At 37.4% G+C, this 72,089-nt stretch overlaps 2 protein-coding genes across 2 annotated transcripts; both read right to left on the bottom strand.

Moving 5' to 3' along the window:
* Nucleotides 1-15,718: 15,718 nt before the first annotated feature.
* On the bottom strand, nucleotides 15,719-31,804 carry LOC123313145. Its single transcript, XM_044897884.1, has 6 exons — nucleotides 31,767-31,804; nucleotides 29,789-30,359; nucleotides 25,452-25,554; nucleotides 25,301-25,390; nucleotides 15,994-16,149; nucleotides 15,719-15,930 (listed from the first exon to the last, which is right to left on the bottom strand). The coding sequence occupies exons 2-6, from the start codon at nucleotides 30,304-30,306 to the stop codon at nucleotides 15,883-15,885; spliced, it is 915 nt and encodes a 304-aa protein (XP_044753819.1). The 5' UTR covers nucleotides 30,307-30,359; nucleotides 31,767-31,804; the 3' UTR covers nucleotides 15,719-15,882.
* A 3,593-nt stretch (nucleotides 31,805-35,397) lies between these two features.
* LOC123314055 lies at nucleotides 35,398-37,347 on the bottom strand. Its single transcript, XM_044899168.1, has one exon. It carries the CDS (start codon nucleotides 37,345-37,347, stop codon nucleotides 35,398-35,400), a length of 1,950 nt encoding a protein of 649 aa, XP_044755103.1.
* Nucleotides 37,348-72,089: the final 34,742 nt, after the last annotated feature.

Raw genomic sequence — 72,089 nt, forward strand, 5'->3', positions numbered from 1 at the left:
GAATTATTGGATTTCATTAATCCATATTTGAGGGCGCAATGTGGGAAAATTGAAACCGAAGAGTTGAAGGATTCGGTCAAACTTCTCCAACTCTCCTCTTTCAATTTACTGTTGGTAGCATTAATAGCTCTGTTGGTAATAACCCCATCAGCTGCTACAAATTCTACCAAACGCATGGCCTCTTCTTTAGTCATTGGTTTTGATTTAGGCTGAAAAAATCATTGCCTTCAGAACTTGAAATTAATGAAAAATTGATATCGATAACAACGGCTCTTTTATTTGAAGGTACTTACGGTTGAGGAATTCATTTTCAAGTATTGCGTGGTTGAGAATTTCGATCAACAATTATTGTGATGTATTTATTGCCGTATGCACCTTTCATTGAACGACGTTTAAGCATAGAATCTCTATGGGAAAAAAAGACATTAAGGAATTAAGCTCGTTTAATGAAACGGTGCATACGGGTATGTAGTCATACACACACGATTAACCTTCTATACATAATATTCAAATATTTACACTTTCTAACACACTCCAATATCTCAAACTCTAGAAATGAATTAATGATGTGAGGTCTTATATTAGTGTTCTGTGGTCTGAGCTGAATAGATTCCTATCTATCCTTGCCTTGAGATAGATAACGTCAAACCATAATTATTGTGAAATGCAAACCATAGATAGATAACTACAAGGATAGATAGGCAGACAAACTGGAGATAGCGATCTATCCCTTATCTTGGATAGGTTATTGAAAACGGCCGTTAGTGAATACAATTTCAAATAATCTGTATGTAGGTTAGGATCATACTGATAATTAGTGTATGGTAACATTGTATTCAAAATAAATTCTTTTTTACATCAGGTGTTTCGGTATTATTAGTTCTACATCCCTTCAATTAGTTGTCATAAGAAAAATACTCGAAATCTTCGCATTAATAATTAAAACATATTCTCATTCGATGTGAAATTTTACCGACTACCTAAAAAATTCACAGTGTGGCTTATTCTGAATCCGCCCCTGTCCAGTTCCTCCACCCAAGGAATCCAAATTCATATTTATGGCAATATTTTGTGAACGCGTTTTTGTCGAGATGCTCTATCTCCTGTTTTATTAATCTAAGGCATATACAATGTCTTAATTTGACGCGCTCGAGTATGTACATCTGACAATTTTTTTTACAGCTTTGAAAACGTGCAACGTGCATACGCTTTCTCCACCGATGAAAGCGCATACATCATAAAACCTTATTTACCTTCTACCATCTAATCTTCAAAATGAAACCACTAGGTCCCTACGACGCTCGAGTAAATCCCAATTTAGCATCGTCGGCTCCCCAACTATAATCCATGCGAGTAAAGTCGATGTGAAAGCTACATGCTTGAATTATTTGTTTAATCAGTGCGAGAATGTAGTTATAGTAGAAACGGTAAATAACTCACTTTTGAGAGATTGATATAAATGTGCCAATATACCAAAAGCGATAGGCATTCCAAAAAGAAATCTTGGAACGAACCATTTCATTATTAGAATGATATCAATTTTTTCTCCATTTCTTGGAAGTATGAATATCATCTGACAGTATCTGATCAATGTTTTATAAACGCGAATTTCACTCTCTCTATAAATCATCTCAGTTGTTTATATTTGAGCAACACATAACAAAAATGAGTGAAAATTTGTACAGAAAATAATTCAAAACAAATATTCATGAATATTTCATCAGTGGTTATTATTTTGGACTACAAATAAGCTCTAGCAGATAATTACGGAAAATTATATACCGTTCCAACCCACTATACAAACATAAATAGAAAAAGCCAAATTTCGTTCTCATTAGTTCAAACCATGGACCACAATTTTACAACATTAACGAATATTTCACCAAACATTATGTCCACCTTTTACTGTTCACGTGCAACAAATATTCCACTCGTTAAAAATTCATTTACAATCTAGTTGCAAATATTTTTTTTATTTTCATTCAGGTGAAAAAGGCGTGTAAAGTTATTCACATGCTAAGAATATACAGGGTGATTCTGTTTGAAACTCACACAAAATTATACTATTTACGATACTTTTATTCTTAGATTCCTCCTTGTTATGACGTCGATTCCATTTTTTTTGACCTCATTCTCTGTTCGTAATGATCAAAAAGATTAACAGCTTCTTGCCTCGATTTCCCCAAAGGAATAATGGGTGTTGGGTTTCCCAGGTGTGTTTTCTTCAAGTTTTCTTCATTTAACTTCGGGAAGTGAGGATATATTCAATCGTTTGATCACCCAGTAAATACAATTTTTTTTTACTATATGTGGCCAGCAAAACTCAGGGGAAAGTCTACCAAAGAGAAGCCTGTTTAGCTATGTGAATGCTACTGCGTAAATTCCTTCACTAATTTGTCAGGAGCTAATCAGATGCAAAAAATTGTTTCCTTACAATGAACTTTGAAATGGTATTATCATTATTATTTGAACCGGGGTCGTTTTTGTCACTTTGAAATGGTAACTTCGTAACGTTTAGTCTATATCAGACTCCTTCATTAGACGAATTCTAAGTTCCATTTTTCGTTCTTGTCAGGCAAGAATTTGGATTTGCTCCTGACAAATAAGTGCAAGAATTTACGCAGGAGCAAATCAATTTTTTAATTGATTTTGATTCAGAAACTGGAAGTGAAAACCCTAAAGAGTTTCAGAAGATCTAGAATATTGTTTCTAGAATGAGTTCCCTAGATTGAATTCCAATCGATATCACAATATTCTAGCCAACGTATTTTCGACGGAAAGGAAATACACCTGCCGGGCGATTATGTCAGGAGATAGTTTGCTAATATACAGGGTGGCCATTTGAAAACGAAACAGACGAGATTACAGACGAAATAAATTTTTTCGATAGAAATGCTCGGACAGGTCGATTTCTGTTTCGAGGGGGACAACTTAAGATGTAGGTTACGGACGCATAGCGCTTCAACCCTTGCTACTACAACCCTCACCCCCAATTTTTGAATAGGGAAGATGGGGTGAGTGATACCTCATTTGAAAGGTATTTTTATACTGATTTCAGCACAGTAATTGTTTTTTCATTTTATGCATTATTTCTCGAAATATTCCTAACTAAGTATTTGAAAATGAAGTGGTGTTTTCATGGCACTTGTAGTGTTTTTTTGTGGAAAATCGACATTTTGAGCTTCAAAACAACCATGACTTCTTGAAACTTTGACACTAATTCCAAAACATACTTCGTATTAACATGTTTATCTAAATGTCGTTGATTGAAGAATTCTGCGGTTCTATTCGCACATTGATTGTTTGCAAAAAAAAGTGAAATTATTTCCACCCGCTCTGCAATTGAATAAACCATGTCGAACAATGAATTAGAACACATATATACAAGTCTCGATTCAAAACTAAGAATAATTCACATGTCAAAGAACCAGTAAGCCAACTTAATGATCTGTTCGTAATAAATAAAAAATTATCGATTCTCATTTTTTTGAAAAAGATATGAATTCAATAATCAACAGAAAGAAAACATTATTGAAGCCAACTGAGAAAACACTTCATAATTAAGTCGGAAATCGTTTTACGAATTGGGACTGGAATATTTCTGTGGCATCATTAATGATTTGATTTTCTTACCTGGTAATCTGATTAGAGATATGTACGTATTTGGACTTTTTGGAGATTTCTATCGATCAAGTGTTACCGCATGTTATTGGAAATACTGTAAATTATATCGAAGATAATTTAGATTGAGTTTCAGCAAGATTGAGCTCCTTCGCAATACGCTTTGTTTGTTCGACATCTTGATTAAAGATTTCTATGTCAGTGGATTGGAGGAAAGAAGCCACAGTCATGTTTGTTTTGAAGCTCAAAATGTCGATTTTTCACAAAAAAACACTACAAGTGCCATGAAAACACCACTTCATTTTCAAATACTTAGTTAAGAATATTTCGAGAAATAATGCATAAAATGAAAAAACAATTACTGTGCTGAAATCAGTATAAAAATACCTTTCAAATGAGGTATCACTCACCCCATCTTCCCTATTCAAAAATTGGGGGTGAGGGTTGTAGTAGCAAGGGTTGAAGCGCTATGCGTCCGTAACCTACATCTTAAGTTGTCCCCCTCGAAACAGAAATCGACCTGTCCGAGCATTTCTATCGAAAAAATTTATTTCTTCTGTAATCTCGTCTGTTTCGTTTTCAAATGGCCACCCTGTATTTAGACACCGTACCTATTTGAAGATTGTGCACATTATCTTCATATAGGGTTAGGTAACGTTAAAAAAAATACCAGAACGGTAGATTTTTTCAAAGTAGGAATACAGGGTTTATAAGAAACGTTATATATAAAAGTGGTAGGGCTATTAAAAATTCACATATCTATGATGAAGTGAGACACAAAGTTGTGAAGAATGATATAATAATTTCACGAAACACCAAGTATAATATCATTTATGTTTTTCGATTTAATACCTAATTTCAAACATTTTTTATGAAGCAGATATTTAACAAATCATGATTCGTTTTTATTTCGAACATCTACTTCTAGGAAACTTATGAATTTAGGTGGAACATATGGTTGATAAAAATGTTTAAAATTAAGTGGACGATCAAAAGTAAAAATATTGGTGTACCAAGTTCGCGATGGCCTTTTAGACGTTTCTGGAGAACTGGATCTAATTGAAATCTGGAAATTGGGGTTATATGATATTGTTCGACATTATCCACTGAGCTGAAATATTCTTGAAACCTGAGCACTTTCAGTTATACAGGGAATGAAAATAAATTTTTCCAAAATTTTTTGTTTCGGATTTTATAGAGTATTCAATTCTGAATATCTATACATATTTCTGTTCAAGTCGTTACATTCGTCCAAATGGTTTTCAAAATATTGAGAAAAAACTGGAAAAAGGGAGATATGTGTATTTGGTATTATGTTTTTATTCACGACAACCCCATTCACCAGTATATTCAATGTACAGGGTGGGCAAAATTCGTTGTCTACTGAAGGGATCTCGAGAACTAAGGCAGCTAGAAGTAAACTGATTACACATTCTCGAGCTCCTTTTTCTTGACTAATCCAAAACTGTAAACAGATCCATCCTAACGTTAATAGATTTTGAGTTATGAACGAAAATTGAGAAATTGTCATTTTAAATGAAGCTGAATAACTCACTTATTTGAACTCGCATTCGAAATCCGTTGTTACATTCTACAGACACTTTTTATGAGGAATTCGAATATGATATTATTAAATTTCTTCAATCCAGGTATTTTCTCGGGTATTTTCGAGATACGACAGAGATTTATGATTTTTCAAATGTAAACTATAGTTGAAAGTTCTTTCATCGTGCTGCAATTTTTTTTGCTGATTTAAAAAATGTACCATATGTCTCTATTCACATGAATATAACATAAGAAAAAAAATTTATTACCTTTTCCTGCCTTTTTTCCAGAGTGTTGAATTTTCAGTAGACTGGCGTAACCATAGCGACCGCCGTTAAAAATGCATTATGGTTCGTGGACTCCACAAACTATTTGTGAACTCAACCAAAGATTATAGAGTAGAAAGATAGGAAACGCCCTCATATCGCTAGTACTAAAAACCGACTACATTTTGGCCAGTGAAAACACGCGTGACAATGAGATGGCGCTAAAAACGCACTTTTTAATAACAGTTTTCTGTTTTTTAATTGAGGGGCGCGAAATTCGAATTCTATTCCTAGTATTGAATTTCAAATATTGACCTTGTTGAAACTAGAAAACAAACATCCTGAGCGACAAAACAAAAGGATGTTTTTTTTTGTGACCAGGATGTTAGTTTTCATCTGAAAATTGTTTGGAATCGATTGGTATCAATGAAAAGCGCTGTTGGATGTGATAAATTTTTATTTGCAATCTATAAAAAATTTACAAAAATTTTAAATTATAGTAGGTTTACACATGCAATGATTTATTGGCGCCGGTGACTTCTGGCGCGCCAGTAACTTTAAAATGCATATGTAAACACTTACTGGCGTGCAAACGTTATCCAGGCATGCATGGATTGAAAATTTTGGTCACTTCCAAAATTTCATGCGCCAGTATCTTTTCTTGCGCCAGTGAAATTACAACTTGCAAATGTAAACACATTCCGTGCACGCCAATGAATGTTGTTTACGCAGCGGCAAATCACTTTTAAGGTCAGGAGCACAGTTCAATAGTTTACTTTGGTTCTTTTGTGAGTTTTGTGTTTAAACGATGAACAAAAAAGAGAAGAAATGGAAATCAGAGGAGGCACCAGTGGCTAAATACCTTAGAGTGATTTGAAGTTTAAGCCTAGCACACAAAGCATCTCTCATATGGGTGTCTTTTTTCTCAATTAGTGGTGTGACACGTTGTAAAAGAAAATTAAATCCTTCTTCAGTCATTCTTAACCCTCTAATACCCAAGTCCGCCTTGAGGCTGGTTGCATATAAGTGGATACAAAATTATTCTGCCCATGTCCGCCTTCAGTATAGGTTCATTTTGTGAGAACAGGTGTTAATGTAAATCAGTTAACTATTTGCGAAAAAAAGATGTAGATTACTTAAGCTAATTTGAAACTATACGGAAATAATTATAAAAAAGGAAAAAAAACTTGGGCATTAGAGGGTTAAATGATTTCGAAAGCTTTGGGGGTCTTCCATTGAAAGTTCTTTTGAAAGAGAATTTGAAGCACCCATCATTGGTCTTTGGGAAATCCAATTGTGCACCCATAAGCGACCTTTTCTTTTATGTCGTTTCTTCCGTTCTAAATCTTCAATCATACTATCAATTATCGATTTTGCAATTTTTCGACAATTTTTTACAAGCTCCTTTCGTGACATGATGTAGGTACCTACTATAACGAGAGTATCGATACTAGCAACTGGCGTGCAAAACACTGGAAACCGTGTAAACGCTTACTGGCGTGAAAGTTGAACTGGCGTTAAGACTGGCGCCGGTAAATCCATGCATGTGTAAACTTACTATTATGGACAACGAATAGAGCTTTGACTAGGATACAAGAGTACATGATTATCTGCTATAGGAACGTCAAATTTGTTTTTTCTGTGAAAACGTTTTGAATTAATAAACTGAGTTGAATTTGTACAATTTATATTAGAAATTGATATGAACCAATATTCAATTTACCGTCATAGGATACATATTTCCGTTACTTACATATTATTTACAAAATTCTCAGAACCACAATTGGAAAAAACCTTACAGAGGTATACAAAACCTGTATTCAAGCCCGTCAGTATAATTTCTTCATGCTTTTTTATGACTTCGTCATGATATGGTCTCTTTATGATACAATAAACAAATTGATTGACGAATGAACAAAACACTCACAGAAGGTTTCATAAAATTTTGACTTTCCAAACAACAATTTGACAGTCACCCGATTCCCAAATCGAAATCCATAAAACTTTTGCATTTCTGAATATATTGAAGGCAATTGAAAATCTTTCAATGGAGGTATAAAAGTCATAATTTCCCCTAAATGAGCCCTTCTTGTAAGGGATGCTTCCTGCATGCAACAATTTACGTGGATGAACAGTTCTCGATCGACTTGCAGTAAAATGTTCATTGCACATGGTGTAGTCAGTAGTGTTTGCAGGCCTTTATGCCACGAAAATTTTATCCACTTCGTAGCACTGAAAGTAAAAATCAATGAATGACCGAGTCACATGTTACCAGTTTTAATACTTACATTCCCATTTTCCTTAGTAAAATTCGTTTTATTTGATCCACAGTTCTTCACCATACAATAATTTTCGAACGATATACCAAAGAGTATCAACTTGTTACTCTTTGTTTATACTCTATACTATAATCTTTGAACTCAACCTTCTGTGATAGGAATCACCGACTGTCGAATAATTATTTCTTTTATACATTTTATGTATATCGATATCGAGACTCGAGACCGATATCCTTTAAAGAGTAATTAAAAGACTTTCGTCTGATTATTAGAGCAGAAAATTTATTCAAATATCGTTTTTCTATTTATGAAAGAAACTTACAGAGTCAGTAATATGAATAAAATACGATAGTTAACTATAATTATAATTTTTACAAAAATAGGATTATGAAAAATAGGCACTTCTGTCAATGGTAGAGCCTCAGGTTCACAAAGATAATGCATATTCAACGATTGCTATGGTAAGCTAGACTTATAATTCAAAAGAGAATCGAAAAGCAGGAAAAAGTATATTGAATTTTTTGTGTAACATTCATGTGTGAATAGGTACATATGATACATAGAAATTGCAGCAAGATGGAAGAACTCTCAACCATAGTTTACATTTGAAAAATCAGAAATCCCTGTCGTATCTCGAAAATGACTGGATCAAAAATTTAGTAATATTATATTCGAACTCCCCATAAAAAAGTGCCAGCAGAATGTAACTACGGCTTTCGAATATGAGTTCAAACAAGCAAGTTATTCAGCATCATTGAAAATGACAATTTCTCAATTTTCCTTCATAACTCAAAATCTATGAACGTTAGGCTGGATTTGTTTTCGGATTTGAAATAGTCAGGAAAAAAGAACTCTAGAATGTGTGGTCCGTTTTCCTTTAGCTGCTGTAGTTCTCGAGATCCCTTCAGTAGACAACGAATGTTGTCCACCCTGTATATACTTAGGAGTCAAGATCACAAGCTCCAAAAACTTACAACAAGAAGTACGAACCCAAGTGAATAAAGCTTCAAGAATGTTTGGCTATCTGAGGGACCTCATATGGAAAAACAAATACATTTCCGCCGACAGTGAAGTCCGCATATACAAAACAGTGGTACCTATACCTATACTCACATATGCAGTGGAAACTCGAGCGGACACGACAAAAAGAAGAGCATGATGAGGGCAGCAGGCCAGCAGAGATGAAAATGTTAAAAACTATTAAAGGAGTAAACTTATTAAAAGGCCAAATAAGGAGCGAAATTATAAGTGAAGATCTGAAAATTCAAGACACAGTACGCTTCACGAGATCTAGACGACGATATTGGAGACACCACGTCGACAGAATGATGGAAGATGGCCGAAATGCGTAAAAGATGGAAAACCAAATTCACGGAGACCTCCCGGCCGACTTCCCAAGAGATGGCACAAAAGCTGGACATCTGCTTCCTAAGATGCTGAATAGTATAAGAAACAAGACTAAGTCTTAAGAAAAGAGAAGAAGAAGAAGTTTTTATTCCTATTCTAAATATCTTAAGCACAATAAACTGTTTTCACAATAATTAGAACTTGAAGTGGCTAATTAAACATTTGATTCTCACTTATTGTATATTGAAATTATTCAAGTTGATTGGAAAAGTTAGCCCATAAATGCATCTTGCAGCAATTTATAATGTAGCTATAAGCGCGCTTCTTCTTACAAGGAGACGACCTGTAGGCTTGTGAATTTGAAATGAAAAATTTTACCATCCATCGTTAGGACCATCTTTGAATTTCCGCACCATGATTCCACAATCAAATATTAAATGAAGAATTTGAATTTGATTGGAAAAGTTAGCCCATAAATAAATCTTGCAGCAATTTATAATGTATCTATAAGCGCGCTTCTTCTTACAAGGAGACGCCCTGTAGGCTTGTGAATTTGAAATGAAAAATTCTATCATCCGTCGTTAGGACCATCTTTGAATTTCTTGACTTTACTACTTAACCTTGATGTTGTATCTCATCGCGGATTTTCTGTAGGACAACCGCTCTTGTATTACAATATCAATTGCTGAATTAGTATATTCTTAATCCGAGAAAAGATTGCGTTATTCGATAACTGGGACACTAAAAGATATTTTGGTTGAAAAGTGCAAAATTTTTCTTGAACAGCATACAAATGACCAACAAAATCTAAATGTTCAAGATAACTGCATATGTATTTGACCATGTTTACTATTCCATCGCTACTAGACCCCGTGGTTGAAGCGAATTATTGAATAAAAAAAAAATTCTTCATCCACTTATTAGCTTGCCTCACCCTATTTTTATATTTTCGCACCATGATTGCCCAATCAAATATTAATTGAAGAATTTAATCAATAAAATGGGGAAAAAATCATAGAAGTCGAATATTACAAGATTTTGATGGACGAAATCGTAAAGTTTAGTTTAGTTTATTTGACCATAAAACCAAAATGAACACTTCAAATAATATTGTACAAACAAACTGAAGTAAAGAGACAGAGGCTCACTTCTAAGAAGCTCACCTGTTAGTCTCACAACAGAAATACGATTCAAAGACAGCCACTACAAAAAATGGAAACAAAATAAAAAAATTCTCTGGCCCAAATGGACATCATATACATCGAAAGTTAAATATATCAGGATACACCATGTGGAACTGCTCAACAAACGCACTTAAGTCAAATCTGGTAATAATTGTCACTTTAGGGAATGTATATTTTATCTTCGTCATATTTTGTTATTAATAACGTTATGTATAGTTGTTCTGTTCAAACCGAGTAGCCACCGAATCACTTCCTTCTTGAATGTCACAGGGTCTCTCAAAGCTCTCAACGTAATTGGGATTGTTCCATATATTTTGGGAGCTAAATATATGCAAGATCTCTGACCTATCGTTTTCATCGTTTTACTCTCTTTATAGTGGTCGAGTTTGCGTCTAGTGGAGTAGTTATGATCGATTGGCCTAAGTTCAATTTTTCGTCTCTTTATGAGTGCTGCAATCTTCATGAAATACAGTTGCCTCAAATCCAGCACATGTGCGACTCTGTATATCTCGTCACTAGGAAACAGCATGCTATGACCGCAAATTATCTTCAGTATACATTTTTGAATGATATTCAATCTTTCTATATGCACATCATATGCTGCCCCCCAGCCCGAAATACCATATGTCAACAGCGACTGCACCAAGCCAAAATAAACCATCCTTAGATATTTCAGATTGAGTTGTTTTTTGAGACGTTTGAATCTATGTAATAAGCCGCGCAGTTTCTTTGCTAGTTGTTCGCAGTGGTACTCCCATCTCATATGTCTATCTACGGTGATCCCAAGGTACTTGACGAATCCATCTCTGCTCTCCAATATGGTTGTTCCATTTCTCGCTTTTATTGGCCCTATGTTTGGTAGACCATTTTCATAGGATGTAAATGGTAGATAGCAAGATTTTTCCATATTGAGGGTTAACTTATTGTAGCTCAACCAATCTGAGATACTCTGTAAATCCTTTTCTGCTTTTAATTTAAGTTGTTCCCAAGATTCTGCTTCATAAGAAATCGAAAGGTCATCAGCAAAACTAACGATACTTCCAAAGATGTTCATATTCAGGAGGTCATTTACATAGAGCAGAAATAACAATGGTCCGAGGACCGTTCCCTGAGGGACTCCGTATCTTACTTCCCGTTCTTCACTCTTCTCTTCATCAACGGATACGCATTGCTTCCTCATTGTCAGATAACTCCTCAGCAAACTCAGTGCCGCTCCCCTGATTCCATAGTCATGCATTTTTCCAAAAAGTACTCCGTGATCAACCGTTTCAAATGCTTTCGACAAATCGAGGAATATGGACATAGTAGGTTTTTTTTTGTCTAATCCGTTATAGATGAACGTGGTCATTTCCCTTATTGCATCCTCTGTCGATTTTCCCTCCATGAACCCATACAGTCGCTCTGACAATAGACGATGTTTGTCTATGAATTTATGGAGTCTTGCTTTTATAATTTTTTCCATTACTATAATTAGACATTTCCAAGTTATTACCACCCTTATAAATAGGTTTTATGACACCAATCTTGAAAGGATCTGGAAAACATCCGCTTAAAAAATATTCGTTGATTATGTGTGCTAGAGGCGTCGAAATATTCTGCCTCACTTCTTTGAGAACATTTGAGTTTATCCCGTCAATACCTGGAACTTTATTCTTCTTGAGTGTTCCAATAATCTTCTCAACCTCATGTTTATCAGTAGGAATGAGGTATATACTGTCTCTTATATTAACTTTTACTGGACTTTCATAGTTCTTTGGTTCAATAATCCTACCAGCGTATTCAGCTCCCAAACTACCATAGTATTCATTGAACTTAGATGCAATTAATTTTTTATTCATTATTATTTCACCATTATACTCAATTTTTTTTATGTCATTCTGTTTCAAAGGTTCTTTATACGAATTTTTCACATGTTTCCATATAGCAGCAGGTTCGCTTCCACTCTTATCAATGCACCCCTGTAAGTATTTTCGCTTTGAATATTCTATAACCTTCAAAAGTTTGTTCTTATATTTTACATATATCTTCTTTAGTGCAATGTCGCTAGGATTCTTGAGTAGTAATTTGTATAGTCGATTCTTTTCATTTATGGATGTAAGAAGTGCTTTCGTAATCCATGGATTCTTTGACATTTTCCTGCGGTTTTTTATCACCTCTTCAGTATTTTTTTCAATATATTCTCGCAAAATCTTGATGAAGTTCTCAGTTTTACTGTTACAATTTTTTTCTGAATAAACTCGAGTCCAGTTTTCTCTCTGTAAATCTGAATTTAATTTTGCATAGTTAGTGAATGTACTTCGATATTTATCCTCATTCTGAATGGTTATATTAGGTTTTTCATGCTCAATTGTAAGCATTGTTGAGCAATGGTCAGTTATTTCATAATCTAAAATAAATCCCTGTACAGTATTATAGTTGAAACCCTGTTTTCCGTTGACAAAAAAGTGATCCAGGCAAGATCTGCTCTCAGGTCGCGTGACTTTGTTAATAAATGATTTATATCCAAACATACTGAAAATGTTAATGTACTCTGTTGCTTCAGGGGAGTTTCTCGAGAGCAGATCCACGTTGATATCGCCTGTCACTATATTGGATTCACAATGGTTTCCTATATTTGCCAGATAATGATAGAGCTCACTATTGAACATGCTCTCAGACGAATTGGGTGACCTGTATATGGCTGTAATTTTGAATTTCTTATTTAGGTGCTCGAGCTCGATCTCCAGAGCGTTCACTTCGCCAATCTTCACTATCTTGTAATCATATACAAGGTGGTCTTTAATGTATACTAAAACACCATCATGGGAATTATATCGGCCGTTACTATAAATATTTATATATCCCGGTATAGTAAAAACTGAAGGATCTTCTAAAATGAACGTTTCAGTAAGCACGATCACTTCCACCTCCGAATGAAGCTGATCAAGTAGTACGATTAGTTGGTCAAAGTTCTTCGCCACACTCCTTATATTCATCTGAAAAATTTTTAAGGCGCTCGATTGAGGTATCACCAGTTCTTCAATTTTCCCGATCTCGATAGTATCGTAATTCTCATTACTGAAAGTCTCGATGTAAGAATCCATCCCGAATTTGCAGAACTAATTCCTATGAACTCTATATTGGGATCTTGTCTGGCGACAAGTTTCAGTTTCCTCCCCCTTACTCTTTTTAGAGTCTTTTCCAGCTTTCTCGATCAACTTGCCCACCTTTTCTCCAACTAATTCTTCTTCTATTTGCTGTTGTTCTTTAGTAAAGGTAGCATTCATGTGCGTACCGACGACGTGTCCCTTGTAGTATTGTCCGAATGTGCCCCTTGCACATTGTTAAATCACAGTTTTATGAAATATTTTAATTGAGAATGAGATATATCACAATTAGTATTCAAAATAGACAATGTACCATAATTTAATCATCAATATTATGCCAAAAACACAAAAACTCTATTCTCAATCATTTAATAATATACCGTGAAAAAACGTTGCGTCTTGTCAGCCGAGCAGCAGAGCCCGATTGGCGCCAAATTCCGCTAGCAACATGGTGGCCGGCATGCCTATGCATACACGCAAAAGCGTGTGGAGGGGTGACCTGGGCACGCCGCTCGCTAAAACACATCCTCTATGTCTCTCTATCAACCTCTCCAGAATCACAACTAAAAATTAAGAAAAACGGATGAAAGTCCTTCGCTCTTATATGCGATGGTTTTAGAAAGTCCTGATATGGTCCTTTTCCAGAGCAGCGGTATATGTTTCAGAGCCAGAGTCCCCATGCATGTTGTCATCATCTATGAAGACTGGAAAGGAGAGATCTGATGTCACTGTTATTCCCAAATGCAGTGCTCCCAACACTCTTTAGCAACCTATTGCCGATGAAGTATTCGGTTTTGGGATGAATTTTTCTTGCCCATATGGAGAACGTAGCATTTGTCCCGATTGAGAGGCAGCATCCATATTTCACACCAGTGGTTTATAGTATTGAGGTCACTCTTGAGAACATCAGCACAAACAAGGGGAAAGTTGTATAATTTCGTGTCGTCAGCAAATAATGCACATCTTAAATGGATAGAAGGGGGGAGGTCCGATGTGTATAAAAGAAAAAGAATAGGACCGAGCACTGTACCCTCTGGAATACCCCTGGTGACTCGGTAGTCGGATGATGACATATTCTCTCCAACTCTAACACGGAACATCCGATTGCGTAGAAAGGACTATCCAGGATGGACAAGCACCCCTTATATCCAGCTGCTCGAGCTTAGCCATGAGACGGCGATGTGGCACACGATCGAACGCTTTCGCGAAGTCTAGGTAGATGTATCCACAGGAACATCAGAGTCCCAAACCTTGGTCCAATGACCAATCACCAATACAGGGTAGAAGATTGGTTAGGATAGACCGTCCAGGTATAAACCCATGCTGTTCCTTAGGGATAATTTTATGAGCAACTGCAAATGTGAGAACTTCACCACAAACAACTCTTTCCATCACCCTACAAGTTGCTGATGTTAGACTGATAGGACTGTAATTTTGCTGATCGGATCAAGTTTATCTCCTTTTTTGAATATGGTAGTGATGGAGGCGGACAACCTAGCTGATAGTAATTTTGAGGAAGTGAATGATTTCCAGAATATTAGGAACAATGGGAGTGCACTGTTTGAGCTGAAACGAGGATATGCCATCCGGACCAGGTGCTGAAGAAGGTTTCAGTTTCGAAAGATGTTTTTCGATAAGGTCTTCACTAAACAGGCAGTTATTCACTTCAGAAGCTGTTTGTGGATTAGGAATTTTGTGTGTAGGTTCGTCAGTAGACGCAGCGAAAATATCTCTTGAATACATCCGCAGTTTCGATGTCATTCTGGCATAAAGAATTATAACCGTAAAAACAACACCTTGATGATTGAATGATTGACAGCTGGGATGAGATAAACCTCCGGTAGGGATGGTGCGCCGCGTAACAATATTGAACAAGATTCTCTTGAATAAATTGTTGAAAATAAAAATTGTTTCATAGATTCATACAGCTTTTATGAATGGAAATGAATGAAAATCAATACCAAACAACCAGCAAAATTCTCACAACTAAATGAGCGCACACAAGGAGAGGTAACTTCTAATAATCACAGGAAATATCCGAATTTCACAGAAGCACAACTCAAGACGTGTTTACCTTCAAGTTATCAGCGAATTTTTTTTATTGTTCTTTATTCTAGCTGTAGGGGAAATAGAACTATCGAAGAGTACCTGAATGATGATGTATCTTTGTGTGTATGAAAATGTGTTTTTTGTTATATTTTTTATTGTTTGTGATCATACGAATGACTTGCCTCATACATTGTTATTATGTCAGGAGAGACCCATATTTATATTTATCTTTGAAGAGAGTGTTTTGTACTCACCACCTTCTCATTTTGAATCTCAGGTAGGTACTGTAATTTTAAATAGGTATACCAACATCTTTAAAATAGAAATGATATGTTTAACACTTGAAGTTCATCAATTGCTTTATTTTCACTGGAGATTGAGTGTGAAGATTGAACAGAATATGTGCTTCAGAATGCTTGAAGAATGTTTGGATATTTTTGCTATTGCTAATATTGGTTAATCGGTGATTTGTTTTCATGAAGTCCAATTATCCTATGTTTTGTCCTCACATCTTCAATAGGCACATAAAGAAGGAATATGCACCTTTCAAAATCTGAAATTGATGTATGAATTAATTCAGCTCAGGGGATCAGTGATCATTCAAAATTAGACGTACAGAAGAGAAATTATTCATATTCATGTACATTATAGGTTGTATTTTCATGTGAAATGTAGAATCCACACAAGAATGGAAAATTTTATATATACGTGCCAAAGATGTATCCATATCATACCAAGGTAACTCGTTAACTTCATTCCGTAAAGATGAGCTCTGGAAAGATTAATAATTATATTGTGAATGTTAAATTTTGACAGCTATTGAGCAACTAACAGTATAGGGAACTCTAACGATTTGTCAAACTCAGCTGAGCGTTCGTTGTCGTGGGGCACACAAAGCTTTTTATTATCACTGTAAAGAAGCATTTCTGAGGAATTTATAGTTTAATCACTCTAATCCATTGAACTCTCTTCCCATAGAGTTCAATGCTCTAATCAAACGCCGGGAAGAACATTAAAATGTTCTTCCCGGCTTAGAAAAATCTAAGAACAGGCACAACATACAATACACGACCAAAACAGCATGCGAATCAATGGAGGGAAAAGCTTGTGTGCCCCACGGCAATGATCGCTTAGCTGATTTTGACAAATGGTTAGAGTTCCCTATTGGATAACTAATTCCGACATTTTAAGAAGTTTCATGACAGTTTTCGAAAGGAAAAAGGAAAGGAATTTTATTGTACATGGACACTGTGATTATTTTCTTTCTAAATCACTTCATTAGGAGGCTACGCGTGTAATTTATTATGCCGTGTCCAGACCTGCAGCGGCATTCTGAACTCACGATTTTGTTTGAATTCGGGTTTTGTTTGATCAAGCTTCGTCCCTCTAGTCAGCCCGTTTCGCCTCTACTCTGTAATCTGTGCGCTTCGCTTTGCATTGTCACAGCCGGCCAATAATCAAAAACCTTTATTTCGGTCAAAGATTATAGAGTAGAAATATAAGAAATGCCCCCATATCTCTAGTACTAAAAACGGACTACATTTTGGTTGGCGCTGAAAACGTACCGTCATAATACAGAAAAACTGTTCAATAATAGTTTTCTGTTCGCAGTGCATTCCGAGTCATTCGCTTGACAAAAGAAGACGTGCTACAGTGCTCCTAGTGCTATAAAAGAGAAAGCGGAAGAGAAAGTCGAAGTGAAAGTTTACACTAGCGAAGCTACGGAATTTTTTATTCCGTCTGTGAAGTTTGTGTAGGTTGTATATGTGTGTGTGTTATCGAAATTTTAATTCGTTAAAATTTTCGAAGTTTGTGTTCATCTTCAGAGTCCAGATCGGTCCAGATCGTTGGTTCTGCAGAAAGCATCAGGTGAGCTTATTTTTCGTATCTTTTTCCTGATTTTTCTCATAGCGTAGGGAATTTTTGATGAGTCGTTTTGTTTTTATGCATGATATATTTTTCTTTTTTGTCTTGAAAAATTTTATTTCAAATTGCTTTGAACAGCAAAGTAATTGTTAATTAGACTTTAAAATGTCTGACCATTCAAACTGCGATTCCGTAATGGAAGAAGACGTGCTAGGAATCGCTAATGTCGTGTCCGAGCACGATATCTTGAGAGAGGAGAACGCAAGTTTGAAAGCGAGGGTGAATTTTAATTCGTTAAAATTTTCGAAGTTGGTGTTCATCTTCAGAGTCCAGATCGGTCCAGATCGTTGGTTCTGCAGAAAGCATCAGGTGAGCTTATTTTTCGTATCTTTTCCCTGATTTTTCTCATAGCGTAGAAAACTTTTGGCTTTATACCATAAATATATTAGACTATTTCAGCGAATATTCCTGAATATTTTATTATTTTGAAATCCTTTGATATTTTGAGATTTTTGAGTATAAAACCATGTCGGAAACCTCAGATAATGAGGGTTCCTACATGGAAGCGACCGATACTGAAGAGTTCAGCGAAGGTGAACACGAGGAGCTTGTAAAGCTCAGAGAAGAAAATGGGCAGTTGAAAGCTCAAATAGTAAAACTGACTGAAACTGTGTCACAGTTGGTCGGTGAGATGCGCCTCTTGAGGGGGGAAATGACCCGCAATAATATGCCGAAATCTCCCACTTACGCCGCAATCACAAAACCGGTAGCGGGTGTCAAAAATAATTCCCTCAAAGGAATTGTTTCACAACCCGAAACAAGGGAAAATGATTCAACGCAGGTTGCGAAGGCCCCAAACGCGCCCCCAACTAAACGCGCGCGAAAAGAAAGCTCCTCTTCTGATGAGGAGACTGTCAAGAAGGCAACGGGAGAGCCTAAGAGAGATAAAATTCCACCCATCACGATGATGGACAACTCAGATTGGGTAGAGATATCTAAAGCTCTCTACATAAAAAAGATAAACTACAACCGCGCAACTGTAGTTAAAGACGGTATAAAAATCATCGCGTCGACCGTAGATGATTTTAGAAAAATCACAAAATTCTTCGAGCAGCATGGTGAAGAATTTTTACCTACCAAATGGAGGAGGAGAAGAAGATATATGCCGTCATTAGGCATTTACCAATCGACGCTGATCTTGCGTTGATTAAGGACGACCTGATATTCCAGGGAATATCAGACGCTGAGGTGTCCAGAATGACATCGAACAACACGAAGAAGCCCATACCTCTCTACCTGGTTAAAACCCAGAAAAAGGAAATCTTCGAAGTGAAGCGACTCTACAACCTCTGTATTGTGGTTGAACACAAAAAGAGGCCTGAAAGTCCAAGCCAGTGCTTTAGGTGCCAAATGCCGGACATGCACAAAACAAATACTCCTTCCCGTGGAGATGCGTGAAGTGCTCAGGAAGCCATAGCAGAAATGACTGCACACTCACGAGAAAAGGTGAAGAGAGAAATGTCACATGCGTCTTATGTGGAGAAGAGGGCCAACCAGCTAGCTACAAAGGATGTAGCGAGTTCAAGTTGGTGACCAGAAAGAAGAATTCCCGAAAATCAGCTGAACAGAAAAAGAATTTAACAAAAACAACAATTTCTGAACAGAAAATTCAGGAAGTAGCGAAGACCCAACCTACAGAGCAGGAAAAGAAGAGGGAGACTCCAAAACTCGTTCAGAAAAAAGAAGGACAGAAGAAGCTTACAATGAAACAGGCTGTGAACAGTCAACAGGAGAAGAAAAAGATATCTGAATCAGCCGATGATTTAGATATCTTCACGGAAAAAATTTTCAACAAGATAATGTTGAAAATTGAGAGGGAAATGGAGAAAAAACTCCAAGCATTATTTAGTAAACTGAATTAATGGATCTTACGGATATTAGAAAGAAATCCCTCAAGATAATCTCGTGGAACATAAACGGAATCAACACCCGGAAAGCCGAGATAGAAGAAATAATATCAGAGAGACAACCTGATATTATAGCCCTACAGGAAACAAGAATAAACCGGAACAGACGACTGAATTTCATGAATTATGAAACGTATAGATGTGACAGAATTACAAACACCGGAGGAGCAGTAGAAATATTGGTGAGTACAGATCCGACGAAACACAAGGAGAAACAGAAACAGTCACGATTGTCGCCGAATTGAATCGTCAAAGAGTCGAAATTATCTCGGCATATAAGCGACCACCAAACAATTCATTGGAAGAGGAGATAAACAACATGTTGGAAGGGACAAACCCAACAATCTGCATCGGAGATTTCAACTGTAAATCCCCATTATGGAACAGCAGAGCAGAGAATAGAAATGGCAAAAAACTCAAGGATTTCGCCGAAAAACAAAATGCCATACTGATTGCACCAGAGTTACCGACATATCTTGCTTTTGGTATAGGAATACCAGATGTAATAGATATCGCGATATTGAAAAATATAACTCAAAATTCTCTATTGAAACTTTGGAAGATGGAACCTCAAACCACAATCCCGTCGAATTGACAATTGGAGAAGAACAAAGAGAAAAACTGATGGAAATAAGAGAATATACCAATTGGGCTAAATACAGCCATTTAATATAATCGGAAATAACAGAAATTCCAACAATAAGCACTCCAGAGGATCTGGAATGTGCGGTTGATAAACTGGAAGAGATTATATTGAAAGCTTAGGAAAAAAGCACGAGAAGAGTGAAGAGACCAGCACCAAGTCATCCGCATGGCGATACGCCTAAAGAAGTAAAACATCTTATACGAGAAAATCGAAGACTCAGAAGAATATATCGGATGAATAAAAATGATATGAATAGAAGGAACCTCAACCGCCATAGCCAAGTTCTGAAAAATGCCCTGAAAGATCTAAGAACAAGCAGATGGAACAAAAGGGTTCAAGAACTGAATACAATCGATCATTCTGCATGGAGAATGCAAAAAAGCCTACGAGGAGAAAAGACTAAAAGTCCACCCCTACACGGAGAGAGGGGAATGGCGTATACTAATACTGATAAGGCAGAAGCATTGGCGGACTCGATCGAAAGAGAATCGAGAATAAATTACAGGATAGACGACGATAATGAAGATTTGGAAGAAATGGTTGAAGAAAATGATGAAGAAATGGATGAATTACCAGCGGCTGCTGAAATAGACAAGCCAACATCGCCAAATGAAAACAGGGAAATAATTAGAAGTTTGAAGAAGAGCAAAGCTCCCGGAAGCGATAAAATAACGAATGTTATGTTAAAGAAATTACCTAGAAAAGGTATAGCCGCTCTAAAAAATATCGCGAATGGAATCATGAGGACAGAACACTACCCAGAAAAATGGAAAACAGCGGAAGTCATAGTATTCAATAAACCATTTAAAGAGAAGAAGTTCCCACAAAACTACAGACCGATAAGTCTACTGTCGGCGTTAGGAAAAGTAGTAGAAAGGATTATCGCCACGAGGCTAAATGAGGAAACCGAAAATCTGAAACTGATACCGCCAGAACAGTTCGGATTCAGAAGAGAGCATTCAACAGAGCAACAATTATTAAGGCTCACAGAGTACATTACAGAGGGATTCCAAAATAAACAAGCCACAGGTCTTGTTTTATTAGACGTCGCCAGAGCTTTCGACAGAGTATGGCATGAAGGATTAATATATAAGATGAGAAGTGCTGGATATTCGATCAAAATATGCAAGTTGATCCGGAATTATCTCAAAAATAGAAGATTTTACGTGAAAGTGGAAGGAGAATGCTCCACAACAAGAGATTTAGAGGCTGGAGTACCCCAAGGGTCAGTGCTTGGGACACTTCTGTACAACATATACATTCACGATATTCCGAAGAATCCAAGAACCATGCTTACGTTATATGCTGACGACACAGGCATAGCAACTCGACACCGAAACCCAGAAGTAATAGAACGAGTTCTACAAGAAACGATTGACGAAACAAATGACTGGTGCATAAAGTGGAAAATCAAGCTCGATGGACAAAAGAGCCAAGCAATATTATTACAGAAGAGAAGACTGCGACCCACAACGAATCTAGAAGTTGACGGCGAAGAAATCGACTGGAAAAATGAAGCCAAATATTTAGGAATAACGCTTGACAAAGAACTTACTTGGAAAAGTCATATCAAACAAGCAATCGACAAAACGAAAGCAGCGATGAATAGTCTCTACCCTTTAATAGAAAGAAGAAGCCACATGTCGAAAGAGACAAAATTGAAGATAACACGGGTCAACGCCAAATTTGACTTTGAGTGCAAAGCATAAAATTTCGATAGTTAAGATCCTAATTAGACGAAAAAAAAATATATGGCACGAAAAAGTTTGCTTCTGTGTTTAGGAGACTGATTCAACGATAGCATTTACACTAAAAACAAGCAACATGTGGAGCTCATGGCTTGTCTTGATTCCAAACAGGAAAGTCAAAATATGCTTCATAGGCTTCAGAGAGAACGTGAGATGTCTTTAATTCGTATTTCACGTCACGAATTATAATAAATTGACCACATATAAAACAAAATGCATCAGCATCGTATTTAAATTTTCTTGACGATATTCGAAGTTTGTCTGGGCTAGTAAACAACACCTGATCATTGTTTATGACTCGAGTGCCCTCTAGCGGCACCTTGTAAACGTGGACACCCCACTCTCATCGGACGATCTTTTTGAATTATTAAAAATTATAAAAAAAATGAAGAACGACTATTAATACTATAACTATCACAAAAGCAAACTTTATACCAAAAAAAGTTATTTTCTTTTCATTTTTGTGCATAATTAACCGGAAAATCCTAGTATAAACGTTAGGACAAAGAACAAAAATTTTTTTGTAGAGTCGTGTAATCAAAGCCGTTGCTAGGCCTCAACTGACTTATGGATCAGTTGAGAATTCAGGCCACTGAAAACAAGCTGCTACGATGTGCAATAGATGCACCTTGCTTTGTCAGGAATAGACAGATTTATAGGGACCTAAAATGGGAAACCATAACGGAATTCATGAACAAAAAGCAGAGAAATTATTCGAAACAGCGAGAGGGAGGTTCGTCTGATTTGCAGATTTTCCCCCTGCTACACAAAAAAAAAAAATCTGTTCGCGAAATTCGAATTCTATTCCTTGTATTGAATTCCAATATCGACTTTGTTTAGACCAGAAAACAAACATCCTGAGTGACAAAACAAAAGTGTAATTTTGTTTTGTGATCAGCCTATTAGTTTCATCTGAACAATGTTCGGAATCAATTGATATCAGTGAAAAACGATGTTGGATGTGCTATATTTTTATTTGTCATTTTTCTACTCCATAATCTTTGGTTTCGGTATTTGAAGGTGACTCCACTAACTGCGGCTTAGGTTAACTTCGCATACTCTAACTAATCTAGTTAGAGTAGAACGTCCCGAAAGATGGTCATGTTGTTGATCAGGACTCTGTTCGTTGGATTCAGCAAATTCGAGAATATGATTGATGATTTTTCTCTCGAGAACCTTGGAAACCGAGGACACGGGGCGGTAGTTGGAAGAAGAATTTTATCCCCACCCTTCAATACAGGCATAACAAATGCTGAACGCCACTGTGAAGGGAGAGTCTATAGCCGCGTACACATCTGAGCAAAACAGCCGAATGAGCACATCGCGCCGAATGAGCATTCAGATGTGGACGGACAAAACACACCGCACCGAACACGCTCATTGTCGCAATTTGTCGGTCCATCAAAGAAAATTGGTGCTCAGTGTGGACGGGTTTAGTTGACATCATCTTTTCCTCGAACTGAACGCACACATTTAAATATAGATTTCTCGCAAGAAACGTGTTTGAATTTAATAAAATAGTATGAAAACCCCGCAATTTTGTAGTGCATGTCGTGCAAAAAAAAAGTGCTGTTGAGGCTACGGTCTCGACTTCTTTGTAGATATAATTGTGAAGACCATCTAGTACGCCGTAGTCTCTTCTTCTTTAGCAACTCGTACAGAATTATGAAAGAGGCACTAGCACAACCCAAGTTTTCAATCCTTAGAACATAGAATACATAGAATGATTCCTTTTTTCTAAGTTTCCATCGTTTACGTTCGTAAGCACTGAACTGACACATCCTTTGGAGCGGCTCCGAATACATGCTCATGCTGCTCGTGCGTCGGAAAGAAAAATCGTCCGCATAAACGCTCATTCGGCTATTTTGCTCAGATGTATACGCGCCTTAGTGAGCAGAGATCTTCGAAACAGAAAGAAGTGAAAGCATCCGAATATGGGGAAAAAAGGAGACATGCTATCTCATCACTTCCTGGAGCTGTGGAGATGTTCCGGGTAACGATCTCTGAAGTTGAGGGTATATCGCATATCGAGCAGGAAAATCGAGGTAAGAGAAATATTGCCGAAACACGCTTCTCAGAAGAGAAAGAACTCAGCCAAAACATCAGCACACTCAGAATTGTCATTCCGTATGAATTTCTCTAGAGGGGAACAGAGACAACGAATATCCGAAACAACGAATTCTGAACATATTTGAAGATCTTTCTTTTTACCTTTGACGCTAAATCTTGGCAGTTCGGACCGATGACCTTAAGTAATTGCAGTGATTGTGATAGTTGCTGTTCTCGAACTCAGATTTACTTCGTATATCGGGCTGCCATAAAGACTTCTTCACCTTGATATAATAATGCCTGCTATCCAAGATTTCTTGAGGTTTTGCTTCACCGACAAAGATCGTATGTTGGAAAAGACAGAATCCTGGACAATTGCTAGGAATCTCTCCCAAAGAATATTTCTGAAATCATCACCAGAGTAGAAGTCAGACCAATTATAAAACCTCAACATCGGCGAGAACCCTTCGTAGTCTATCCTCTCGGAAATTTTGACTTTTTCTTTAGTTGTACTGAGATAACAGTAGTGGTAGATAGGACAGATGGGATAAGAGATAACTATCAGATGTGATGATGAGGTCTAGTAAGGAAGGAGTTTGGCTATATCTGTATTACTCGTAGATGGGTTCGAGAGCGATCTTTTGAAGTCCAGTGTTGATAATGAGGTCAGCAGGGGGAAATCAAATGAATACAGTTATCTGAATCAAATCTGAATATCCATTATTTCAAAAAAATAATAAAAGAAATAATATATTTGTGGACGAAGAAGGCAGTAATTTTATGTTGTACTATATCTAAGTACAAAGTGAACAATAACAGATATTTACCGACGAAGAGAAATAAAATGTGTATTAACAGACTGACTAGCAGTACCTATTGTTGGATTGAATGTGAATAATATAATAAGGCAGAACTAAATATAAAAAATCTTTGGTCAGTGCTAGTCAATGTCATTCCCAATACAAACTGAATTTCTAAACTCACACAATGGATTATCACAAACATATACCTTCTTCTTGCCCTGTGCCAATGTAAATACACAACGAGCTGGGCTTGGTTTCTTGATTGACATTGAGTATTCAATGTCAATTGGGTTGATACTCTTCGGTACCTACCATTGAAAATTATTGAGTACTAGCTGACCCGGCAAACCTAGTTTTGCCATTTAAATTATTTCTAGGGTAGATAATAATAACTAACTCATCGTGATTGCTCGATTGGTCGTAAGAAAAAGGAATGCCTTTTTTTCTGTTCTGTACAATTTTTTTTGGGAATATATATATGGTTATATAAACCTTGCCCTAACAATAATAAACACAACAAAAAAAGAATTGTCCAATTTGGTGCGATCGTTTGAACAATAAAGCATTTTGAAGTAAACCATAGATCCTCTTTTATTAATATAGATTAATTATATGGGATCGAATTCGCAACAATTGTACTGGAAAATTATAGATATTCGGTACTCAGTACCGGGCACTTTCAGTTTGCGAATTCAAGTGAATATCTGCGGAATTGTTAGAGATATCTAAATGAAATTGAAAAATAACATTTAGTGTTATATACAGTTTTATGAAATTCTAATTCTGAAATTGTATTCCTAGGTATACGTTTCAATTTACTTTAATTGAAAAAAAAAATACTCACAGCGTTCTCTAGTTTTTGTCCAGAATAACATGAAATCCACTGAACAAATATCCATATAATTAACTGAAGAACATTCGGTATACTTGTCAACTTGGAAATAATATATCTAAATGTTATTGGCTATTTTCATTAATCCAGAGTTTTTACTCACCTTCATAGCTAGATACCCTAAGATACCAATCATGAGGTTATTGTTGGCATTATGTGTCGGAGCGAATATGTATCCAACACAATCATTCATCTCCTGGACTAAGCTGAAGTATAGAATCAGTTTGATTAAATTTTTCACAATCATGGTGCAAATATATACTAATAATGTTGTGCGATCGTTTACTGTTCGAGAACGATACTATTAGAAGCGACCTACAAATCACATGACGTCTTCTCGCAAGTTCTAGGTCTCAAATATCTATAGGTACTAATAGATAATAGAGAATAGAGTGAGTGGAAGACAGGATCGGCTTTTCCGAGAGCTAATACTGCATAAAAAATAGTATGGCCCCTGGATCTAATGAATCAACTATTGAGAGCTGAGCTGTTGGAGTAGAAGCATCTGCTCTTTTTCGGAGTTGAGGAAAATTGAGTGCGCCCAGTATTATGTCGATAGGCGGTGAGGTGAAGAAATCGGGATCAGCGAGCTTCAAGTTGTCGGTGAGAGACAAACGTGGTAGGTGCAAGGTGCACAACAATTGAGAGATGGCAAATTAGTAAATGGAGATGACAAAATATGAATAGTCATATTCACGGTTTTGTTAGCATGAAGAGATTTCAGCGTGATTGAAACTGATCCTCTGCGGAACGCCTGAGGACTACTGAGGAGATATCAAATCAATTATAGCTGGAAAAGAGGGATTAATTATTTGAAAAGTAGGGAGAAATCTTCTACAGTTCACTCACATTCTCTGATAAGGAAAATGGAAAGTTACCACCAAAGGAAACCATTGAACAATTTTGGACCGAACAATTATCAACGAAATCTCAGTTCAATGGAGATACCAGATGGATAGAAGATGAAAGAAAACATCTGGACCTGATGGTTTACAGAATGTATGGATCAAGAAACTTTGGATCATGCATGACAAATTCACCTCCGCAATGAATGATGTCATTGAAAATACTGAAGGAAAAGCAGTAGTTCTGACACATGGTACAACATATCTGTTACCTAAAGACCAAAATAATACAGAAGACCCAACCAAGTATCGACCAATCAGATGCTTTTCAACGATCAAATAATCAATCAAATATTGAGAGCTGAGCTGGTGGAGTATAACCAAAGAGTATCAACTTGATGATTTTTGGTAGAACCATCTGCCCCTTTTCGGAGTTGAGGAAAATTGGTTGAGCCCAATATTATGTCGATAGGCCATGAGTTGAAGAAATCTGGATCAGGGAGCTTCAAATTGTCGATACGAGATAGACGTAGTAGGTGCACAACAATTGAGAGATGGCAAATTAGTAAATGGAGTTGACAAAATATGAGTAGTCATATTCGCAGTTGTGAGATCATGAAGAGATTTCATCGTGAATGAAACTGATCCTCTTGATCTTGAGGTGGTTCTACCAATTTCAACGATGGTGACTTTGGATTGGCTTCGAGGGAGGCTGAGCAGTCGTGCGATGCCTTAAGAGATGAACTCGTGTTTCGATCCTGAATCGATGAGGAGTCTTGCGTTGTACGGGGTCACTGGTTGATGGCGACGAGAGTGGTTGTTAAAAAGGTGAGCTGTCTATCGGTGGCTGGAATCCTTTTAAGGGCCTTGATGGCTGCCCGACCATTCAGGCTTCTTTGGAGGCGGCAGGCTTGGCAATGCTGTTTTAATGTTAGTGAAGAGGGTTTTATAGCTAGATTCCCTTGAAAAGGACCAAAGATTATAGATATACAGGGTATTTCTTAAGGTGACGCTTTTTTTGACAGGTGGTAGAACTCATTAAAAGAGATCGTTCGGACGGCAGTTGCTCATATAAAATATTCAATATAAAAAATCATTTAAAAGCCTTGGACATCAATATCTTGATATGACCCGTAGTTTCTGTCTGTTAGGATATATCACCTGTGATGAATCACGATGCCATATGGATTGAGTCAGAATGTTCTTCCTTTGCGTTCTCTTCTCGGCACAAGAATTTATAGCAAATTTGTATATTCTTTTTCAAAATTTAGTACGTGATTTTTTCTGAAAGGTAAAATTATGGAAGTTCAAATTTAGCATAGGAAAAATACCTCAATGGTATAAGAAAAAAAGTAAGGCAGTTCATAAACTCACCGATGAAATTGCTCCGAATACTTCACAGAAATTGCTCGAAGTGATCATCATTCGTTTGATGGGCACAAAGTCTTGCCCGGCGTAATAACGAATGGTTACATGCAGCAACTATCACATCAATTTGCCCACGAATAATTACACAAGCATTTTCAATGCGTTGTCTTAGTTGGTCATTGTACATTAATGTTTTCAAATGACCCCAAAGGAAGAAATCACAGGGGTTGAGATCCGGGAAGCGTGCAGGCCAAGAAATGGATCCACCACGTCCTACCCACCTATTCGGGAACACATTATACAAATAATTTCGAACGTATCTTCAATAGTGGGCTGGTGCTCCATCCAGTAACAACCACATTCTCAGTCGAATATTGAGAGGAACATCTTCTAGTAATCCTGGCAAATTGTTATGGAGAAAATGGAGAAAGTCTTCACCTGACATTCGTGGTGGTAGAAAAAATATCCCAATAAGCATTCCACACAAAAGTCCGATCTTGACATTCAAGGAAAACCTTTGCTGAAAATCTGTTCTTCTGATAGCGCGAGGATTTTCTGTAGACCATGGGTATTGTGGAAATGATTTACTCCATTTCTTGTGAAAGTTTCTTCGTCAGTAAACAAAATGGATTAAATATTGGTGATTTCAAAGCCAGGCGCAATTCTTTTCTTCGAGGATGGTCTTCTGGTTGGAGTGCTTGAACTTTCTGGAAATGGTAGGGGTACAATTGCCCTTGTCTAAGTGTCTTCCAAAGTCTACTCTGGCTCACTCCGACGACCCTGGCAATGAATCTAGTACTCGTTGTCGGTTGTTCCTCAACTATGTTCAGAATCTGCTCTTCGATTTCGCCATTTGCGATGTATGGTTTCGGTAGTGCGTTGGATACATACAGTGGCTGCAGAATGTGACTTCCCATATGCAATTACCAAGCTACAGTCACATTCTGTAGCACTGTACCATTGCATCCGAAGCACTACCGAAGCTATACTTTGAGTAGGCATGCAGATCCGGAGCAAGAATTTCTCAGATTTTCGAGTAACTTTGGTTTCGAAATACTCAGCCCTGGTGAATATTATATATAAACGATTTTTGGTACCATGACTTATTTTGAGGAGTTCTATTACCTGTCAAAAAAAAATCCTCACCTTTGAGAACATTCTCTATATAATCTTTGAGAAAGAGATTAAGGGGTTGTAATAATGTCAGCGCACAGTCAGAAGCAGGCATATATTGTTCCATTACGTGGAGCGTTTATTCAGCACAATTGAAAATGCGGTGCCAGTGCCAAGCCTGAGAAGAGCTTGCATGGAGTGGATTGAGAGGACAGGTAACGAGATGTCTGGTAAACGAGAGTGCAAAGAGGTGCCGAAACATTCAATTGAGGAGGCGTTGGAGGTGACTCGATAGCTTACTTGAGATGACGAATGTGACGACGGCGAAAACAAGCTCATTTTGAAAGAATTTATCTTATCCCAAGTATCAGTGGTTGAGGTGCATAATTTCATATGAGAGGTCATAGAGGAGAAATATGATAAGTGAACGATGATGAAATTACAACTATTCGGTCCGAAGGACCAAACGCTCAAAATCGGGGATGTTCAGATTTTGTCAAATTGATGTTGTGGACTGTTATCAGATAAATGTGTTGGAGATGATATACATCAGCGGAATGGTACTCAAATTCAATGGTGCTTTGACAACCGCTAATTGACCGACGCTGTGTTCTGTGTCATTTCCATATTGTCTTTGATTAATTCCCTCCCCATTGTTTGAATCTATTTGAATATAGTGTAAACTTCGAATATTGTTCATCAGTTTCCCTCATCAAGTAATTCTCTTCAAAGTCTTTTGATTCAATCAGGTGCTAATTAGTTCTACGCAAAAGGTTATGTAATCTCCGTCTTCTCAAAATTATTAATTACTCCATTTTTATGTCCTTTTCATGCTTTCTTATAAATGAAATAGGTATGTCTACGACAGATCACAATAATATGTGAACATATTGGTAATAATCCTCTTCTTCATTCACTTCACTTCTCAATTCATAGATCGACTCAATTCACCTCAATTATATGCATTCCAATGAATATATATTTTTTTATATTTTAAAACTCAAAAAATTAAAGCCTTAAATTCACTCATCCCTTTTCGCAATAGATTCCGTCGAAACATATTCATTTTAATGCAATTCAAATGAAAAATTCTAATCAATTTTCATTGACGTACCTTGAAATTTCCATATAATATTTGACACAGAACATGAATTGTGTGTTAACTTTTTCTTTGTTGCTGTTCTCGAAATCAACTTTCTTCAATTCTTCCTTCAGTTTCTCAATTTTCAACAGAATGAACTCCACTGAGCCCAAATATAGAGAAACAGAAGAAGCCATAGCTGGTATTTGTGCCAGGTAGAATCCAAAAACATACAAAGCACACAGGGGTTGAAAATGGGGGATATTTATTTCGAAAGGAAACCACAATGGTAATAAACAACCACAAACATAATGCTTTTCATTCAAGAATTCCTTTTCATTGCAATAACTTTGTTTTACGAAGGACTCCAACACACCAGCACACGTGACCAAAGCTGTAGAATAGTAAACTGTACTCGCTAACTTGTCCGTGTAATGCACCACGGTTTCATAATTTCTCAGCTGTTCCTTCCTCATTTCACTCAAACTCTTGAGGAAGACAATGAATTGATCACCTCTCACGAACACCATTATATTAGCAGAATAATACATCAAGAGGAAATTAATACCATAAATTGCTGAAACTATCTCGTAGATGTGACATTCTGAAAAATAAAGATCTGAGATAATTATTGTGCTGGTTGAAGTTTCAATAGTTCATTATCGATGCTCATCTCCAATTCTGACCTATATTCTATATTCAAGAAAATACGATTCCAAGACTTAAGTCGTGTAAACCCTTATGGTCCAACTCTTTCCTTTTCGAATGTAAAGGACAAGGACATTTGGAAGTCTGAATGGAATAGGTGCACTATGTTCTACCAAGAATTGGTTAGTGATCAGTCGAATAGAGTTTCTGGTTCTGATTTTCCTAGGAAAATATGGTGTATTCTGAATCGAATAAGTAACAAGTCACGGACGTTTCATTAGTATGCTTTTCCGATGGAATTCATTTTATATCCTTAGTTTTGAATGCGGGGTACTAGAAGAACCAAGAAATTTCTGGTTAATCATTGTCCCATTTATAAATTTCGGGATGGTTTTAGGGCTATATACATGCAGTTTCTTTAAATTGGGTTGTGAATTTTAGGTCAATTTAGAACTTAATTTTAACATCTCACATTTTTCTGCATTTGTTTTTTTTTTGTTTCATGTGAAATTTCCTAGTAACTTGGAGGAGACTGCCTGGATTTTCTTTTCCTTCTAGGATTAGGGTCAATTTTTGCAGTGCTAAACACTTTCATCTCTTACAATCCACAACACTCGCGGTGAGGAAGGATTTTTTAAATCGCTCTTGTATCATACGCAAAATTGTATGGTACCACGTTACGCTAACCGCTGCTAGAACTTTATCTCCTATGTAAGTTGGGATGGAGTGACTTCTTACCAAGGATTATAGATTAGGGTTTATAATCTATAATTTCATACAATTTTTTTTTCTATTCAGAATATTTAAAGGATTCCTAATCCGGGAGAAATACAGTTGAAAACAGAGGGTCAGGGAAATTGATGGATAGAGTATATAGAGGGTTGAATAAAGTATCCTAACATAATTTTTTTTTCATACTGAAAGCCCTGGAGCCCATCACAGGACTAGGGCAGCTCCTAATCAACTATAGGGAAAGATGGTTGAAGGAAGGTTGAAGGATGGTTGAAGATGTGGTGTAATGTATCCAGAAAGCTGGCCTCTTATAGGAACATACGCATTCTCCTTCTTCAGTGTAGAATGAAACAAGTTCTACCAAACCACATAGTCAACAATATTAAGATTGTGTACTCGCTGCAATCATGGACCACCCATATAGAAGAGAGTTATTCCTTAGTCTAGAAATGAAAATAACAGTCTGGAAAAGTAAACAGTTAGAAGAACAGCTGAATGATGCTGCTCGTCTGGTGCAACACACAATACCGGAGGAGCTGTTTTTGGGGTATGCAGATAGAATGAGGCTTAATTATGATAGGGTATTTCACAAGGTGAAGAACACTAATATTAAGAAAATCGAGGTACTAACAGACAAGCAGAGCACTTTCAAGATTACACTGAATGAAAACCTCTAAGGGTGACCGGCCACCGAATGCGAAGTTGAGCGTAGCTGAGCGTTTTCAATGCTAATATTATATAATTGACAAGCTACGAATCGAGTGACGTAGTGACGAGTGACATTTAGCATTGAAAACGCTGAGCTTCGCTCAACTTCGCATTCGGTGGCCGATCACCCTTAATTACACTAATGTGGAGATACCTGATTATGCTAAGAGAATTCCGTGTGGTCATGGGGAGGTCCCAATAGTGAGTATTATAAAGGATTTAGAGTTCTGTTTATATTCGAAAAACCAAAACGAGGAAGAAATAGAGGATCTAAGGGGTAGAGCCAACAATATTATCACAAACTTTTTGAATGGTAACAGATTAAATAAATACAACATAATTTTAAGAGACTTCAACAAGACAAAGAAGTTCATATCTGAAAATCCAATTCCAATTCCAATTAGCCTATTCTCTATCCTTCCAAGTTTGGATATAGGCCCCCCCCAACTGCCTCCAGCACTTCCTGTCTTGGGCTCTCCTCTGCCACATCAAGCCTGCGTGTCTGACTATGTCATCTTTCCACCTCATCTGCGGTCTTCCTCTTGATCTTTTCCCATCATAAGGGCGCCACTTCCCAATGTCTGCATTCCAGCGTTTGTCCTGTAATCGTTCATTATGGCCTGCCCATCTCCCCTTAAGTGACGCTGCTCGTTCTATTGCGTCTACAACTTTCGTTTTTTCTCTTATCCATTCGTTGCGTTTTTTATCCCTGAGTGATACTCCTAACATGCTTCTTTCCATAGCCCTCTGCGTCTTGCGGATTTTATCGATGTTTGTTTTGGTGAAAGTCCGTGTCTGAGCTCCGTATGTTAGTACCGGTCGAATACTTTTGTTCTCAAGTGCATGGGAATTTCGTGGTTTTTCATGACATAGGCGAGCCTACCGAAAGCTGCCCATCCTAAACGAGTTCTCCTTGCGATTTCCACAGTCTGGTTTTCTCTACTCGCTCGTATCGCCTGGCCTAGGTATATATACTCATTTACCTGCTCTATTACTGCTCCATCTACTATTATTAAGTGTTGTTCATTCGAATTGGTCATAATTTTTGTTTTTTTAATGTTCATTTTCAAACCTCTCCGCAGCGCTTTCTCATGAAGTTCTTCAATCATTATTTGTAGTTCTTCCCAGTCAGAGGCAATCAGGAGTATGTCATCAGCGTATCTTAGATGATTGATCTGCCATTGATCTTTAAGCCCTTCTTACTCCAGTTCAGAGATTTGAACAGCTCTTCCAGGGCCATCGTGAATAATTTCGGCGAGATAGTATCCCCCTGTCTTACTCCCCTTTTGATTGGTATGCACTTCGTCCTCAAATTGCTGTCAAGTTGGACTGTCATCGTTGCTTCCGAATAAACGTTGTTCAACAGGTTTCTGTATCTTGAATCTATTCTGCCATTCACCAAGGCTTCTTCGACCGCCCATAGTTCTACGCTGTCAAAAGTCTTTTCATAATCCACGAAAGCAAGATACAGGGGTAGGTTATACTCGTTGGCCTTTTCTATCAGTATTTTTAGTGTATGCAGATGGTCGCAGGTTCCGTATCCTTTTCTGAATCCAGCTTGTTCAACCGGTTGGTATGTTTCAAATTTATTCGTCAATCTGTTATTGATGATCTTCATGAAGGTCTTGTATAGCTGTGAAAGAATGGATATGGGCCTATAATTGTCTAGGACGGCAGGCTCACCTTTTTTGTGAAAAAAAAATCTGAAAATCCACAAGTAGGTAAACATTATGAGAGCTGATAAAGGTAATAAAACAGTGATTATGTATAAGGAGCAGTACGTCCAAACTTTGATGGGAATGTTGAGTGATACCGGGTCTATAGAGAGATCAGGAATGATCCAACAAGCAGATTTCAAAAATGTGCAAATAACCTTATTAAAGAACTAGCAAGGAACACTTGCATTTCCAGAGAACAAAATATATGGAAAAGAATAATGCCGTAGCTCCAAAACTATATGGACTAAGAAAAACTCAGGAAAATGAGGTTGCATTGAGACCTGTAGTGAGTTGCATTAATTCGCCATTATACAATATCGCTACATACATACATTGTACTTTGCTTATGCTCACATTAACCTTTGAGTATAAAGTAAAGAATTCTATTGAGTTTGTTACTTGTGTCGAAAATGTAACCAACCCTGAGGATTATATTTTAATATCCTTAGATGTAATATCATTATTCACCAACATCCCCAAGGAATTAACCCTCGACATAATAATGGAAGACTGGGAATATATTTCAGCAAGTACCCTTGGATCTCTTTCTGCGTCTGGTTTCCTTCTGCTTTGATTCCAGTTATTTCTCTTTCAATGGAACATTTTATCAGCAATTGGATGGTTCCGCGATGGGCAACCCGATGTTAGCAAACTTAGTCAAGAACAGGTTAGTCAGTTTTTTTTTTGATTTAGCAGGGGGAAAATCTGCAAGACAGACGAACACACCCTCTCCTGAGGGAGAACAGTGTGGGGATTCTCACTCTCTTGAGCTCGAGACCCTCTAAAAACCCTTAACTGCTTCTTCATAGGTTCCGGGCATTTTGCCTATTAACCAGTTAACTCTTATGGTTTCTGGACACTCACACGATCATAGTCGTGTTGATAGTTGTATGCTGCCTATATCTTTTATAGGTTAAGCTCTTCTTTGGTTACATTTAAATCCTCAACTGAACTCTCGTTCTTCGTTGGTAGGTTCTTGACCTTCTAGCTTCTTCTGTTGGATCGTAGTCCATTAATGTTCGTAGTTCCTCATTTGGACGTTGTTTGGCTTTGTCGAATATCCTTTCCGCCTTTCTCTTCATAAATTCTGCAACTTGTTCCCATTCAAAGTCCTTGTAGATTTGTTTGTTCCTATCAAACCAGGGTACATCCATCGCCATTCTAAGGAGTTTATTCTCAGTGGCCTGTATTCTCTTGATGTGGGTCTTGGCTGCGAAGCCCCATGCCGCCGATCCATAAGTGAGTTGTGGTCGCGCGATAGCTTTAATCATCGTCAACTGGATGTTATTATTCATATGGCTTCTTCTGCCTATGAGTGGATAAAGTCTACTCATTGCGGCTTTTGTTTTATCAACTGCACATTTGATGTGGCTCTTCTATGTTAGTCCTCTGTCAAGCTTCATTCCCAGGTATGTTGCTTCATTTATCCATTGAACCTCTTCTCCATCAACTTCAAGGTTTTCTTCCATCCTCAATCTTCTCTTTTGCAGTAATATTACTTGAGTCTCTCTTCCATTGATTTGGATCTTCCATTTGATGCACCATTTGAGTAATTCATTTATGGTTTCCTGCAGTCTCTGGTGTATGATCTCTGGGCGTCGAGATCTGAACGCTATTCCTGTGTCATCTGCGTTGTAAAGACCGTCTGTTATTTAGATTTTTTATAATTTCAGGAGGAAAAGTTTTCGTGTCTGGACAAGAGTTTTATTTTTTGACAATCAATCTTTTTTTTTTAACATACACACTCGATTCTAACATAAATCATAGCAACAAATAACTTATTTACAATGAAATTGAAAGTTCGTAGTAACACTCCCTCCCAGTGATGAGCTATCATTACTTCTTTTCATAATTTCCTTCCAGATCAAGTAAACATAATTTGGTGAGAGGCCGTCTGTAGGTTCCAATAGTTGTTTTAACATCGACCACTCTAATGTTTCCATCTGCACCGGGATATACTGCAGTGACAATACCTTTAGGCCATGTGTTTCTTGAAAATTGAGAGTCGATAATGATGACTACATCGCCAATACCAATTTTTCTTTTAGAAGATGAGAACCACTTCGTTCTTTTTGTCAGGACAGGAAGATATTCCTTGATCCAGCGTCGCCAAAAGTGATCAGCCAAAAGTTGTGATTTTCTCCACTGTTTTCTTGTGACTAAATCATTCTCGTCAAATTTTCCTGGGATCTGAGCTGCGCTGGAAGTACCTATCAAAAAATGGTTCGGTGTGAGTACTTCACTATCTGCATTGTCCAGTGAAACGTGAACTAAAGGCCGACTATTCACTAAACTTTCCGCTTCAATCAATAAAGTTTGTAAAACTTCTTCTTGTGGAGATTTATCTTTTAAGATAATACTCAGTGTTATCTTTATCGATTTAACTAAACGCTCCCAGCTGCCACCCATGTGAGGAGCAGAAGGAGGTATGAAGTTAAATTCAATATTATTTGTTGTCATGCTTGATGTCATTCTGTTTTGGTCAAAATTTTCTATTGCATTTTTCAGCTCTCTTTCTGCTCCTCGTAGATTTGTGCCATTATCTGAAAATATTCTCTTGGGGCATCCTCTTCGACCGATTAATCTTCTGATTGCCATTATCGCCGAATCTGTGGTCAATGAATGAGCTATTTCCAGATGAACTGCACGGGTGCTCATGCAAGTGAAGAGTACCCCATATCTCTTTTCACGTCTACGGCCAATTGAAACTTGCATAGGTCCAAAATAGTCCATACCGGTCGTAGTGAAAGGTCTTACGAACGAACCTAGTCGGGATTCTGGCAGTGGGGCCATCTCTGGAATTTCAGGTTTTGCTCTTCTGTTTTTGCAAAACTGACATTCTGTCCAAGAATTTCTGACCGCTGACCTCATATTCAGAATCCAATATCGTTGGCGTAGTTCGTTGGCGACAAATTCTTGTCCACTATGTGCTGCTTTGTTGTGATAATAACGAATTAGTAATTTTGTGAAATAATTTTTTGGCTCGAGTATGATGGGAAATTTTGCATCATCCGTTAAATCGTTGGAATATATTATTCTGCTCCGGACCCGTATAATATCTTCGTGATCTAAAATTGGAGACAGTTTGGACAATTTGCTATATGATTCAACCATTCCACTTGACTTAAGAGACTGGAATTCTTCTGAAAAATCTTCACTTTGAACACATCTTATCCATAGTTTTTCGGCTATTTCCACTTCGCTCGTCGTCAGTTCTCCATCTATGGGTGATTTCTTCTTGACTTGTTGTAAAAATCTCAACATCCAAGCTGTTGTACGAATGAGTTTTAACCACCTTGAGAATCTGGTAATTTTTGGCAAGGCTTCTGTTAAATTCACCTTAACGGTTACACCTACAAAACATTTTTTATTTTCCGAAGTATCGAAATCGGGAATCTGATATTGGGGCCATTCTTCAGTTTTATTCTTAAGGAAAGGAGGCCCTTCCAACCATCTACCACCAGTTTTCCATTCATTTTGATAATTTTCCCTCGTGGCATCATCGGCAACATTTTCTTTTGTCGATATCCAATTCCATTCTCTAGCATCGGTATTTTCTACAATTTCAGACACTCGATGGGCTACAAATGGCTTGAAAATAGTTGGATTAGCTTTTATCCATCCAGCTACTGTTTTGGAATCAGTCCAATAGAAACATTTGTGGATATTCAAACTATGGTTCTCTTTTATAGTCACTGCTAATCTGCTACCCAAAACTGCAGCTTGAAGTTCAAGTCTAGGAATCGAAACGATGTTCTTGATAGGTGAAACTCTTGATTTTGCCATCACGAAAGAAGTTTCTATCGAATTTTTTTTTGTGATTCGAAAGTATGCAACTGCGGCATAAGCCTGGGCACTCGCATCGCAAAAAATGTGGAGTTGAATTTCTTGTGCTTCAAATAAATTCAGAACGTAGCACCTTGGAATACTCAGATTAGTCAGTCTTTCGATATTTCGTACCCATTTTCTCGACGATTTTTCCTAGTGCTGGTAGTAGACCGATTGGTCTATAATTTTGAGGAAATTTCCGTTCCTTTCCAGGCTTGTTGAGAACTATCATTTCTGCAGTTATCCATCTCTTTGGGTAGTATTCAGTCCTCATGACTCCGTTTGTTATATTCGACAAGGCTGCTATTCCTTTTCTAGGCAATTTCTTCAACATATAATTTGTTATCCTATCTTCTCCAGGCGCTTTCCTGTTTTTCAATTCCATTATAATCTCTTTGATCTCTGTTGGTGGAGCCGATTTTGCAATGATTTCGGTTTCCGGTGGTCATCAAATTTTCGTTACGTAGTTCTGTTGAAGCGTTTTTCAATATCTGACTATGCTTATTTAGTTTCTTCTTGTCTTCTTCTCTTTTTGTTGTTCTGTAGATTTTTCTGAGTCTTCTGTGAAATGTGTGTCATGTGAATGTTTTGGAATTGGTTTCCTTATTCTCTTGGTGCTTTTTTCATAGGCTTCTTTTATTTGATTTTCCAATTTTTCAACTGCTTCATCCAATTCATCCCGGGTGTTTATTTGGGGAATTTCCGTGATTTTCTCCTGAAGTAAATTCTTATATTTCTCCCTGTCTGTGCGATCCTTGGTTTGTGTCTCTTCTTCGTTTCTTAGGCCATGTCCCACTATGAATTCTAAAAGGTTGGGGTCTGAAGTTCCGTCTTCTATTGTATCAATGCTAATTTCTTCAGTGATGTATTTCATTACGACAATGTCCAGTACATCGGGTAATCCATTTACTCTTGGTATGTAGGTCGGTATATCAGGTCCTATCACAACTGCATTAAGTTTTTCAGCATAAATCTTCAGCCTTCTCCCGTTGGTATTGTCCACACTACTGTTCCATTCCTGCGATTTGCAGGTAAGATCACCAATTATGATTTTCGGGTGTCTTCCTTCTAGTAGCATTTTTAGATCCTCTTCCAGCATGTCCTTATCCGGTGATTTATAAGTCGAAATAATCTTCACTTGTCCTCGATTGGTATTCACAATAATCGATATTGCTTCTACTTCTTGACCATGGAATGGTGATCCATATTCCTTCTAGCCAGTATAGCAACGCCACCTGTGCTGTTAGGTCTATCATTTCTGCAGATATCGTAATTGGGAAATGCTATCCGAACGTTGGGGTTAAGTTTTGTTTCTTGGAGAGCTATGACATCCGGTCTCTTCTCTTCAATCAGTTCTTCGAATTCGGGTCTGCGGGCTCTCAATCCTTCGACGTTCCAAAAGAAAATTATGAGATTGTTCTTTATTGTCGCTTCAGCCATTGAATATTCTTAATAATTTGCTGCATCGTCTTCTCAATCTCTTTCTCCAGATTCTGCATCATCGTGCTCAGGAGGTTTGTCGTGAACTTATCCAGTTCCTCAGTGATTCCAGAAATTCCTTTCCTGGTTTCGGCTTTTTTGACGGTTTTTGTTTTTTCCGTCTTTTTCTCTGGTTTCTTCGTCTCTTTGACTGCTTTGATTGCAGTTTCCTGGGGTTTCTTCACTTCCGAAAAGTTTTGGGCTGGCTTCGGAGTATCTTGTGTTGGCCTCGAACTGGTTTGGTTCGATCTTGGCGATCTCTTGGTCTTTTAAGTGACCAATTTCCATTCGCTACATCCCTTGAAGCTGGCTGGATGTCCTTGCTCTCCACAGAGAACACAATAAGCATTTCGCTCCTCGTTCTCCCTGATGAGCGTGCACTCCTTAGTGCTGTGATTTGCCGAGCATTTCACGCATCTCCATGGAAAAGTGCACTTACTTTGGGCATGTTTGTATAACTGACAGCGATAACATTGTCCAGGCCCGGTCGTCCTTCTCTTAGGTTCAACAACACAGTTCATGTTGTAGAGCCTTTTCACCTCGAAGATACCCTTATTCTGGGTTTTAACCAGCAATAAAGGCATCGGCCTCTTTGTTATATTTAAGGTCATCCTTATGACCTCAGCATCGACGATCCCTTGATCCTTGAGGTCGTCAAGGATCGTCGGGATATCTGCATCCAGCGGTAGATATCTCACTACCTCGTAGATTTTCCTCTCCTCCTCCCGTTGAAGAGTGTAAAACTCCCTATTTATTTTGTGAAGGAAGTCCGTCATCCTTCTGTGATCTTCGGCGGTTTGTGGGACGATCCTTATACCGTCTTTTACTGTCGTCGCTCTTTGGTATTTAATGCCGTTCCGCATTAAGGCATTTGAGATTGAAGTCCATTCGGACGTACCTCTTAGGGTGACTGGGGGGATTTTTTCTCGTCTCTCCTCCACTGGAGTGGTTTTCTGGGGGGCTGGGGATTCCAAGACTCTTTTTTTGTTTAAGTCTTCATTGGACGAGGAGCTGTCTTTTCTCACGCTTTCGGGGGGTGGGGAGATTTTGTTTTGCGGGGTTTTGACCACCTCAATCTTCTGCTTTTGAACCGTTAAGGTCACTTTTCGGACATTTTTGGACACGTCATGTCTTAGTGCTTTGGAGTAAGAACATTCCTTATTTCCCTCCATCAACTCGAGCCTCTCCCTGAGATTTTTAATCTCAGCCACTAAGCTAGATACGCATCTATCTAGCTCATTCACCCTCACTTTCAAACTTGCGTTCTCCTCTCCCAAAATATCGTGTTCGGACACGACATTAGCGATTCCTAACGCGTCTTCTTCCATTACGGAATCACAGTCCGAATGGTCAGACATCTTAAAATCTAATTTATAATTACTGTACTACTCAAAGCAATTTTAAATAAAATTTTTCAAGACAAGAAGAAAAATATATCTCATGCATAAAAACAAAACGACTCATGAAAAATTTCCTACGCTATGAGAAAAATCAGGAAAAAGATACGAAAAATAAGCTCACCTGATGTTTTCTGCAGAACCATCGATCAAGACCTGGACTGTGCAGATGAACACGAATTAAAATTCCGTTAACACATAAACGTATACAACCTACACAAACTTTACAGACGGATTCAAAAATTTCGTAGCTTCGCTAGTTTTTACTCTCACTTCGACTTTCTCTTCCACTTTCTCTTTGAAAAATGACGTATCGCACTGGAATCATTCAACACGCCTACTCACTTCGACGTCTCGAGCTGAACTCGACTTACTGAAATGGGTCAGTTTTTGTTTGAGGCGGATCCCTTTTAATATCCCCATACTTCTGATATACGTGGATGACACTTTTTTGGTGGTGCCCAGAGACCTGGTTGATATTGTACTTGCCACCTTCAATAGTTTTAATGATAAGTTACAGTTCACGCTAGAAGAGGAGAGAGATGGCTCAATTTCCTTTTTGGATACTATTATATATCGAACTGATGATTGATGAACAAATTTTGTTAACATGTTGGTATCAGAAACCATACAGTTCAAGAAGAATGAATTTTCATTCCAACCATTCAATAAGTACAAAGGTGAGCACGGCTACCAACTTGTTCCGGAAAGTAAAAGAGTTGAGTCATCCTTCATTCCATGCAGAAAATATTAAGAAAGCAACAAGAAACTTATTGGACAATGATTACCCACGGAATTTCCTCAACAGGGAGAAGGCCAAATGTCTATCGATGAGAAATGATCGGCTTAACAATGATAACCAGGTTTGCAGGTATTCAAAGTTTCCACTTATTAATGGCCTGTCCAAATATGTTGCTGCTCTGTTCGATGACAACAATTTTAAGCTTTTCCTTCACACCATTAGGAGGGTAGGCGGCATATTTTCTAAATTAAAGGACAAAATCCCATTTTTTAGTGTATTCAGTACCGTGTGAGTGTGGACAACAGTACATAGGACAAACAAGACAATATCTGAAAAATCGTGTTGCACAGCATAAAAGTTACTGTAAAAGTGCGGGAAAACATGACAAAACAGCTTTATCGGCACATAATTTTTCTACATACATGAACAGAATTGGTGGAAGCGTAATATTAGTGAGATGATATTCATTAATAAGACTTCAGACTGTGTTAATTTTAGAACAGATGTACAAAACCTGAGTCAGAACTACATTAATATTATAAGACACACAAAATAATCGTGTAGTAATGAGCAGAAAATGTTTTAAGTTGTGATCACGTCATATAACTTTTTCTATGTTCTGATGTTTGCAACATGAGAAACAAATGTAGCGTAATGCAATAATTTCAGTTTAAAATGGTGGTTTATGTTTTATATCAGCGTGATAATTCTTTATAATTCGTCTTTTATTTGGCCTAACTGGCTGTAACTGATGACTGAATTCAACTTGGTTTTCAACAACTGTTCTTTTATGTAAGAACACAACTAATTTTAGAGGTAGGATTTTTCTTGGAAATGTAATTTCATCTAACCTACAAATGTATTATTTCAGCCTTTGAAAAAGAAATAAAATATTTCGAAACGTCGGCAATAAAGTAAGAGTGTTTAGACTACACTCCCCACAGCACACTAAATACAGTATACTAACTATAGGAAAGGTTCCATGAGGAATTTTGCAATGCCTACCCAAATCTCAATGGCGCTGAACAACAAGTGGCAGAACAGTACCGCCTAATTTTGAGAAATGGACTCATACCAATGGCCAGAATCGACGCAATTAAACAAGAATTTCAGCGTCAGCTAGCACTAGAGAACAATGCAAACGCCCCAGAAGAAATGCAACTGCCTGGGCAACACAGTCAGAAGAAATTGATATCGAAAGTCTACTTTGCAACGCAAGTGTGTCTGAATACTGGGACAATAGGGAAGACCTCCGCTGACTAGTTGACTCTGAGATGAAGAGATATTTTGCCGAATTGTAAGGAACAGATCCCCTCAATCGAATAACACCCCTCTGACTGAATTCATCTAAGAAACTATCACTCGTAATCGACGTAATCGTCTTGTTTTTTACTGTGCAGCGCTAACAACTGTGAAAACCATGAAGGCAAAAATTCGCCAAACGAACGTTGATGGTCCACGATTACATAAATTGCACACGCTACCATGGCAGTAACGTCTACAGAACAAAACAGAAAGGCTAAGAAGAGACATTGGACAGTCGTCTAAGCACGGAGTAGGTACTTGAAGATGAATAGCGGAAGAAAGGTTGTGATAGTTGTTGAAGAAATCATGGATAGGGACAGGACACACACATGCACAATGAGAGACGAATAATGCAACAGCTCCCCACAGCCTCGACACGCTGAATCAGAAGTTAATTTTGTATGTGGAACGCCTGAGGAGATATAACAGCAATTATAGCCGGAAAGAGGCAATAATCATTTGAAAAGTCGGAAGAAACCTTCTACCGGTCACTCACATTGTTTGCTAGGGAAAATAAAAAGTTACCACCAAAGGAAACCATTGAACAATTTTGGACCGAAATATTATCAACGAAACCTCAGTTCAATGGAGATACCAGATGGATAGAAGATGAAAAATCTGAAGCTCTCAAATATGAACCGATGCATCATGATATGATCACAATTGAAGAAGTGAATTTAGCTATCAGAGAACTACACAACTGAAAAAAAATATCTGGACCTGATGGTTTACAGAATGTCTGGATCAAGAAACTTTGGATCATGCATGACAAATTAACCTCCGCAATGAATGATGTCATTGAAAATCCTGAAAGAATGCCGGTATTTCTGACACATGGCACAACGCATCTGTTACCTAAAGACCAAAAGAGTATAGAAGACCCAACCAAGTACCGACCAATCAGATGCTTTCCAACGATGCGATGTATGAATTAATCACATCGTTCATTTCAAACCGGATTCATAACCATTGCGAAAGGCATAACATCGTCGCCACGCAACAGAAAGGATGCACTAAAGTCATCCGAGGATGCAAAGAACAACTAATAACTGATTCGGTTATCAGTAATCAAGCGTTCTCTAAGCGAAGGAATCTTCTGCGTACATAGACTACAAAAAAGCCTTCGATTCCACATACTTCACAAATGGCTCTTGATGTCTGATCTTGAAGATTTACAAGATAGCTCCCAATTTTGTTAAGTTCCTGAAAATTACATATCAACCTGGCGCACCAGTCTACAGCTGAAAGCAGCAGATGGCCTCATCACAACTGGACCTATTCCAATAAGACGCCGTATTTTCCAAGGAATCTCGCCCAGTCCTCTGTGGTTCTGCATGGCCCTGAATCCCTCGTCTCATAGATTGAATCCTACGGACTACGGATTTGCCATCAAGAGCGACAGTGGAACTATGATGAAGCTGAACCATCTCCTCTACATGAACGATTTGAAACTGCTTGAATTTACTGAATACATCATATACTGAAAATGGTAGAAGAATTCTTCGACGATATCAAAATGAAGTTTGGCTGGAAAAATATGGTCTTCTCAATATAATGAGAAGAAAAATAGTAGACGGTACATTCAAACTCAAGAAAGTTGCGGAAATCGAATAATACGTATAAGTATCTAGAAATCGAAAAATCTAGACGGATCAATCAAACCCAGATGAAAAGAGAATTGAAGGAGGAGTTCACTCGAAGACTAATGAAAACTAAACAACTATACTTCATTCAGATTTATTTTAGCAGTCGGTTGGCCATGAAATAATTTTCTCAAGTTTTTGTAACTGGAACGGAGTAAGGTTGGCACTCATGAAACGTCGTTAATGTCATAACGCCGTTGCCGCAACTAATATCAATTTTTATTACGAAATTGCCGAAAGTGATTGAAAAAAGAGACAGGGTTTCAGGAAGTGCTATTTAGAATTCAGGTCCGCTCATTCAAATAGTTATACCCTGATATTCTAAAATCCACAATACGTCAGACGGTAGCGAACATATTCAATGTAAGAGAATTTATATAATGTTTGATGTGAATCTGAAAGACTTATATTTCAGCTGAATATTTCCACAATCAGAGAGATTGTGAATGAAGAGTATGACAAAGAATTTCCTCCTATTGGGAGACCCAAAAAAGTGGTGGCATTTGGGAATTTTATGTTTGAGTGAATTAATGCGAAAAGTTTACTACAGGATTTTCGATAAATGTCATCGGAGAATAAGTTCCCTAAAATGGATTTTTCTATTCTTCATTTGACTTGTCCTATACAATGTAAATGTCTTAAGGTACTAATAAATACCTAATTATTATAATTACATCAATGTATTAAGATGAATAGCCACAAATACGCGCAAGTTGCCCTGTTACTTGTTTATTCATGTGAATTTTTTGTTCAACGGTGAAGTTGCATCTTAACTTGAAACTTCCTTCAACTCCTTCTACTTATATTGATGCAAAATGATTTTTGTTGCAGAATTTAACATTCTTGTAATTATCTGTTAATTCCTTCGGGAGATACCCATTCCCAACCACTGCATCATATGCATTTCATCTTCGGGTTAATATTTTTGAAATCTACAAATGATGTAAGCCAAAGAAGATAACGAACATTAACTCTCCTCGAGCTAGTGCATATTATGATATTATACTGATCTTTTGTATTTTCCATGCAAATAACTGGATTTGGTATGCCTTCAATCAGTTTGTAACTTCAATTATGTTCGTCACATATTTTCCGAAGAGATTCGACATTGTGATAAAATACGTAAGAACAGAAACTTTTACGTAGAACGGGCAACATAGCGTTGATTTAAAACCCAAAAATGTTTTGACAAGCTTCATAACCCCACATTTTCTTACTATACAGAGTGAAATGTGTCAAATTTCCATGGCCAACCGACTGCTAAAATAAAGTTGAATGAAGTATAGAACATGACCAAAGCAATTAATAAGTACAGTTACAGAGAAAAATGAGAACTATGCTGTCAAAAAATCATAAACATCATTCTAAGAGCTCAATTGAACGAATACAGCTGCCACGACATCTTGAGGGTCGAGGATTTGTAGATTTGTCTACCCATATGTCTCAGGAAATTGAAGGACTGAATATTTCCTGAACAAGGCTGCTTCATCAAAACTTCATCAATCAGTTTGTCACGCCGATAATTCTACTCAATTGAAGCTGCAACAGGATCAGACAGAAATAGTCGAACACTGTGCAGAAAGCAAAATGCAGAAACTGATTGGCAGACCTTTACATGGGAGACCACATGCAGAATGAGTGGTGTGTGTGATGCTTATAATACTACGCCTTTGATGGTGCAACATGCGCACTTAGAAATCGTCGAACACTCAGCAGCAGGCAAAATGCAGAAACTAAAACGCGGAAATGAATCGGCAAACCTTAACATGGGAGACATCAGGTCAACCATGATTACATCGACATATCTGCATCGAACTACTGGTTGACTTCCGGCAAGTTGTTTCCCTAGACAGAGGGCTTCATCATTGCCATCCAGGATCAAGTGATTCCAAGAATTATATGGAATAGATCGCCAAGAATACTTCAGTATTCTTGATCGGTAACTGTCGTTATGGCTGTGCGACACATAAAATTATCCAGCACATCACCGGGGGATGCCAGAAGTTCTCTGGCAGGGATTACAAGAATAGACATGATTTCGTGTCAGAATAGTAAAAAAAACGATCATTGTACATACTCAAACGTATCAGATTAAGATATATGTGGTTAATTACATGTTGAAAAGTATACATTTTCCTAATCTGACAATTTAAACGTGACGAAAATGTAAGGGAGGGTCTCAAAACTGCAAAAAATAAAACGTCACGTGTACATTCTCGAGCGAGATTCTTTTATTTATCATTTTGCAGACCTATTCATAGCGCTGTAAAAGCGAAAGTTGAAGAGAAAGTCGAAGTGAAAGTGCCCACTATCAACGCTACGGAATATTTGATTCCGTCTGTGAAGTTTGTGTAGGTTCTATATGTGTATGTGTTATCGGAATTTTAATTCGTTAAAATTTTCGAAGTTGGTGTTCATCTACCGAGTCCAGGTCTTGATCGTTGGTTCTGCAGAAAACATCAGGTGAGCTTAGAGATTCGAAAAATCGAATCTTTTTCCTGAGTTTTCTCATAGCCTAGAAAACTTTTGGCTTCATACCATAGTTATATTAGACTATTTCAGTGAACATTCCTGAATATTTTATTATTTTCAAATTGTTTGATATTTTGAGAATTTTGATTATGAAACCATGTCGGAAACCTCAGATAATGAGGGTTTCTACATGCAAGCGACCGATGCTGAAGAATTCAGCGACGGCGAACACGAGGAGCTTGTTAAGCTCAGAGAAGAAAATGGGCAGTTGAAAGCTCAAATTGTCAAACTGACTGAAACTGTGTCACAGTTGGTCGGTGAGATGCGCCTCTTGAGAGTGGAAATGACCCGCAATAATATGCCGAAATCTCATACTTACGCCGCGATCACAAAACCGGTAGAGGTTCCAAAAATAATTTCCTTAAAGAAATTGTTTCACAACCCGAAACTAGGAAAAATGATGCAACGCTGGTTGCGAAGGCCCCAAACGCGCCACCAACTTAACGCGCGCGAAAAGAAAGCTCCTCTTCTGATGAGGAGACCGTCAAGAAGACAACGGGAGTACCTAACAGAGATAAAATCCCACCCATCACGATGATGGGTACATCAGATTGGGTAGAGATCTCAAAAGCTCTCTATACCAAGAAATTCAGTTATAACCGTAGTGAAAGACGAAATCCAGACTATAGCCACAACTGTAGATGACTACAGAAAAATAACTAAATTCTTCGACCAAGTTGGAAAGGAGTACTTCACCTACCAGATGGAGGAGAAAAAGAAAATTTACGCCGTCATTAGGCATCTTCCAATAGACGCAGATCTGAGATTGATCAAAAATGACCTGAGATTACAGGGAATCGATGATGCTGAGGTGTCTAGAATGACATTAAAAAAAAACGAAAAAGCCGATACCATTATATCTGGTTAAAACTCAAAAGAAGGATATATACGACATCCAACGACTCTACAACCTCTGTATTGTGGTCGAACCAAAAAAGAAGGTAGAAAGTCCAAGCCAATGCTTCAGATACCAAAGGTACGGAAACGCACAAAATAAATGCTCCTTCCCGTGGAGATATGTGAAGTGTTCGGGAAACCATAGCAGCAAAGATTGTGAACTCACTAGGAAAGGTGAAGAAAGAAACGCTACATGCGTTTTATGTGGTGAAGAAGGTCATCCAGCAAGCTACAAGGGATGTAGCGAATTTAAGCTGGTGACCAGAAAGAAGAGAGCCGGCCAAAAACAAACAAAACAGAAAAAACCGTCGAATAAAGCAACACCTGCACGAAAAGTTCTGGAAACCAAACCTGCAGAACAGGAAAAGAAGAAACTTCTAAGCCTATGCAGAAGGAAGAGGAACAAAAGAAGACTCAATTAAAAATATCTGAATCAGCCGATGAGTTAGATATTTTCACGGAAAAAATTTTCAACAAGATAATGTTGAAAATTGAAAGAGAAATGGAGAAAAAGCTTCAAGCATTATTCACTAAACTGAATTAATGGACCTTACGGATTTTAGGAAGAAATCCCTCAAGATAATCTCGTGGAACATAAACGGGATCAACACTCGGAAAGCCGAGATAGAAGAAATAACATCAGAGAGACAACCTGATATTATAGCCCTACAGGGAACAAGAATAAACCGGAGCAGACGACTGAATTTCATGAATAATGAAACATATAGATGCGACAGAATAACAAACAATGGAGGAGGAGTAGCAATATTGGTGAGAACAGATCTGAAACACTACTTCAAAAGTAGATCCGACGAAACACAATGAAAAACAGAAACAGTGACGATTGTTGCCGAATTAAATCGTCTAAGAGTCGAAATTACCTCGGCATATAAGCGACCACAAAACAATTTATTGGAAGAGGAGATGAACAACATGTTGGCAGGAACAAACCCGACAATCTGCATTGGAGATTTCAACTGTAAATCCCCATTATGGAACAGCAGAACAGAGAATAGAAATAGCGAAAAACTCAAGGATTTCGCCGAAGAACAAAATGCCTTACTGATTGGACCAGAGTTACCGACATATCTTGCTTTTGGTATAGGAATACCAGATATAATAGATATCGCGATATTGAAAAATATAACTCAAGAATTCTCGATTGAAACTTTTCAAGATGACACCTCAAACCACAATCCCGTGGAATTGACAATTGAAGAAGAACCAAAAGAAAAACTGATGGAAATCAGAGAATATACCAATTGGGCCAAATACAGCCATTTAATACAATCGGAAATAACAGAAATCCCAACAATAAGCACTCCAGAGAATCTGGAATGTGCGGTTGATAAACTGGAAGAGATAATATTAAAAGCTTACGAAGAAAGCACGAGGAAAGTGAAGAGACCAGTCATCCGCATGGCGATACGCCTAAAGAAGTAGAAGATCGAAGTAGAAGATTCGATTGTCTCGTATAAACGAGACAATCGAATACTCAGAAGAATATATCGGATGCCCTGAAAGATCTAAGAACAAGCAGATGGAACAAAAGGGTTCAAGAACTAAATACAATTGATCATTCTGCATGGAGAATGCAAAAAAGGCTCAGGGAGAAAAAACTAAAATTCCACCCCTACACGGAGAAAGGGGAATGGCGTATACCAATACTGATGAGTCAGATGCATTGGCGGACTCGATCGAACGAGAATCGAGAATGAATTACACGATAGACGACGATAATGAAGATTTGGAAGAACTGGTTGAAGAAAATGAAGAAGAGATGGATGAATTTGCAGCGGCTGCTGAAATAGAGAAACCAACATCGCCAAATAAAATCAGGGAAATAATTAGAAGTTTGAAGAAGAGGAAAGCTCACGGAAGCGATAAAATAACGAATGTTATGTTAAAGAAATTACCTAGAAAAGGTATGGCAGCTCTAACATATATCGCGAACGGAATTATGAGGACAGAACATTACCCAGAAAAATGGAATACAGCGGAAGTCATAGTGTTCAATAAACCATTCAAAGAGAAGAACTTCCCACAAAACTACAGACCGATAAGTCTACTGTCGGCGTTAGGAAAAGTAGTAGAAAGAATTATAGCCACGAGGCTAAATGAGGAATCCGAAAATCTGAAACTAAAACCACCAGAACAGTTCGGATTCAGAAGAGAGCATTCAACAGAGCAACAATTATTAAGGCTCACAGAATACATTACAGAGGGATTCCAAAATGAAAACAGGTCTTGTTGTACTAGACGTCGCCAGAGCATTCGACAGAGTATGGCATGAAGGATTAATATACAAGATGAGATGTGCTGGATATTCGATCAATGCAAGTTGATCCGGATTTATCTCAAAAATAGAAGATTTTACTTGAAAGTGGAAGGAGAATGCTCCACAACAAGAGATATAGAGGCTTGAGTACCCCAAGGGTCAGTACTTGGGCCACTTCTGTACAACATATACATTCACGATATTCCGAAGAATCCAAGAACCATGCTAACGTTATATGCTGACGACACAGGCATAGTAACTCGACACCGCAACCCAGAAGTAATAGAACGAGTTCTACAAGAAACGATTGACGAAACAAATGACTGGTGCATGAAGTGGAAAATCAAGCTCAATGGACAAAAGAGCCAAGCAATATTACTACAGAAGAGAAGACTGCGACCCACAACGAATCTAGAAGTTGACGGCGAAGAAATCGACTGGAAAAATTAAGCCAAATATTTAGGAATAACGCTTGACAAAGGACTTACTTGGAAAAGTCATATCAAACAAGCAATCGACAAAACGAAAGCAGCGATGAATCTACCCTCTAATAGAAAGAAGAAGCCACATGTCGAAAGAGACAAAATTGAAGACAATCAAAGCCGTTGCTTGGCCTCAACTGACTTATGGATCAGTTGCCTGGGGTTTCGCGGCAAAGAGCCACATCAAAAGAATTCAGGCCACTGAAAACAAGCTGCTACGATGTGCAATAGATGCACCTTGGTTTGTCAGGAATAAACAGCTTTATAGGAACCTAAAATGGAAAATCATAACGGAATTCATGAACAGAGAAGCAGAGAAATTATTCGAAACAGCGAAAAACCATCCGAATCAAGAATTCAGGATACTAGTGTACTACTACGACCCAGAGGAAGACAAAAGGAGAATGCGAATTTACCGAAGGAGACCAAGAGATCAATTTTTTTTTTTATTAATCTCAATAATTATTAACAATCAGAATAATATTCTATAAGTTAATGTGTTAACAAGTAGTCAAGTGACTTGAATAGAGCGGGGAGATTATCTCCAGTGAGAGAATCTCATTATTCCATTAAATCAGCTGGCCAATGTCTCTTCAATCTTCTTGATAAGGTGTTTGCCAGTAAGGGTTGGAGTAAAATATTTGAGTGGTTTTCCATTCTTGCGTGGTGATGTTTGCTTCTATGCTTGATGACTTCTTCAACGTATGGTATATTTAGGTCTTCATGTAAAGTCTGGTTGGACACATACCATGGGGCGTTGGCCATCATGCGAAGTATTTTCGATTGCGTTCTTTGGATCAGAGCTATGCTGGATTTGCTTGCGCATCCCCAGATTTCTATCCCGTATGTCCATATTGTGGTGATGATAGTTTTATACAACAATATTTTGTTTGTAAGTGGTAACTTGGATTTTCTTCCGATGAGCCAATTAATTTCCCTGACTTTCAGGTCAATTTGTTTTCTTTTTTTGATAATATGTTCCCTCCAGGTTAGTCTAGTGTCTAGATGAAAGCCTAGGTATTTTGCTGATGTAGCTTGTGGAATTATTATGTTGTTCAATTTGATTGGAGGACAATGTTGCTTTCTCAGTGTAAAGTCTACTTGTTGTGATTTGGTTTCATTTATTTTTATTTTCCACTTTTTCATCCAGATTTGTAATTTGTCTAGGTGTTCTTGTACTAGTTTAGTCGCTGTTGCTGGGTCTTCATGTGCTGCCATTATTGTTGTGTCATCAGCAAATGTTCCTGTTGTAGTGTGAGCTGTTATTGGTAGATCCGAGGTATAAAGTAGGTAAAGGAACGGGCCCAGCACGCTTCCTTGCGGGACTCCAGCTTGAATGGGACAATAATCTGATACTTCATGCCCTACTCTAGTTCTAAACTGTCTGTTTGTAAGGTATGAATTCAGTATATTGAAGAATTTTAGAGGAAGAATATTTCTTATCTTGAATAGGAGTCCTGAATGCCATACTTTATCGAACGCTTGACTCACATCCAGAAAGACTGAAGTACAGTATAGCTTCTTTTCAAACGCTTGGTTTATGGTTTGCGTTATTCGATGCGTTTGTTGGACAGTTGAGTGACCTTGTCTGAATCCGAATTGATGTGAAGGAATCCAATGATCTATGGGAATTTCGGCGTTTATTCTCTGAAGTAATAATGTTTCCAATATTTTCGAGATTATTGGCAGAAGGCTTATGGGTCGATATGATGTCACTTCGTGTGGATTCTTGCCCGGTTTCAGTATCATGAGTACTTCTGCTGTTTTCAGTGATCTGGGCCAGTGCCCGAGTCTCAATATAGCATTAAAGATGTAGGTTACCATGACAATCCCTTTTCTAGGCAGTTCTTTGATCATCTTTGCAGTTATTCCATCAATACCTGGTGCCTTTTTAAGGTTCAGATGAGTGATTTCTTTGTATACTTCTTTAGGTGTTAAGAACTTTATATTTTGAGTTTCTGAAGGGATGTTAGAAATATTTTCCTCAACAATTTCAGCAATGACCTGGTCATTTGGTTTGAATACCTCTGTCAGGTAATGTGCAAACAATTTCGCCTTTTCTTTTTCGCTTCTAGCCCATCTAGCATTGGTTTCAGTTGAGTTTTTCACTGGGACATTTTGTTCTGTTGGCTTTACCTTGGATTTTATAGGTCTCCATATTGAGTTGTTGTATCGGTTCAATCCGGTGATATATATATATATTGAATGATTCTTCCTTCAATTCTCTTAGCCTATTTTTAAGTTTATTGCTTATATTATTGAATGCTGTTTTGTCTGCAGGAGCATGTGTGTTTTGCCATCTAGATCTTATTTTGCGTTTTTCAGCAATGAGCTTTTTAATTTCTAATGGTATTGGTTCTGGTTTGTTGTCATTGCAACTTCTTGGAGTACTTTGGATGGCTGCATCCTTAAGAATAGTTGTAAATGAATCAAGTGCTTCTTCGATTTCTTTTTTTTTCCTTCAGTCTCAAGGAAAGAGAGACCCGCTCATGAATTAATTTGCGGTATTCAACCCAGTTGGTTTTTCGATTATGTAGTTTTGGTGGAGACTTTTTATTGATTATCAAGGTGCTCAGTGACGCTATTACTGGAGTATGATCTGATGATAGGTCATAGCTTGAACATACATCCATATATGATTAAGCTATTCCATTTGTTATAAAAAAATCTAGTAGATCAGGGGTTTTATTCGGATCACTGGGCCAGTATGTAGGACTTCCAGTAGACAAGAAGGAGTAGTTTTTTTCCTGCAACAATTTGGCCAGCTCTCGTCCCTTGGTGGTGGTTAATCGTGAGCCCCAGAGAGTATTCTTACTGTTAAAATCTCCTCCGACAAAGAATTTTGTGCCTAATGTGGTAAAGAAATCTCTATAGTGGTTAATTTTCAGATTGTGTTTAGGGGGACAATAGACAGCTGATATTGTCAATTCATAGGAAAACATTCATACTTTGACCGAAGTAGCTTGAAGGTGATCAACTTTGTATTCTGGCATTACATGGTGGCTTATTGTGTTTTTAATTAGAATTGCTGTTCCGCCGTGTGCTGTGTTGTCTGGGTGGTTGGTAGAGTAGGTGATGTAATTTGGTATGTTGAAGTATGACCTATCAGTGAAATGTGACTCACTTATGAGGAGGATGTCGATGAAGTTGTGTTGTAAAAAAGTTTCAACTTCATTCTTGTGTTGCAAGAGTCCGTTGGCATTCCATTGTGCTATTCTAATTAGTTTAATGAATTTTGTTGATCAGCGTTGAGAGCATGCTCAAGATCATGCTATTTTGTTGCATTAATTGCTGAAACATGCCTTTAAATTCTGTTAAAAAGGTACTTAGTATTGTTGAACTGTTTTCTTCATTTTGTGTTGTAGTTTTGTTATTTTTGCGTAGAGCTTCAGCGTAATTCATTTTCTGCGGCTGTTGAGTTGGTAATTGATTATCCATATGATTGTTGTTGAATGATGTTTTTTGTATGTTCAACCTATTATTATCGTTGTCAGGTTTCTTGACTAGGTCATGATAAAATTGACACCCTCTATAGTTCGCTGGATGCGGACCATTACATAATACACATTTTGCTGGGGTATTGTTGCTTTTTTTGCAATGTGCCGTATTGTGCTCCCCACCACACTTCACACATGCATATGGCCTATTGCAATAGGTTTTAGTATGTCCATATTGTTGACATCTCATGCACTGAATTAGTCCTTTCACTTTTTTTGGTGGTTCGATTGTCACTAACCTGTTCTGTATGCCATGTATCTTGTAAATTTCTTTGTTGTTCAGGGCTGGTTCAAGATCAACGAAAAATAAATTCAGAGGTTCTTTTGTTATCCTACTTTTTCCATTGTGAATATTCCTTACTGTGTGTCCTTCTTTGGAGAGTTCCAGCTTGATATCCTCTACATTTGTTGTGTGATGGACATTTTTTATAACAACTCTGAATGCTCTTTCCTGCTTTGGTTGATACGTGTGGTGTATTATATTATTATTCCTCATGTGGTGAATAAGTTTTCTATAACCTTCAACAGTTAGACAATTCACTTTCACAGTATTGTCAGCTAGGGTTTTTGTGGTGAATTGATCCATTTGAAGGATTTCACTCATGATGGAGATCATCTCATTGTAATTATTAACTCCGTAAACAAAAATGGGCGGAGGGCGAGGAACCTTGGTGATTGGTTTATCTGCTTTATTACTCTCTTCTTTATCTTCATTCAGACTGCTGAATCTATTATGTGTTGGGATTTCATAATTTTTTGAATTATTAATTTTCCTCTTCTTCGTTGTACGTCCTATACTTTGCCAACTTTGTTGATTTTTGTTTGTTTGATTTATTTCACTAGCGCTGAATCCAACGAATTCTTCCTCACTTGTTGAGGACATTCTGTAGTAACTAGATGAATGTGTACCTTCCTGTATATCCATATTTATTTCAGTTGACGGGGTATTTACGGCATCTGGTGTCAAATTCATATTTTTATTTTATCTCACGCTATCTGTGGTTATCAGATCCATCCACCATCTGGACTGATAAGGAATCACTTTATTTCTCGATTTCAATTGAATTCTGGTCAACAAATTAGCGGAAATATTTAAATTGTCGAAATTATATTTCCTTTTCTGGAGCGATTTTCGAATTTTACTTAGTAATAGCTCGATCAATCCGGGTTTTTATGCCCGGAGTCGGTGGCTGATTACTAATAACACTTTTTTGCGTAGGTATAGGATTTTATCAGCGGCTGTTGTTTACGCGACGGCTGCCTGATGTGAACTAAGAGATCAATTAAGAAGAGATTAAAATAAGAACATGAACTTATTGAAAAATACAATAAAGTGTTATCTATTAGAGGATAAACACATAAATCCCAGCACGATAGTGTGCGAGCAGAAAACCAACTAAGAGATGAACGGTTTATAGGTAAATGCACGGAAACAATATTCAAGTTAAGGGTTTTTAGTGGGTCTCGAGCTCAGTAGAGTGAGAATTGTTCATTCTCAGGAGAGGGTGGTTCGTCTGATTTGCAGATTTTTCCCACACCAAAAAAAGATTCTTTTATTTTGAAGCTGATGATTCAAGAATAACGGATAAAATATAATCTGACAGTTTTAGCGATCCGAAACATTGGAAAAGTTGTAGAGTATAACAAATTTTGTCTAGCAATTTTTTCTACGTTCAAACGTTTTTGAGATATATGGCGATTAATGTACATTAGACTGGGTTTCTACATTGACCTTGGCCTTTGGTATGTGTGGTTAAGCTCCTCATCCTTATCGCCCTTTAACTCGAAAACGGTTGAGAGAAGGCAAAATTGCTTCAGACGGAAGTTGTATAGAATTTAATTATCTAAAACTTTCATAATGAATACAACAACGATTAGAGGTACAGGACAGGAGATATTCGAAAAAAATGCATTTTCATCATCTCCAAAGTGATAGATTAATAAAACCTCCCTGATTAGTGTCAGATTAATGGGTCAACACGTTTGAAACACCGATATTAACCATCTGTATGAAAATCTGACACGCTCGAGTATGTACAAGTAACGAATTTTTTTACATTTTCAAAGGACCGCTGTGAACTTGCGTCACGTCCAAATTGTCAGTCCCTTGAAAAGAAGTTTCCTTTGGGTTCAATTAACATATCCTCCAAAAATCTGACACGTTCGAGAATTTTTTTTCACCATTTTCAACTCTTCCGTACGGCCAGCCCCACCTCGCAAACTGTCAGATATGCGTGAATTGATTATTAGAAAAACGTAGGGCATCTACAATATCTTAATCTGACACAGTATGTACACCTGACGATTTTTTTTCACATCTTCGAGAACCTGCATACGCTTTCCCCACCGCTGAAAGTGCATACTTCATAGAACCTTTTTCTCTTTCTACCATCTAATCTTCGAAATCCACTAGGTTTCCACGACGCTCGAATAAATCCCGATTTAGCATTGTCGTCTCCCCAACTATGAATAGTTTAAAGCTCAGACTATCTCCTTGACGTATACCAGATTGTATATTCACTTCTGGTGTTATAGTTGGGGAGCCGAAGAGGAAAATTCGGGATTTATTCGAGCGTGTCAGATTAATATAAGGGGACATACCTTGGACCCTGTGAGTACCTTTACCAAAAATTAGACCTGTATATAGGGGGATTTGTCTAGGACAGCCTGTCAAAATAGTAAAAAAAAAAAAACGATTATTCTACATACTCGAGCTTGTCAGATTAAGATATATGTGGTTAATTACATGTTGAAAAGTATATATTTAATCTGACAATTTAAGCGTGTCGAAAATGAGTGGGATGGCGCCAAAGTTGCAAAAAAAAACGTCACGTGTACATTCTCGAGAGCGGTGGCGTTTTTCCTTATTTTGAAGCTAAGGATTCAAGAATAACGGAAAAAATATAATCTGACAGTTTTAGCAAGCCGAAACAATAAAAATTGGAAATCGTTTTTTTTGAATTATCTCCTTCCCTGGGCTTCAAATCTTTTTCGCATTCATTATAAAAGTTGTAGAGCATAACATTTTCTACAAATTTTGTCCCAAGCAATTTTTTCTACGTTCAAACGTTTTTGAGATATATAGCGATTAATGCGAGGTGTTTAGCGATACATGCTGAAATAAAATTCACTCGTTGGAAAATAGTACATTCTAAGGTTCAGTCGCAGACAACACTAAAATTTTCGTGACTAATTTCGAAATTGTCATCATAAAAATACCTTGTCATTTTGACAATTGTAGGTTAGACTGGGATTCTACACTGATCTTGCCCTTTCGCATGTGTGGCTAAGCTTCTCGCCCTTATCGCCCTCTAACTCGAGAACGGTTAAGAGTATGTAAAATTGCTTCAGACAAAAGTTGTGTAGAATTTTATTATCTGCAACTTTCATAATGAATACAAAAACGATTAGAGGTACAAGGAGGGAAATATTCGAAAAAAGGGATGTTTATCATCTTCGAAGTGTCAGATTAAGAAAACCACGAAAACTGTCAGATAAGCATGAATTCATTATCAGAGACACATAGGGTATATACACTATCTTAATCTGACGCGCTCGAGTATGAACACCTGACGATTTTTTTGCATATATCATAGAACCTTTTTTTCTTTCTACCATCTAATCTTCAAAATCCACTAGGTCTACAAGACGCTCGAGTAAATCTCGATATTGCATCGTCGGCTCCCCAACTATTAGGTCGTTGTTCATTGTTATCTTCGTTTTGTTGTTTGTATTCAGTTCTCTTATGATGTCTACTTTACTGTTAGGTTGGTTATGTTTTTTCAGCAGTTTCAACACATCTGTAAATCTGACTCTACTGAAGGCTTTAGCTAATCGAAAAAGCACATGTAAACCGGTTTGTTGAATTCAGTAGCTTTTTCTGCGATTTGCCATTCTAAGAAAATTGCATCGATATTTGATCTATTCTTTCGGAAGCCTTTACTGGTCTTATTGGCTAAGATATAAGTTAGCAATATAAGAGTTGTATTGAGCAATGTGATGGTCCGATAGATACTAGGATCTCTCTCATTGCCCTTCTCATGTGTTGGTATTGTGATACCTAATTTCCATTGGTCTGGTAAGCTCTTCGTGCCCAATACCTTGGTGAACTGCGTACAGTATTCTCTCTTCAGGGTCCTTATCTCGGAGTTGATACGGTTTCTTGTATCTTTTTATTTCTGATAATTATGAGGGGTTTTATTAATTTACAGTATTGAAAGTAGGCTTTACGTTTTTCATACGCTTAATCTCTGATTATGTTGTTGAACCTTGGCTTTGATATTTTTGTTGCGTTTAAGTTAATTGTTCTGACCCCTATGCTTTCTCGTGAAGCTTGCAATATGTTCAATTCCCATGAATATGGTGATGATGTTTGGACAGTGGTTTCTACACACCACTGCATACTACTTTTTGATACGCCTAGCTCTAAGGATATACTACGAATGGAGGCGTGCGGATTCACATTCACATATGTGAATGTTTTGGCATTCACGATATTCGCCTCAACAATGTTGGGATTGCTTGCTATTTGGAAAACCTTCCGTCCTCATTTTTTGTTCAAGAGCGTTGAAAACTGAATCAGCTAGTTCTAGTCGTTCCAGAAAACGTTGATTGTAGAGGAGAGCCGCTTCTCGTTAATTTCGTCGACATTTGCCAAATATTAACAGCATATCGATATATTCATCAGGGGAATAAATAAGTCAAAGGCATTTCAAATTTTGTAAAACTAAAACAGGTACAACAATGTTGAATTGACGACGCCTCCAGCAATGCATCGTCAAAAACAGCCTCCAAATGATTTATTGGATCTTCCACACTTAATTGTCACAAATTCTATTTCATTTCAAACTTGAATCTGTCAATAAATTTGCTTTTTAGTGAAAATTTTATGACTTTTCAAAAATTGACCGTCCTTTCTGCCGGGCCCTGTATATTGACAACTTATTCTGGTAAACACTGTATATTTGTGAAATGTCTGCAGGTGTCTTAGTCATATTGCAAGGATAACGATATCATTGAAAATGAGAGAAATCTTGAACATTTTTCGATAAAATATAAAATTTCTCTCGAATATTATAGCTATTATTCATCCACGTTAGTAATATATGCTTGTTGAATATTTATCAACAACTCATTTTCTAATTGAATGTCAATATTTATGGGGATGATTTTTGGGCACATTTTAAGAAAAAAACTTCATATGAACATATGTCTTATTATCTTTTGAGATACAGGGTGGTAAAATTTTCAAAAATTAATCATTTATTATCAATGTCTACAATACCACTTCAAATATTTCAATAAAATTTGTCATACATGTATACTATGAATCAAGAGACATTTTTTAATGTATCGCTTTTTTCTTAATTTCCACCAGTGGCGTTCGTACGCAATTTGACCCACCTTTTTTGGCAGACATTGATGGTACGCCACAGATTTTCAATGAAATAAAATCATTTATTCCAAAATTGATCACTTGATTTTTTTCAATCCGATTCACGCTTTCCGCTTAAAAAAATAAAAACCATTTCTCTGCATGATCATAACAATATCCTTAATACATACATATGACAATACGTGATAGACATACGTAATTTTTTTTGTTAGGTGAAACACATGAGTCGGACTAAAATATTTCAAGAGATCAAATTTACTCATAGTTGAATACAGTCAGTGGCGTGCCACTGAATGTCTAAATAATACCACCCTGTATCTCAAAAGGTAAGACGTTTAGGACATATGTTCATATGAAGTTCTCTTCTTAAAATGGGCCCAAAAATCACGCCCATAAATATTGACATTCAACTAGGAAACACCCTGTATACTAAACTCTCTTGATAACATAACATCTTTTACAATCACTGTAAATTATGGGCTGAAGGACCACAGGTCGATGGCCATTGAAGTACTCTTTCTCTTCTCTCTCTACTAAACTCTCTATTACTAAGGCCCGGTTGTACCTACAGTTCAAATTCTAATCAAGTTCAACATTGAACCCAGTTCATCCTGTCAAAATTGTACGAAATTGTCAAAGTTGAGCTAGGTCCAACATAAAACTCAGCTCGAACTTGGACTGTACAACTGGTCCTCAGATTTCCATAATGGGATAAATTTCTTCTTTTACTCAGTGTTCTATCTTTCTCAAGTGGCTGTTTCGGCAAGCTCATTTTAATGAAAAGTCCATCCAAATTTAGTGCTGTTTCTTCAGCTCCCAAGCCAATAATAAGTATGTATTTCAAATAAGCTACTTACTTTTCAAAGATTGGTATAAGTGGCAGAATACTCCGAAAAATAAAGGGCCTCCAAAAATTAATCTGGGTATTATAAACTGCAGGAACAATTTGAAATCAAAGGAATTTCCATTCGTTGGAAATGAGCTTATTTTCTGAAAGTTCTTTATCAATGTTTGGCATACACAAACTTCCTTCTCATTAAACTTCATCTTCTCTAGGTTCAGTTAAATGTGGTTCGAGAATAAGAATCATCGAATTTCTGTCCAAGAAATGATAAACTTGATGGGCGTTCTAATAATTTCTAATTTAGAGTAATCAATGTCAATTCGAGAATATCATGAGGAATTATTCTCAACCTAAATGAGCTTTAATGCCCTATATTACTATTTTAAGGTCTCAATTATCATTCAAATTGAAAAAAACTAGAATTGATTAGCTAAGAGAACAGGATATTAATGCTTTAAAAACACATATTAATTGGATATAGATGGAAATATTGTTTTAAAACAAACCAAAACATACCCCTCAATCAGTAATAATCGAATCTTCGAATAAGAAACTTTTAAAGTATTTATCGTTACATATTAGAAGACTTCGAAAAAGCCGTTACTTGTTCTGCTGAGTTTAGTTTGAACTATAAAGGGTGTCCCAGGGTGGTTAGCCTATTAGACGTTTACGGATAACGGATCATCGGATTGCCTCAAAATGTTGGTGCTAGGGTTCACGCTTCTGATCTATCTGACTAAAATAGTTTCATTGTTGCGACGTTGAGCTAAAATTTTCATTAAAGATTGTAAAAGAAATTGTAAGATAGAGGAAAATGCATGGCACATTGCAGCCGTCTTTTTTCGGTAAACTAATAACGTCATCAGCCGCACTCCTCTCTCTTCTTTTGTTTTCGAATTATAGGTCAAAATTAAAATTTCAACTTTGGTCATTATTTCCGTTTCTGTTTGAGCAAGGACGTTGAAATGAAAACATTATACAGACACTTGTTTGGTAGCAATCCTGTGGCATACTATGATTTTTTCCAACAGGTATATTTGCTGAGCTATAACATGAAGATGTGTTTTTGTCTTATGAAAACAGTAGTTTAAAATGACTTAAAAGACTGAGAGCGATGTATGATATATTTCTGAAACGGTAAAAAAGTGGCGATTCTTTCTAAATCATTTCAAACTACTAATTTCATAAGAAAAAAGGCAACTTTATGTTATAGCTAAGCAAATAAACCTGTAGGAAAAAATCATAGTACGCTACTGGATCGCTATAAAGAAGTGTCTGTATAAATAATAAAAGAAAACACTTGACTAAGTTTCACAATTTTTAAATAAAATATTTGTTGACATACGTGTTTCGGGTTTTATCCCATTTTCAAAACTAAGTACCTACATAAATACAGAAAGAACACATTCATATAATAATCAAATAGCACATGTTAAAATCGGAGATAGGCGGAAATCTAATTGATCGTTCACAATTGGGAGATTTTGTTTTTGGGCTGAAGATATTTCTAGGATTTCTAAAAGATCTAAACGTATGCCTTTATCACCTTTATGTAGAATTTTTACATTATTAAAATCTATGAAGTGGTTGAGAGTAATGTAATGATTAGAGAAACCAGTTGTTGATTTATTCAGCAGAATAGATCTTTTAGGTTCCTCAAGTCTAACGCCGAGAGAACGGCCAGTTTGACTTATGTAAAATGCAGGGCACTCATCACATAACAGCTTACATATGTTACGGGCAATGTAATTATTTAGGTCAGTATTCATAATGCTTGGTTATTATGAATAATTGGGCAATTTGATAAATTTGAATTACTTTACGATAATTTCTCACATTGCCCGGTCATTATAAATACCGCTATTACTTCTTTGGGCACTTTGATTAATTGACAGCAATGGGACAACCACGTGCGTGTGGTGTGATTCTGGCTGGCCAATCAGCATTCATTAGGTTTGTTCGTAGAGTGGTTTGCAACGGTTGTGAACTGTACAGAACAAGCGCTATTTCATTTTAGGGTAGCGACAATCTATTTGCGCTTGCTCTTTCAGTCGCTTGTCGCCTGCGCCGGTACCTGTGGCTTGCGTCGCTTTATTTTTGTTTTTGAATGTTATTTAGCTTATGTGCGACCAATGCTTATTGATGTATGTCTTAAATTGACTTTGGGTTTTGTTTATTTAGTGTTAGTGATTTTTCTATAAAATAAAATGCAGGAACAGTTAGTAACTGATGTCAGTGACATGAAGCATCGTTTTAATGAACGTCTGGATGAATTATGTTCGTCAAAAGCTCAGAATACACAAATTCTCACAAAGCCACAATACTTGGAGTTAATAGAAAAGGTTAAAACATCTAGGAGCAAAGTGGTAAATGAAAAACCCGAGGATTATCAGCGTTTACGTAGATTTGACGTAATGACTATTGAAGAGAAGGAAAAATTGATAGTTCCTGTAGAAGGTAAAGAACAGATAAGATTTTACGTACATCGGGAAGAGATATTTCAACTCTTACATGATGCACATATAGCAATTGGGCACGGTGGTCGAAACCGTATGGAAAAAGAGCTAAATTCAAAGTATAAAAACATTACAAGGGAAATGATTGTTACATATCTAAATTTATGTATGACCTGCGAAAAAAACACAGTGTGCCAAAAAAAGGCTTAGTTGTTAGACCGATACTAAGTAAGAATATGAATTCAAGATTTCAAGTCGATTTAATTGACATGCAGTCACAAGCAGAGGATCAATATAAATTCATACTTGTATACCAAGACCATCTTACTAAATTTATTCAACTTCGACCTCTTAAAAGCAAAAGAGCAGAAGAAGTATCTTATGTGCTTTTGGATATTTTTTCAATTTTTGGTGCACCCAGTATTTTGAAAAGTGATAATGGGAGAGAATTTGCTAACAGTACTATCAGAGAACTATGTAGCATGTGGCCCGAGTTGAAGATGGTGCATGGGAAGCCCAGACACTCTCAAAGTCAGGGTTCCGTAGAACGTGCGAATCAGGACGTGGAAAATATGCTTTGTTCGTGGCTAGAAGACAATAGCACCAGTAAATGGTCAGAAGGCTTACGTTTTGTACAGCTAATGAAGAACAGAGCTCATCATAGTGGCATCAACTGTACTCTGTATGAGGCCATGTTTGGGACAAAGTTGAAATTTGGCCTAAAAAGTTTTTTACCCACAGACGTTCTGCATAATATAAATTGTGAAGAGGACTTAGAAGTTCTAGTAAAAAAAGTAAAAGATCAGAACAATTTACAGTCTGTAGAAGAAGGTCCGCTGCAAAATAAACCTGAATCACATGTGTTAGCGAAGCTACCGGGTCCAAGTCAACATGATGAGGAGAAAGAACTTTCTCTAGATAGTTATGTTCAAACTTCAACTTTGCTAGCTAAACCAAGTCCTGATTTACATAATAAAGAATTTCAAGAATCTTTCGGGCATGAAAGATTCCTTGGAAGAACCCTATGTGAAAAAAAGGAAAGCCGACATATTGAAAATTAGGCAGATATCAGCAAACAATCTAAAAAAACAAGCTGAAAAAATGGTTCAAACTTTTAACTCAAAATACCCTGATGCTAAAAAACGTGACACAGTTAGAGTTCGAGTCCCAGATGTCGACAGAGGTCGCACCGATGGAAGAAATATTTTGGCATTCGTTCTTGAAGTAACAGATACTAATCTGTATAAATTGGGAATTCTAAATCAACTTTATTCCAGGAACCAATTTACAATATGTAATGAGAAGTTTATATATGGCGAAGATATTCCACAGACAGAGATTTCACTTAGAGAATGTGTAAGATTGTCATCCAAGACAGGGGACCAAGGGTATAGTGCAAGTGTCGTGAAGAAAAAAAGCTATGTAACTCGAAATGTCACCAAAGTGGAAGCTGCTCTAATAAATAGACCCTCTATGTATTGCTTCATATTGACATTTTGTGTAAATATAAATTTGTAAGTACGTACATATGTAATACATTATTTTTATTTGGACTTAAGTTTTGTTTGTACTTATTTCATCGCCACCCGTTTGTTTGTGAGCATGTGGAATTTTATTTGTTATTTTTTGTTTGTTACTTTATCAGTTAGGTATGTAAAAATTTGTCATTTTTTATAAGAAATATGAATAAAAAAATTTTCAAATTGCCCACTTGACTTTTAGCATTATACATAATGACCGGGCAATGTAATATTTGCAACATAATTTATCATTTTGTCATATCCTTTTGAGCACTTTTCAAATTGACCGGGCATTATAAACAATGCCCAATTATTTACATTGCCCGTAACATATACACCACTTAACTGCGAATTAGTCAGTCGATCCTTGCCATTAAAAAATATTGATCTTAAATTCTTCTTATTGGTACATATAACATCAATTTCATTTTTTCTGATTCTTTTACAAATTTTTTCACGCGCTATTCGATTATTATATAAATGTGTTCTTTCTGTGTTTATGTACTCAGTTCTGAAAATGGGATAAAATCCGAAACACGCGTGTCAACAAATATTTCAATTAAAAATTGTGAAACTTAGCCAAGTATTTTCTTCTCTTCTTTTATTATTCAATTCATCATGTTTCACCAAGAGTTGTGTGAGAAATCAATTTCGAGTGTCTGTATAATGTTTTTATTTCAATGTACCAGCACAAAAAAATGCAGATAATGACCAAAGTTGAAATCGCCCGAATTTAAATTTTAGCTTATACCTCAAAAACAAAAAAAACTAGAGGAATGCAGTTGATGGCATTATTAGTTCCTCCAAAAAATACGACCTGAATGGCACCTTGATTTTCCTCTATCTCGTTGGGTTGAAAAGTTCTAGTTCAGGTATCACCAATTTTGGCCACCTTGTACAAGAATGAAATCTAACTTATTCAAACACTGACTAATTCACTTTAACTGCTTCGCACTTTGTATCCCTTCGGGATTCATTGTTCGCTCGACTTTGTTCAGAACACTAACTGCCGTGAGTTCCACTGTGCGTGTCTTTTTTTATCGATAGATCCCCGTTCGAGAATGTTTCAGCAGCGTTCAGAGAGCTGAGAGCTATTGCAATAATTCGAGCGGCGACAGAGACATACTCAGAGGTTTCGGATGTAACATTGCCTCTTTCTCAAAATGTTCGGTCCCCGAACGGTTGTTGTCACTTAACCCACAAGCGACACCCCTCAGCAGCATCCTTGTTGTTCGCAATAGCATTTCTCTTCTTCTCCTTCGCTATAAGACCGCTCGGGTTGGAACGGCATCTTCGTTTCCGTTCTAGTGAAAATAACCTAAAGCATGTTTGAAACGATTCTTTAGTTGAGTTGTTTCATACCACAACCCCACCTTGGCACAGATAACTTTTTCACTTTCCGCTTTGCGAAGTCACCCCTCAGGTTGAGCTGTTGAACAAGGTGTCCCACATTACCCTATAGCTGGGTTTGTTACCGCCGTTATCGGAAAATCTCTAGGTTACTAGGTAGAAGAAGGTAACGCCGGCAATCAGCTAAGCTCAGGGATTTCCTGGAACTAAGCTGTTTTTTCGAAGAACTCAAGCCATCATTCTCAGCCTTCACTCGGCCACTCCTGGACATAGAGGTCTTTCCTAATTCCTTTCAATGCTCTCTATCCTGCGCCTTCTGATACCAATGTCCACCCGCTATCTTCTTTATGTCATCCGTTCATCTTAGTGGAGGTCTACCTCCACTTCGCTTTGTCTCTCTCGGTCTTCAGTGTCCATCTCGCATCCTTCACTCTTGCCACATGACCCTCCCACTGCCACTGCCAATTTTCTCCACTATGTCCTTGACCATGGTTTTTCTACGAATTTCCTCATTTTTCATTTTGTCCCTAAGTGTTATCCCAAGCATGGCTCCCTCCATTGCTCATTCCATCACTCAGAACTTGCTAGCATAGAACCGTGTGATAGCGATTGTTTCCATCCCATATGTTGAAAGAACACGAGCATCGAAAACCCGACGTATAAGGTGTATTGGGATACTTTTATTTCTAAGAATATATGAAAGTTTATCGAAAGCAGCCCAAATGCGTTTTATTCGCCTGGATAAGTGGATATTTCTCTCGATTTATTTGTCTTTGCTAGGGTTATGGCACCTAATTGTATTCAATTACATTTTCGATTACGGTTTAGTCTAAACGAATCTGTGTGATTTCTTGACTCATTATTTTTGCCATGTTCATTTTCCGTCCCACTCTTTTTGTCTCCCCATTCAACTCTTGAAGCATTAACTCGATCTCTTTGATGTCATGTGATAGCAGTACGATGTCGTCGGCGAAGCGGAGGTTGTTTAGATATATTCCATCGATGCCTTGTGAAAGCCAATGAAATCAATATGAACGGGTATGCTATAATCTAGACTTTTCAACGAGTGTTCTGACTACCTGCAAACCCAACTAGCAAAGATATTTTATAATATCTATGTTCGTCTATGTTCGTGCTATTTTATTTTATAATTGCTTTATTACTGCTTGTCGAATGGAAATTCGTTCAATAAGATTGCAGTGACACAATTAAGCTTCTGAGAAGTATTTTGTTTTATAAGGGAGCCGTACAAAACGTTCTTAGTACAAAACTATAAAAAAGTTTTACAATAAATTATAATATTGTTTTATAAACTTTAACACAACAATTTTATACGACATTTCAGCTCACCGAACAAAATTGTTTCATAATGGATGTATACTGGTGTTATCTGATACAAGTTTGTTTCTTTACGAACATCTATAAAACGTTTTTATTAACGCTATGTGAAACATTTATAAAATTCATTTATTAATGTGATATTTTTGATATTATTGCTGTCTAAAGCATATTGCACGCGGACGTACCCTTTAAGAAAATATTATATAATTATCATGAACACTGTCATAATAAAAACAAAATATAATGATTGTATATATGCTTGTAACGATACAAAAGCATTTATAATAATCTTAATATAACGTAAAAGAATCAGCCTATACAAGGTGAATATACCTATAAGGTGGCTTTACAAATTCAGAAAATGCTCGAATTGTACTGAATATAGTCTGACTATATGTCACTAATTTATTTACAATACCATAATGCACCTTTACTAAAATATCTACACAATCACACTACTCAATTTATCCATCTATGAATTAAGTTTAACTCCTTGTTCACTCACCTCTGTCGTGTATTGTACTCGTCCCTGTCTCAGCGAGTGGCGTGCTTATATCCCAAGCGACAGGTCCAGCCTAGGTTCGTTCTTCGTTCGTATGTGAAGTTTTAAATTTTTTAGCTGCACCTTCCTCCTTTATCCGGGCTTGGGACCGGCACTGGAAATTAATGCTACTCGTATCACAATTACAAGAGGTGGAATTACGCGGCCCACTCTTTGATATGTTTCTATTGTCTGTGTCGTTTCCCGAATTTGCGTAACGAAACGATTCATTTTCCCGAACCGAATCGTTTACCGAGTTGAAGTTCAAAAATAACAACTTCCCCACATTACGTAATGTTTATCGATCGATGGTGGAAGATTACACCAAACTTGTATTCGATCGATGATGCAACAATGCATCAAGCCCACCCTTTGACATGTTTCTATCGTCTGTCTCGTTTCCCAAATTCGCGTATCAACCGATTAATTTTCCCGAACCGAATCGTTAACCGAGTTGGAGTTCAAAAATCATAACCAATTGTATGATTAATAATTATAATAACTTCCCCACATTTCGAAATATTTATCGATATATGGTGGAAGACTACACCAGACTGTTATTCGGAAGCATACCATGAAAAAATTCCTTTTAATACATTAATACATATATACCTAGCTCCGGATGACAGCCCACTGAGAACACTTTCAATGGGTGTAGAATGACGGGCAGTCCACTGAACCTAATATCAGTAGGTGGTGGGTCTAACCGATACTGGTACTCGTGACTCGTAAGAGTAACGATACGTTGATTAGGAATTCTCTACAACTGTGGCTGAAAATTTGGAACTAACGGGGATTCGCCATCTGTCAGTCGGGCGAATCTCTGTTTCTTCCATTACAATGGACCGAATTTCTAGTAATACTGAATGAAACCACCATTTTCGTGGTTCTTACGCTGCATCGACATTATGCCTCTCTGTCTGTGAGCTGAACGGCAAGGCCGCTACGCAAAGCAAATGTGGATGCACCGTCGGCCAATATGCCGCCGTTAGACAAGGAAAAATCGATAAAAGGCCTCTATCAAAGGAAGCCGATTAGAATAACCCTGTATCTGAGTCTACTTTTAAAGTGGCCAAACTTCAAGGGAAGATCAGACGAGTAATTTGCAACAAAGAATGTCATATAACACATGGTCTAAATGTTGACGGTTATTTTTCAATTTAACATTTCTTGATTTCACAAAATATTTCAAGTTTTTGCATAAACTCAATCATTATTCAGTTTTCCTCGTAGCCTCATCAAATTTGACCACAAACTCGGAAAGGGCAATAAATTTGCTACGAGATAAGAGAGTCTGTGTGCAGAAAAGAGTCTTATTGTGGTCTTGGTAAGGAGATGAATATCACGAGTCTGAAGTGAACAAAATTAGTTCTATTTTTCCAATGGTGTTATCGATGAAAAATTAATAATTATGCACATGTTTTCTTCTCAGTAAAAAATAACTCATTTAGTGTACTTTCGAATGACATATCAACTTGCTAGCTGCTTATCCTCTGCCATAATATCATGGATAACAAGATAACAACGAAAAAGTCGAAAAATTTCAAATGTAGCGATTTGTTGTTCATTCATGGATATGCGAATGGAAATGCTCGCGCAGCGGATCGAGACTACGGTTCACGTTTTCCCAACAGACGACAACCAAATAGACAGACATTTGTACATTTGTGTTCCGGCGATTAGGTGAAACAGGCTCATTCGGTGGTTTTGCGAATCAGAGAAGGTGGTCGAAATAGTCAGCAAAGCCAGCATGCACCTGCCATACTTCAAGCTGTCCGGGAGGACCCCATAACAAGTACTCGTCGAATTGGTTCAACATTCAGGATTCATCATTCTACAGTACACAAAGTACTCAAAAAAAAAAGTTACATCCATATCTTTTTAAAACGGTGCAGGATCTGTTACCTGTAGATGCTGAAACCAGACTTAACATTTTGTAGGTGGTACCTGAAATGTTAGGAGAGTGGGGGTGGCGATAGGATATTATGGACTGATAAGGCCACATTCACGAAATCAGGTTTGATTAATTTGTGAAATAGCCAGGTGTGGGAAAGAGAAAACCCTCATGCGACCATTGTTTCTCATTTCCAATATGAGTTAAGGGTCAACATGTGGTTGGCAGTCATGAGAGGAGAACTTTTCGGATCAGTTATACTTCCCGATCGCCTTGATGCTGAAGAATTTAGATTAATCCAAAACAACTTAAAAGACATTTTGGATGAAATGCCCCTGTCTAACAGAAGAAATGGTGAGATGGCCATCAGAGAGCCCCGACCTTACGCCTTTGGATTTTTATGTCTGGAATACTTCGAAAGAGAAAATATATCAAATACGCGTTCAGATTCGAGAGGAGCTTATCGATAGAATAAAATTGTGTTGGGCAGGAATGCGTCAGAAACGCTATGAACTTCGCGGAGTTGTAGATCTTTCAGTAAGAAAACGATGTGTCAAATGTATTGAACAAGGGGGCGAACATTTTGAACAATTGTTACAAGTAGAGTTCTGTTTTTTTGATATTTTTTTATAAAATCTATATTATTGATTAATAATTTTTTTTGTTATTATTTTGATTCTAAATAAACTGATAATTTCCATGAGAATCATATTAAGATTCAATCATGAAGAGCTTCAACATAGAGCAATTTCAGGTTCGGAATTTTTCGATTTTTTCATTGTTACCTTGTTCGCCATTATATTATGGCAGAGGATAAGCAGCTAGCAGAAAAGTTGATATGCCATTCGAAAGTACACTAAATGAGGAATTTTTACTGAAAATAAAACATGTGCATAATTCTTAATTTTTCATCGATAAAACCATTGGAAAAATAGAACTAATATTGTTCACTTCAGACTAGTGATATTCACTCCTTACCACGCCCGCAATAAGACTTGTTTCTGCACACAAACTCTCTTATCTCGTAGCAAATTTATTGCCCTTCCCGAATATGTGGTCAAATTTGACGAGGCTACAAGGAAAACTGAATAATGATTGAGTTTATGCAAGAACTTGAAATTTCTCGTGAAATCAAGAAATGTTAAATTGAAGGATAACCGACAACATTTCGATCATGTGTTATATGACATTTTTTGTTGCAAATCACTCGTCTGATCTCCCCTTGAAGTTTTGCTACTTTAAAAGTAGACATCCTGTATAGTCAGGATATGCCGACGACTGGCCCCGGGCGGCTTCAGCTTCAATGCAGACTGTGTACACACCTGATAATGATGATAAGGACAAAAGGGGAGGTTGTGAGACTGATTGATCCATATCGGGATAATCCCATTTTGTGAGACTGTCGTTTGAACGACAACAAGGACAAAAATAAGACAATGGACGCATTACTGAATATATCGGTGAATTTTGGAATTGAAAATGACGAGAGTGCAAGGATTTTGTGAGAGAAGTAGAAAATTAATGACTGTATACTAAGAGGCAAATAAACATTGTAACGCCCTTTTCCTCGGGGTACTCGAGGGCCACCTATTCTTCAAAGGGAAAATAGCAAACCTACCTTGTAGTCACGAGCCGAAGACAAGGTTCCTCTGTGTCTGGGGTGTTATCGACAACCAGTAAAAGTCAAAATCAACGTATACAAATTATATTTGTCGACTCCTACAATTAAACACAAATGGCAATATTATAAAATCCGTACAGTGAAAGACTCGATATAAGTGAATTCACAGGGCAAAACGGACGGAATGAAACAGGATCCGATCTCAAACGTGATACGGGGTTTACGGACGTGTTCGCCAGCCAGAACCTAAGACGCACACTTAACGGACAGGTATCGGACCTCAGCCAGGTTAGGGGATTAAATAGGAGAGCACAGACACGACAGCTTCCCCCAGGTGCGTTCTTCACCCCCTGAGTGTCCACACCAGCATGGTGCTTCGATAACAGCAGAGGTGTGCGTTGGAAATCAAGGAAGGAAAGAGGGTTAGCCACTCCAAAGTACGTTGCAAGGGCGGCTCGTCAGAGGAGGCAAGGGAGGCTAAGCCTCCTCATAAAGCTTAGAGCTAAAAAACATTCATTTTGGGCATGTCCTTATTTTCTATATAAATTTTCCGCACACCTGAACTACATATTCAGATGAAAATTAGTTCATTTTTCGGTCCTCCGCTCATAAAAATCCAGAATAACAATCATATAATCCACCGGCCGCGTACGCGTCCGCCGCGTCGAATGTGAATATTTCCTAGGACTGCCTATTCGGAGTTCGGACGGAGGCTGTTGGGCCTGCTGCTTCCGTTGATAGTGTAACTCACGCATACGTTCTCTGGACTCACATACTAGCCGAACAAGAATTCAGCTGACTTACTGTACCATATTCGCCCGTAAAATGTACCAGAGGAGGCACAGCTCCCCTGTTCTCCATCGATTCTTTCGTGCCGTCTTCGACTATATTCGCATGATCTCCGGCGGTAGGGGCGTTGTCCGGCGGTAGTTGTTATGTTTTCAATTTGAATGTAACGACTTCGTGGAGAACTGGAACTTCGGGAAATTTGTGATATATTCTTGTTAAGATAGGTTGTTCTGTTAGGGCGTTAGGGGTAAGTACTGATACGGATCAAAAAATAAAATGGAATTGAATATTGAGAATTAACTGTACACGTTGTTAAAACCTTAACAAGACCTCCACCAAATTTAATTACTAAAGTCTACCGAAAATCGTCAGAATAGAGGTTTCAGTGTTGTTTGGTACGATAAATGTGATTGGTTAACTGGATCGATCAAACGGGAAAAATTATTCTGCTGGCCATATTTACTATTTTCTCATCAAACAGAATATACTTCATGGTTCAAAACGGGGTTTTCAGATTTGAAAAATATACCGCGTTCTATCGAAAGGCATAACAAGTCAAAGGAGCATATAGCATCCCTTGCATTGAAAATTAGTCTTAGAACTGGCAACTTTTCATTATATTGAAGAAGTATACTTTATTGACTGATAAGAGTTTGTTCCAACACTCCCCGAAAACTATTTTAGCCTCCTCAGCTCT

This window comes from Coccinella septempunctata, chromosome 5 (assembly GCF_907165205.1).
Source record: "Coccinella septempunctata chromosome 5, icCocSept1.1, whole genome shotgun sequence".
Lineage (NCBI taxonomy): Eukaryota > Metazoa > Arthropoda > Insecta > Coleoptera > Coccinellidae > Coccinella > Coccinella septempunctata.

Coding starts and splice junctions, on each gene's coding strand:
- LOC123313145 (XM_044897884.1), bottom strand. CDS start 30,306: ATGTATTATTCTGCTAATATAATGGTGTTCGTGAGAGGTGATCAATTC. Junction 25,555..29,788: donor TATTATATGGAAATTTCAAG/GTACGTCAATGA, acceptor TCTATACTTCAG/CTTAGTCCAGGAGATGAATG. Junction 16,150..25,300: donor GACAAAAACTAGAGAACGCT/GTGAGTATTTTT, acceptor TAATCTTTCCAG/AGCTCATCTTTACGGAATGA.
- LOC123314055 (XM_044899168.1), bottom strand. CDS start 37,347: ATGGCAAAATCAAGAGTTTCACCTATCAAGAACATCGTTTCGATTCCT.